Source organism: Nicotiana tabacum, chromosome 10 (genome assembly GCF_000715075.1).
Source record: "Nicotiana tabacum cultivar K326 chromosome 10, ASM71507v2, whole genome shotgun sequence".
Lineage (NCBI taxonomy): Eukaryota > Viridiplantae > Streptophyta > Magnoliopsida > Solanales > Solanaceae > Nicotiana > Nicotiana tabacum.
The window spans coordinates 46,494,455-46,566,543 of NC_134089.1; positions in this window are offsets into that span (position 1 = coordinate 46,494,455).

Genomic DNA, 72,089 nt, shown 5'->3' on the forward strand with positions numbered 1-72,089 from the left:
TGGTAGATTTGGGTTCAGGATGGCCTGGGGGTCCTATGGTGTTCAAGGGAAGGTCACCGGCGTCCATGCCGCCGGCTTTCATGGCGGAAGTATGCTGAGGCGGCTAGGGTTTAGGGCTGTTCGTTTGGGGAGACGAAGCAGCTGGGGTATTGGATAGGGGGGTAGGGTAGTGTTATGTACTTATATAGTTAGTGGGCAAGTGGATCCTGGCCGTTGGATGAGACGAGATGAAGGGCCAGGATCCTTCGGCTAACAGGGAACGATGTCGTTCCAAGGGTGAAGGGTTAGGGTCGGTCCGGGTGAGACGGGTCGGGTTTATTGGTGGGTTATGGGGATTGATCTTGGACCGTTGGATCGGCTTGGTTTAAACGGTTGTGATGGGTTGGCATCGAAACGACGTAGCTTTGGTGTTAAACTACGTCGTTTCATGGCGGGGGTGGGCTGTTTGGACTGGTGGCTTGGGCTGAGTTCGTTGGGCCAATTTTAACAAATTGGCCCAAGTCCGGAAGGGCCTTTTCTTTCTCTTTTTTTTTTTTCTTTTTTTTTTATTTTTATTTCTTTTCTTATTTATTTTAAAACAAAACTAAGCCAAAAAAATCAAATTAAAATTAAATACACACTCAAATATAATTATTTGCGCACATACTAAAGTATTTCAAAACCGGTAAAGTCAAACCAAACAAAATCACGGACGAAAAATGCCTGTTCACGATTTTCTATTTAACGACCGAATTACGGTTTGAATTACGCAGGACACATATATATTTTTTTTGAATTTTATTTTAATAAAGTAAATAAATAAGAATGGGCCAAAATCACAAATAAACCCACAAGGTGCCGCACAGAAATTCGAAATTGTACAGCGGGGCCAATTATATATTTTTTATTTCTTTTTGGAGCGATTGTCGTGTGAAGCAAAAATCACGTGCTCACAGCTGCCCCTCTTTGTTCGGAAACACGAAGGGTTTTCGTGCAAAGATCAAGTGAGCGTGTATGAGCGATTTTTGCCTATAGACCACTCCGTATGAAGCATTTTTGAAAGATCTGACCGAATCTTGCTTCAGAGATTTCCTACATATCCTGGGCTAAACAGGAATCAGGTCAATGTAGTTCGAGAAGTTTTGGTAGCTGGGACTACCATGGGACTGCAATGCTTGCCGCTACTGCTGCCGCTGTTGTCACTGCTACGTCACTGACCGCGTTATTACAACCAAGCGAAAATTGGAAACTGAACTTAACTACTTTTATGCATGTCAACTGCTAGTTACAAGATTCCTATCTATGATTCTTTTACGACTTGATCTTGGGTCTTAGCTGATTCTGCTTGTAGACTCTGATCTGAATCTTGATGCTTGCGAGTTGTGGCGACTTGTTTTTTAATCTCCGAGATACCGAATAAAATGTGTCCGGCAGAGGTCAGGACGTTAGTCAAATGTTGGAGTCGATTTGCTTTCCCTTTACTCTGATATCTCGGGATATCTCTTTTTTGTCTTTTTCTTCTTTGATTCCGAACTGGGATTCATCTCGTGGGTCATTTCGATTCATGTGGCTCGAGGTCAGACCTGCGGGAGAAAACAAACGAACGAAATTTTCTGCCCCAGTTTCACTAGGAAAATTTCGTTAATTATTCACTAGGTAGTTCATAAAATTGATGAAAGAGGATATGCATGCTCAGTTCAGGGTTGGAGCCCTAATATCGACTAGCTGGGGAAAAGTTCAGTGTAGGGTTTAAAACCCTAACGCCGAACAAAGGAAGCATTCAGTTTAGGGTTTAAAACCCTAATGCTGCCTGAAAGAAAAAAGTTCAGTTTAGGGTTTAAAACCCTAATGCTGACTAAAAGGAAAATTCAGTTTAGGGTTTTAAAACCCTAATGCTGATTGGCTGGAAAAGCTCAGTTTAGAGTTTAGAACTCTAATGCTGGCTGAAAGAAAAAAGTTCAGTTTAGGGTTTAAAACCCTAATGCTGACTAAAGGAAAATTCAGTTCAGGGTTTAAAACCCTAATGCTGATTGCACGGAAAAAGCTCAGTTTAGAGTTTAAAACTCTAATGCTGGCTAAAAGGAAAAAGTTCAGTTTAGGGTTTAAAACCCTAATGCTGACTAAAGGAAAATTCAGTTCAGGGTTTAAAACCCTAATGCTGATTGGCTAGAAAAGCTCAGTTTAGAGTTTAGAACTCTAATGCTGGCTGAAAGGAAAAAGTTCAGTTTAGGGTTTAAAACCCTAATGCTGACTAAAGGAAAATTCAGTTCAGGGTTTAAAACCCTAATGCTGATTGGCTAGAAAAGCTCAGTTTAGAGTTTAGAACTCTAATGCTGGCTGAAAGGAAAAGTTCAGTTTAGGGTTTAAAACCCTAATGCTGACTAAAGGAAAATTCAGTTCAGGGTTTAAAACCCTAATGCTGATTGCACGGAAAAAGCTCAGTTTAGAGTTTAAAACTCTAATGCTGGCTAAAAGGAAAAAGTTCAGTTTAGGGTTTAAAACCCTAATGTAAAGGAAAATTCAGTTTAGGGTTTAAAACCCTAATGCTGATTGCACGGAAAAAGCTCAGTTTAGAGTTTAAAACTCTAATGCTGGCTAAAAGGAAAAAGTTCAGTTTAGGGTTTAAAACCCTAATGTAAAGGAAAATTCAGTTTAGGGTTTAAAACCCTAATGCTGATTGGCTAGAAAAGCTCAGTTTAGAGTTTAAGAACTCTAATGCTGGCTGAAAGGAAAAAGTTCAGTTTAGGGTTTAAAACCCTAATGCTGACTAAAGGAAAATTCAGTTTAGGGTTTAAAACCCTAATGCTGATTGGCTGGGGATAAAGCTCGAGAATACTACACGATCTATTTTTGAGTTTTCTTGTTTTAGATAAAAGGGAGTTTCGTGGAAGCTTAACTTTCGAGTGAATTCCTCATTGCCAAAGTATTTCTTGTACCTGTGTACCTTCTTCTTTGGGCGACACCTGCTTCTTGCACGGTTGTCTTGGATTATACCTGTTTCAACTTTTCAGACAAAGAACAATTGTTAGTTCGGAAATGACGGTCGGTTCGGTGACCTTGATCGTTCCCAGTTGCTATGTTGCGTCCTTATTTCTGTCGCGAAGTCCCGCCGTTGATTCAATTCTAATGGCGAAACTCTTTTGACTGCTTAGGCTTTGTATTTCCAGATTCTGTGATGATTTGCCTCGTAAGGCCCCCTTTTTTTTTGTGTCCCATCTTGCTTGGAGATTCTCAACGGGGATTTTATTGGGGATACTCTGTGGGGATTTGTACAAGAGGAAGCTCTGTGGGGGGAATATTTACAAAGCGGATTCTTTGTGTGGATTTTCGTACAATGGGCATGCTGGGGATTTATTTCCAAGTGGGATTTCCAGGATTTGTTGGGGCAAGCCTGTTGGGGATGTCTACAAAAGAACTCGCTGGGATGTGCTGGGGAGATTCCATTTTTTCTTTTTCTCTCTTTTTTTTTTTTTTTTTTTTTTGATTTGGGGAGATTTTGTGGGAGATTGTACAAGACTCTGTTGGGATTTGTACAGGGGGAGACTCTGTGGGGATTTGTCCGAAGGTGGACTTGCTGGGGAAGATTTCAGGATTTCTCTCTTTTCCTTTACTCCGGAACACCATCAAACGTCATGATTCATCATGCTTGGGTAATCATATCAACGAGATGAGGTGCTTTCCTTCATGAGACGGGATTCCGTGCGAACAAACCATGCCACCTGCCCTTTCCGGTGCGTCCTGAACTCCGGGTTAAAATGCAAAAAGGGATTCGAAAAGAAACAAAGCAGGGGAAAATAAATCAGAAAAGGAATACCCTTTTCGGGACGAGAAAGACTTATCTGAGGAAGATAACGCTGGCTTTAAATGACATGACATGCCTTTTGGACTGGACGTCTGACCTTCTAAGAGCTTGCGTTTTCCTGAACCAGAACAGATCTGTGATTCCAAAACTGGTGGAACTTTGCCGAGACCTTCTTGGGGTGGCGTCATTCCTTTTCGGCCAACAGCGCCCTTTGCGGGTTTTCACTGGCTGACCTCTCTCATTTCTCTTCCTGTCATCGCTTGATAGCACTCTTTGCGAGTTTTTACTAAACAAGCTCTCTCATTTTGGTTTCTCTACTCCCGTCGCCTCGTGGTGCCCGAAGGTTTTCACCGCCGAGACTCTCTCATTTTATTTCTCTCAACTCGGGGTATGCCGGTTTCTATTTGTGATGCTTATCGGTTTCCCACTATCTTTGGTAATTGATTTGAAGGCTTGTACCTGGTAAAGAGAGGTAGCTGATACTAAACTTCTCAAGTGTCCGACATGCCCCGGTTTTCAATTTCAGGGTGAATGGGATTTTGTTGTTGGTGTGACTGAACCTCAGGGAGAGGCTGCCTACGTATCCTTTCGGAATCAAGTCAAACGTAGTTCAGGCCTCAATCAATTTTTTTTTTTTTTTTTTTTTTTTTTAACGGCTCAAAAGGTGGTAGCGAGAATTGGGTAGTGTTTGGGGAGTAGTGGGGAATAAACACCTTCGCCCTTTTCAACGTGTCAGGACCACTTGGAGTGTGATCTAGACGTAGTACCTCTTGACTGCATCTGCATTCACCGCTGTGTCAGGGTCATTTCCTTCGATATCACCTAAATACAATGCTCCTCTTGGCAATATTTTCCTTACGATGTATGGGCCTTTCCAATTTGGGGCAAACTTTCCTTTTGCTTCTTCATGATGCGGCAGAATACGCCTCAGTACCAATTGTCCTACTTCGAAATTCCGAGGTCGGACTTTCTTGTTGTAAGCACGGGCCATCCTTCGTTGGTATAACTGTCCGTGACAAACTGCAGCCATCCGCTTTTCATCAATCAACGTCAATTGCTCCAGTCGAGTCTTAACCCACTCGCTGTCCTCGATTTCTGCTTCGACAATGATTCGAAGTGAAGGAATCTCTACCTCTGCCGGTATTACGGCCTCGGTTCCATAAACCAAAAGATAAGGAGTCGCTCCCACCGATGTGCGCACCGTAGTGCGATACCCCAATAACGCAAAAGGTAACTGCTCATGCCACTGTCGGGAACTTTGTATTGTTTTCCTCAAAATCTTCTTGATGTTTTTATTTGCAGCTTCTACAGCACCATTGGCTTTTGGCCGATAAGGAGTGGAATTCCTGTGTGTTATCTTGAATTGCTCGCACACGTCTCCCATCAAGTGACTGTTCAAGTTTGCTGCATTATCTGTAATGATAGTCGCAGGAATACCGAAGCGACAGATAAGATTTGAGTGTACAAAATCCACTACAGCTTTCTTGGTGACCGACTTGAGAGTGACAGCCTCTACCCACTTTGTGAAGTAATCGATGGCAACCAGTATAAACCTGTGTCCATTCGAAGCCTTTGGTTCAATTGGTCCAATGACGTCCATGCCCCAAGCGACAAATGGCCAAGGTGCGGACATGGGATGCAGTTCCGTGGGAGGTGCATGAATCAAATTACCGTGCACCTGACACTGATGACACTTCCGGACAAAGCTAAAGCAATCCTTTTCCATGGTCATCCAGTAATAACCTGCTCTAAGGATCTTCTTCGCTAAGACATACCCGTTCATGTGAGGTCCACACACACCTGCGTGTACTTCGTGCATGATCTTTCTCGCTTCCTCGATGTCGACACATCTTAAGAGATTGAGGTCCGGAGTCCTCTTATATAACAATTCACTGCTCAAAAAGAAACCACTTGCATGTCGCCTAATGGTCCTCTTTTGATCTCTAGTTGCATGCTCGGGGTATTCTTGTGTCTTCAAGAATCTCTTGATGTCATGGTACCAAGGCTGCGTATTTGATCCCGCCTCGATTACACTGCAGTAACCGTGTCTTTCCTTGATTTGGATTTCCAAAGGATCGACGTGGGCGTCGCCCGGGTAGGGTAGCATAGAAGCCAGAGTAGCAAGTGCATCTGCCAGTTCATTGTGACACCTCGGAATATACCTGAATTCTATTGAGTTAAAGCGCTTGCTGAGGTCCTCCACATGTTGTCGGTATGGGATAAGTTTGACATCCCGAGTTTCCCATTCGCCTTGAACTTGCCGGATGATCAGGTCAGAATCTCCCATAATCAGTAAGTCTTTGACATCCTGATCGATTGCCATATGTATGCCCATAATGCAGGCTTCATATTCAGCTGTATTATTTGTGCAGAAGAAACGAAGTCTAGCTGTGGCGGGATAATGCTGACCGGCAGGTGAGATCAAAATTGCCCCAATCCCTATACCCTTGGCATTCACGGCTCCGTCAAAGAACATCTTCCAAACATGAGCTTCCTCTGAGATCACTTCTACGGTGTTTACCTCTTCATCTGGAAAATAGGTATCCAATGGCTGGTATTCCTCATCGACCGGGTTTTCGGCCAAATGATCTGCTAACGCCTGGGCTTTCATTGTCGTGCGAGTGACATAAACTATGTCGAATTCCGTAAGCAAGATTTGCCATTTAGCCAGTCTCCCAGTAGGCATTGGTTTCTGAAATATATATTTCAAGGGATCCAACCTGCTTATGAGGAATGTAGTGTGGGCTTGGAGATAATGCCTCAGCTTTTGAGCAACCCATGTGAGAGCGCAACATGTCTTCTCCAACAGAGTGTATTTGGCCTCGTAGCTGGTGAATTTCTTGCTCAGGTAGTAGATCGCTTGTTCCCTTTTCCCGGTCACATCGTGTTGCCCCAGGACGCAGCCAAAGGAGTTCTCCAAGACTGTCAGATACAAGAAAAGTGGCTTCCCTGGTTCGGGAGGGACCAAGACTGGGGGATTCGAAAGGTACTCTTTGACTTTATCAAAGGCTTCTTGACACTCCGTTGTCCACTTAATCGCCGCATCTTTTCTTAACAACTTGAATATGGGCTCGCACGTGCTTGTCAGCTGGGCAATAAACCGACTGATGTAGTTCAGTCTGCCCAAAAGACTCATCACGTCTTTCTTCGTTCTTGGGGGAGGTAGATCTTTGATAGATTTTATCTTAGTCGGATCTAGCTCGATACCTCTCCTGCTTACGATGAAACCCAAAAGTTTACCCGACGGAACTCCGAAAGCGCATTTGGCTGGATTTAGCTTCAAGTCATACTTCCTTAGCCTCTCGAAGAATTTCCTCAAGTCTTGGATGTGATTATCCTGTGTCCTGGACTTGACTATTACATCGTCCACGTACACCTCTATTTCCTGATGCATCATGTCATGGAAAATGGCGGTCATGGCCCTCATATAAGTAGCCCCAGCATTCTTTAAACCAAACGGCATGACCTGATAACAGTAGGTGCCCCAAGGCGTGGTGAAGGCAGTTTTCTCGGCATCCTCTTCATCCATCAATACCTGATGATACCCAGCGTAACAATCTACGAAAGACTGTATCTCGTGCTTGGCGCAATTGTCAACGAGGATGTGGATGTTGGGCAGCGGGAAATTATCTTTAGGACTTGCTCTGTTCAGATCTCGGTAATCTACACATACTCGAGTTTTCCCGTCCTTTTTCGGTACTGGAACCACATTCGCCAACCATGTTGTATATTGGACTACCCGGATCACTCCTGTTTTCAGTTGCTTGGTGATCTCCTCTTTAATTTTGTCACTGACCTCGGTTTTGAACTTTCGTTGCTTTTGTTGAACCGGAGGACAATCAGGATGAATCGGCAATTTGTGAACCACTAGATCGACACCTAGTCCCGGCATGTCATCATATGACCAAGCAAACACGTCTTTAAATTCAAGAAGAAGTTGAATTATCGCCTCTCGCGTTTTCTTGTCCGTGTGAATGCTTATCTTGGTCTCCCGGATTTCTTCCGGGGTTCCTAAATTTACCGGTTCAGTGTCATTCAGATTTGGCTTAGGTTTATTCTCGAAATATTCCAACTCTCGGTTTATCTCCCTAAAAGCCTCTTCCGCATCATATTCTGGTTCTGGATCCATTAATTCGCAGTTAAATAGCTCATTGTGATCCGGGCGTGAAGTCCGCAAGCATGTCATATTTAAAGCCGCATTATTAGGACTGAAAAGGAAGATAAGAGGAAAAGTAATAAAATCAGAACGAAAGAAAGAAAGGAAAGCAATGAAGATTTTTTTTTTCATTTTCTTTGGAAAATTGGAAGACAACAACGTTTACAACTAGGAATTCGGAACAAAAAATGAAAAGAAGAAAACGTTCAAGTTATGTCCCGGAGATAACTTGTGATACAAGAAAGGTGGCAGGACAGGTCTACCCGGACTTCCGTCTAGTTGGGAATGGCGTGATCTCCCAGTTTTGGAGCTTGGCGTTTGGCCCCATGTATATCATCTCAGCAGTGCTCGTGCCTTCGCCTGGTTGAACCATATGGACCTCGTAGAGCATTTCCCTCATTGCCCCACATATTTCCTCGATTTCCTCAACTGTGAAGACCTCATCTTCTTCTTCTTCAGTGTACCCTGGCCTGACAAAAGTCGCATGTAAATCCGGCAGTGGTTGAGGCAACTTCCAGCCCTCATTTCTCCTTTTCTTTGCCCATTTTTCGTCTGCTGGAGTAGGTTTGAAACCTAGTCCAAAAGGTTTCTTGATGACTGGTAAAGTAATGGGTTCCGTCGTTCCCTGAAGATTTCGTCCAAGCCCCTTCCCCGGCCTAAATCCGTGTCGGATCATCTCTTTGGCCACCATAACCAAAGCGTTAGACAAGAAAGGCTGGGGGCAAGGTACTCCCTCTTCGTGCTGCTCTGCCAATACCACCTCGAAAGCTTGATAGACCGTATGCTCACTCCCTTCTCTTGGTTCAAGATACGGGATAGATGGGTCCCGATAAATGGCATGTTCATCTTCTCCATGGACCACGATCTCTTGGTCTTCATACTCGAACTTCACCATCTGGTGAAGAGTAGAAGGCACGGCTCCTGTCGCATGGATCCAAGGCCTTCCAAGGAGGAAATTGTAAGATGTGTCCATGTCGATCACTTGGAAAGTGACTCGAGATTCGACTGGTCCTATGACCAGCAACAGGTCTATTTCTCCCATGGTGTCTCTCTTGATACCATCGAAAGCTCTCACGCAAACGTTGTTGGGTCGGATTCTTCCGGTCTCAATTTCCATTCTTTGCAGCGTGGAGAGCGGGCAGATGTCAACACCTGATCCCCCATCCAGCATCACCCGCTTGACATAGTAGTCCTCACATTTGACTGTTAAATGCAATGCCTTGTTGTGTGCTGCTCCTTCCGGGGGTAGATCGTTCTTGCTGAAGGAGATTTGGTTGACGGCGAAGAATCTTTCTGTCATCCGCTCTAGTTGCTCCACCGAGGTTTTGACCGGTACGTATGCTTCATTCAGGGTTTTCAGCAGGATCTTTTGATGCTCGGTTGACCTCATTAATAGTGACAGCATGGACACTTGCTCAGGGTGCTTGCGCAGCTGGTCTATCACTTCGTAATCCGGCATCTTCATCTGCTTGAAGAACACTTCCGCTTCTTCAACACTCACAGGCTCCTTTGGAGGGAAACGCCTTTGTGTGGCGTTGTTTAGTTCTTGGGTATTTGAGTACCCTCCAACGAAAGTATTTTCTGGAAGTTCTTCCATGACCTCCTTACCTTTATACGTTACCAAAGTCTTTTGATAATTCCACGGCACTGTGGACGGGTTGGTCATTGGCTTTTGTGGCACGCGTCCGATAACCACTGGCTCATTCAGCCGAGGTGGTTGAATCGTCCCCCGGACCACATAGGCCCCTTTTGGCACGTACATAGGTTTTGCCTTTTTGATCCCGAAGTTCTGCGTCTTCTTGGCTTGACCCCGCGGTACGTAAAGAACTCCACCCTTTGCTGGTACTACTTTCTTCTCCACCTTCTTTTCAGGCTTGCTTTCTGCAGCCTTGGCCTCTTCCCCCTTTCTGATTTCTGGTCTATTTCAGGCCTCCTCCCTGTGTCGACAATGGCAATTATGGCTTTCAAGGCAGGGTCGAACTCTTTGTCTTCACAAATCATGCCGATCAGCGGCCCATTATTGTGAGCGGGCAATGGATTGTTAGTTACATTTGGGATCTCTTCGTCCCTTAGCACTATCTTCCCCTGCTCTATCAAATTTTCGACCACTCTTTTCAATGACCAGCAGTCGTTTGTATCATGTCCTTCGGCCCCTGAATGATAGGCGCATCTGACTCCGGCTTTGTAAGAAGGAGATGTCGGGTTTTGCCTCGTTTGGGGAATTGGTTGCAAAAAACCCAACTGGACTAGCTTAGGGAACAATGTGGAGTATTGTTCACCAATGGGCGTGAAAGTCCGCCGTCGAGGCGGCTCTTGGGGGCGGTAGTTATTTTGCGGGGGTTGTGGGTTATAGTGGTTGCGGTAAGGAGGCTGATTTCTGGGAGGTGGAGCTGGGCCTCGGTTGGCTTGTTGTGGTGAATGGTTATAAGGTTGGGCATTCATGACCATATAAGGTTGATGAGCATATGCCACATTTGAGTGGGGGTAGTAGTGTTGTGGGGCCCTTTCCGGAAAATGGGGCCTGGGATGACGATACTCCCTTGCTTCAGAGGCTGCCATAGCCGTTTCTTCCTTCTTCTTCCCCCTTGTCGTTCCTCCCGACCCGCTTTGGACGGCCTGGGAGGTTGCCCTTATGGCTGCTTGACTCAGAATCCGACCCGTTTTCAACCCATTCTCTACCATCTCTCCTATCTTGATTGCTTCCGCGAATGGCTTACCCATGGCCGACATCATGTTTTGGAAATAGTCAGACTCTTGAGCCTGGAGAAAGGTAGTGACCATTTCCACTTCATCCATGGGAGGCTTCACTCTCGACGCCTGTTCACGCCACTTAATAGCATACTCTCTAAAACTTTCCGAAGGCTTCTTCTTCAAATTCGACAGAGAGTTTCGGTCTGGCGCAATGTCGATGTTATACTGGAATTGCTTTACAAAATCTCTGGCGAGATCATCCCATATATGCCATCGGGACATTTCCTGATCCATATACCATTCCGAAGCTATCCCTACTAAGCTTTCCCCAAAATATGCCATGAGCAGTTCTTCTTTTCCGCCGGCTCCCCGCAATTGGTTGCAGTATTTCTTAAGATGTGCAATGGGGTCACCGTGCCCATCATATTTCTCGAATTTGGGGGTCTTGAAACCCGTTGGCAGGTGCACGTGAGGGAACATGCACAGGTCGGCGTAAGAGACGCTCTTTTGTCCACTCAACCCTTGCATATTCTTCAAACTTTGTTCAAGGCTTCTCATTCTCTTAGCAATCTCATTTTGTTCTGCAATCCTGGGGTTCTGATCCTATCCCGGTGCGAGTTCGCACTGAGGCGGTAGAGGATTATTGTTGGTAGCGAACCTGGTTGGTTCCATTGAGAACGATGGTGCTTGGAATGTAAAAGAGGATGAGTCGAAGCTTGGCTTGTATGTGGCAGGCTGTGCCGTAGCCGGGCAAGGCGATGCAGTAAAGATATTCATGCTTGCATCGGTGGCCGACATTCGGGGATGAGGCTCAGAAGGTGATCCGGCGGAGAAAACGGAGTTGGCTGGGTACCCGAATGGGGTAGCAGGGTAATTTATGGGGTCATTAGAAGTCCCACCTGACCTGGAGAATAATTCAGGGAATCCGGGGACGACACTTGGCGGCTCTTTCCCATTGTTCCAATCATCCAGCATTTCCAACATGCGGAGCCGCAGGATTCTATTTTCTTCTGCAGTTGCGGATTCAGGCGTGAGGACGGCTGAGATTGAGCTCTCCTCAGAGACGGGGACTGTTTGCAATGGAATTTCCGAAGACATTTCCACACTTCCTTTTGACCTGGTGAAGTAGGTGTGAGTACTGTTTCTGGTCCTAAAAATAGGTAGTTGAACACCTCTCCTTGACCTCGTGAAGTATGAGTGCGAGGCCAGACTTTCACCAAACCAACCGTCTTTTCAAAAACCCTGGAGACATGCTCAATGACAAGCGCACGGTTAATTTGCAGCAAATAACAGATAGTTAATCTCACGTTGGGCATGATGCACCTATACAGTTAAGTGGATTACTATATGTCTGCTACGAGAGCACGCGTCATTCCGGTATTTTCCTCTTATTTTTTCTTTTGTTTTTTTTTCTTTTATTTTATTTTCATTTATTTTTCTTTTATATTTTTTTGTAGCAAAATAAAATGCGATCGGATCCGATGAGGATTGCCTACGTATCACGATACTCACGTGAATCAGATCATTACGTAGTTCGAAAACACAAATGAGCATGAAAGAAGCAAATTCTTTATTATTGAAGCAGTCTATTACAAACTACATTTTGCAAAAGAAAAAGCAAACTTTGAAAATAAACCTAGACTCAAAAAATAGACTAAAAATCACCCTGATGAAAAAAAACAGGCAGAAGATGCTAAGATACAGATTTGACCTATGAATGCATTATGGTTTTAAAAATTGGTTTCCGCGGGGCGTCGTTCGGCCTCGCCGCGGTCCTAGGCGTGAGATCCCTCTCAAGTTGCTCTAGCTCGTGCATAGTCTGCTTGACATAAACCATTACTGCCGAGAGGAAGGTAACACTAGACATGTTCTCACATCGTAGACATCGTCTGGTGATGGCGTGGGCAACGGCTTTGATCCTATCTCTGGTTTGCTTCTTCTCTACAAGCAGGTGCTTTATCTGATCGCTGCATATCTTGAAGACTTGAACATCTTGCATGTGTTGATGCTTCAATCGCCGTACTTCCAATTTCATATGGGCTATTGTGTCATACCAGTATCTGCTTTCCATTTGGAAATCCTTGGCTTGACTAGCTGCTTTGATTTCAAGTGCTGCCATCTCTCTCTTTATTTTAGCAATAGTCTTCTCGTGGTCGCCTTCCAATTGATTCAGGTGTCTGCGATGCTTATCTGCTCTTGTATCCCACTGTGCCTTGAGCTCTGCTATGATGTTTTCAGATTTCTCCAAACCATCTCGCCATTCCCTGATTTCACCTTTTAGCCCTTTTATCAGCTGCTCGTCCGATCGACGCCTTGGTTGTCTATCTGCATCCCACCTTATCTGTTTGATCTGGGCTCTGAGCATTTCATTTTCTTGAATCAATCTGTTCCGTTCTCCCAGATCGGTAGCAACTTGCACGTTGTGTTCATATTTCAATTTTTCCACTTGTTGCTTTAACCCGCTGATTTCGGTGCAATAGCCTCTTTCTTTTGCTAACCAATCCCACTGCTTTTGTGATGATTCGGTAAAATTCCGGATGTGGGGTCTCTTAGCTGGCCTTTCGTGCTCGAGTTCCCTTCTGTACCATGCAAGGTAACCTGGTGCCGTTTCTCCTTTGGCTTGATCCCGCACGCAAGTATCTGATTTCAAATATTGACCCTCATTCCAGATTTGGCGAATCTTTGCTTCTGGGAACTGTCCGTTAGGACTTATCTCGATTGCTTGAGTGCTTAGATCTTCCTCACGAGGTACTGTCTGGCATTTTCCGAACTGTCTTAAAACTCGGCCGGGTGCGTAAGGTTGAATGCTCTTAAGCCCCATTAGCAAGAAATGAGTTTTAGTCGCTGACATATATAAGACCTCATCAACGGGCAACCATCCCAACTTCCATTGTATTTGGCTGGCAGTAAGAGCTTGAAAGAACGAGGTCCAAGCCAGGACTCCTTCGGGCAAACTGATCTCTTTGGCTCTTGTGTAAGATTCTTCTATGCGGGTCTTATCCGGGGAACCACGGCTCAAAATCTCGGAATGATGGCAAAGGTGCTCGGTCATCCATATCTGCAGGAGCAAGTTACAACCTTCGAAGAAATTTCCCCCAGCTTTACAAGCTGTGAGAGCTCGAAAGATGTCGGATACCACCATAGGCGCGAGAGTACTGTCACTTTGCGTGAGTAAAGTGCTGACGACCCCCGATATCTTCAAATCAATGTTTCCATCTTTCCTGGGAAATACCAGAAGTCCCAGAAACGTTATCATGAACGCCACCCGTCTGTGCTCGTCCCACTTCTGACGAACTCCTTTGCTGCACAGTTTGTTGATTGGATTATTGAATCCCCCCTCGTGACCGTATCTATCATATATGAAGCATGGAGTACAGAATCCGGCTGCTAGATCCGGGTTGTGGACTGTTCTAGGTATTTTCAATGAATCCAGGAACCGATGTACTGTGACGACTCTTGGGGCGACCAAGTATTTTTCCCTCAGCGGAAGTTCAGTATTCCCGATGTATCCGGCCATTTCTTCTAAAGTTGGGGTGAGCTCAAAATCAGAGAAATGGAAAACATTGTGCGCCGGGTCCCAATAGGTAACCAAAGCTCTTATGATATCTCCCCGAGGCTGGATTTCCAACAAACCCACAAGACCTTTCAGATTTTTCTTAACCTCATTTTGCCCTTCAACACCTAGATCATTCCACCATAGCCGTAACTTGATAGGGATTTTGGTCATTATTGAAAAATGTTCATTTTGCATCGTGCTCATCCTGCACATTTATTAAGGTGATTTTAACAAAAATGACTGACTCAAAATATTTTACAGAGGGGACCAAGCTTTGAACACGGCCTTTAAGCACTTCGGGGAAGAAGATTTTAAGGCTGTGTGGGTCTAAAAATGCTAATGAAAACCCAAAAGTGGCTATTTATGCAAAGTCAACCTTCCGGCGTCCCTTTCGAGAACATTCGGCTATTCATGTCAAAAACAGCATCACCTGACTTATTTATGACTCTTTAAAAAATTTGAAACATATTTTTTTTGATTTTGGCTATTTTAGCAAAATGGGGGTTGAACCCGACGAGGGTTGCCTACGTATCTCACATCCGGTGAGAATCAAACCGGCGTAGTTCGGGGATACTGCGAATAGAGAAAATTAAATAAACCTAACAATCAGAAATAAGTATTTTTTTTTATTATTCTTGAAGAAAGATAAAGACTAAAGAAAAAATAATTTTTTTTTGCAATATTTGGACTATCAGTCTGAATTTATAAAAAGGGTATTACAAGAGAAAATTTTTTTGAATTATGAGTTTTCCATTTTTTTTACTTTTAAAAATAAATACCATTTCTTTTTTTTTTATTTTGAAAGCGAAAGAATTTTTTTTTTATTTTATATATACCCCCCTTTTTTAATAATTTAAACTAAGAAGACAAATTTTGTTTTTATTCTTTCTTTTTCTTTTTTTTTAGAACAATTCCGGTGAGGTTTTGATAATACTTGAACATTGGTTTTATTTTTCCAAAATAAGTAATTATCCTTCCACGTTGCTATTTTCCTCTTTTTTTAGAAACCGGTCAGCATGCGGAACCGAAGCAAATAAATGCACAAAACAAATAGGATGCAGCAGGGTGGTCTTTTCAATTCAGGTTGCCTGTCCTAGACGGACCCAACCCCTGTGTTGAGCCCCCTAAGTCAAGTGCATCATGATGCAAATAAACGTTCCTACTAGGGATCCGGCATGAAGTTTCGTTATACTAGGTTTAAACCTTGGTATTTGTTCTAGACTGTGTACCCGAGCGGACCAACTCGAGTCGAGGAGGGGCTACGTACCGGGGACCCGCGAGATCGTCCGGCTTTGTAACTTGTCCGTCCTCTTTCTTATTTTAGGTATTGGCATTAACAGAATAGGGAGTCTCGACCAGCGAGCTTCTCCCCGGAGGTAAGAAGAGAAGGGTTTCGGCACAGTTTATATACAGTTCAGATAATATCAAAGCGGTAAAAGACAGCATTATGCAAAAACATGTAATAAAGATCAGATAATAAAGCCAAATATAACAATTATTCTAAGCTCGAATTCTTGAACCCTGAACCAGTGGTTCTGGGTCCACTTTTCCCCAGCAGAGTCGCCAGAGCTGTCACACCTCCTTTTTGCGCGCCCTGCCCCGAAGGGTTAGATGCGCGGGTGGAGTTTTTCCAATTTAAGTGACAATATTCGAAATGGGATTATTTATTTAATTCAGAGTCGCCACCTGGGAAAGGTTTGGTTTTTGGTGTCCCAAGTCACCGGTTTATCTTGAATCCCAAATCGAGGAAATTTTCGACTTTTCCAAATGAAGTCTGCGAACCAGAAATTCTAAGTAAGGAATTCTGTTGACCCGAGGGAAGGTGTTAGGCACCCTCGGATCCCGTGGTTCTAGCACGGTCGCTTAAATTGTTATAATGGCTAAATATCCGATTTAAATACATGTTGTGACCTATGTGCTTTTATTAAGTTTCAATTGCTTTTACTATTATCAATTATTTTACAGAATTGCAACGTCGTGAAAATGCGTCTCGAACCACGTCACAATCAATGCACCCGTGATTGTCGACACATTTGGACTTCATTGAGATTTGGATTTGGGTCACATCAATGTGCACCCGAATCTAAGAATGTGATTTAATTAAACCGCGCCAACAGAGTCTAACGCGCTATTATCTTTGTAGAAGGCCATGAAATTTATTAAATGGCCCATCCTGAATTCTAGATAATTATCAGGGTTATTTATTGAGGGCCCCGCAATTTTGCACCTTTATTTGGCGAGGCTTGTCTCTATTTTAGAAAAGGGTATCCTAAAGTGGCTACATTTTTATATATTTGCGTCAAAAAAAAACTAAAAGAGAAGAAAAATGCTAAATTAACTATATGCTTTTGTCTAATCCGGACTCTTATCGATTTCTGATTGATTATTTACAAAGCGGAAGGATGCCATAACTTATGAAACATACTTTAATTGGACAAAGAAATTACATTCGAGATTGACCCAATATTATACTTGTGTCCAAACGTTTCTTGAATTGAATTTTACTAGACTTATTGGGGCTGAAATGAAGGAATTAACTACTGGGCGTTGTTACTAATGGGATTTGAACATGATATTATGTACTGCCTAACGAGACCCAGCAAAGACTAAAATGAAACAAGTCAGCATAGTGTAAGTTTGGAGTATCCATACTTTGTATTAACAAATAGCTACGAACTAAAACCTGAAGGACCAAACTCAGAAGTGTATTAGTTAACAATACATTTTCGTACTATTGAACTGGGAACTAACAACTACACAGGCCCCTTAATATGCCATGAATATTACAACAAATGATTCTGAACTTCTTCAACCTTTTCATTTCATGCTTTCAAGCTGTTTCAATTACATCAATATGGGCCTGAAATGTGTACCTGGAAATGCTGAATGTGCACAGGAGAAAAAGAAGAAGATGTTGAGATCAGCAGCAAAATAAACAGGACTAGCAATAGCAACAGGACAGAGCAGCAGCAGAACAAAACGAGCAGCAGAAAAAGGGCTCAAGTGCAGAAATGCAGCTATGGCCAATAGAAAGAAATAGCCAAACGAGAGCACAACCCAGTGAAGTAGAATCAAGAACTCCAAGCAGACCAAACCAATAGTGAACCAATGGAAAACACTTGACTAAATAGACACAGCTGGAACTTCAAACAATCAGAATGGATTTCAGCGAGTTAAACGACTGAAAATCCAAATAACAAATAGGAGGAAACAATTCCCGATTGTAGATTGTATAATTTCTGTATCTCTTTGTATGTCTTCCAAGCTTTCTCTTTCAACACTCCTCACAGTGTGTGTATTTTCTTTCTTAGTTCTGATTCTCTCTATCTTTTTTATGCTCCTCCTCACAGTGTATCTATTTTCCTCTTCAGCTCTCTTTCCCCAGAAAATCCTCACTGTGTGTTTATTTTTTCTTTTACAGCCCTCAAGGTCCAGTGTGTATATCCTCCTCTCTATATCCCTGTCTGTTCCTTTTTTAGATGGTCCTCCTGTCCCCCCTTTTATAAGTCTCAAAACTATCTTTTTTAACAGCCCTTTTTTTTCAGAATACCCCAGTCCCTCCCATGTGCCTTCCATTTTCAGTTCCACTTTAGCTAATTAAGTATTAAACCCCATCCTTCCCCTGGCAGGCTTAAACTTTCCCATTTTATTAACTAAAAGCAAGCATGGGCAGCAGAATCTATCTGACAGCATATGCTGTCAACACATTTTAAATTTGAAAGCCCCTTTTAAGAAGGAAACAGGCTGTGCACAATGCACATGCTGTGCACAAGTGCACATGCCATCGACTCAGATTTCAATTAACAGACCAAGCCTTTTCTGAAATCATATTAACAGCTATAAGTAACTGGACTTGGTTCTTAATTGTTTTCAACAAATGTTCAACAGAAGCAAATCGATTTACTACGCTCAGACAGTTGAAATTAATTGACGACACATGTCGACTCGACTATATTAGTATTAACATACACAATCGTAGCCAAAAATCAGACATTCAGAAGTATGGGACACATGACTCAACTTATACTGATTAAAACAGAATTGTACTTTGAGGATTTAGTCAGTACAAATTCGGAATACCACCAATACACATGCCTTAACAGAATAGGAGGGGAGGGATTCAGACAAACACAGAGGTTCAAACAAAGTGGACAAACAAAAGTAGATAAAATTAGAACAAATATGAACAGTCTTTTAAAACAAATCATACGGACTAAAGCAAATAAAGGAAAGAAAGCAGACTCACCTTAAACTTGAAAAGTTAAAAAAGTTTGAACCCGGATTTGGACAGACCTTTCTTAAGGCTGAACGAACTTTAATCGAAGTGTTTCTCAGATGAGAAACACTTCGATTAAGGTCCATTAAACCTTAATCTCTTTGGCTCGGACTGGCATGGGCCAGCGATGAAGAACTACAAAGTTCTCAGAACTCAGATCTGGGATTCATGCTTCCCTGGTCAGATTCGGACCAAACCAAGTATGGTTCGGTCACGAGGGGGGTCTGGGGAGTATCTGGTACAAAACTGGGATTGGTTGGGTCAGATCGAGTTTTGACTCGAATCTTCGAATGAAGATTCGAGGACCTGGGGGGTGATTCGAAACATGGGGTTGGTAGATTTGGGTTCAGGATGGCCTGGGGGTCCTATGGTGTTCAAGGGAAGGTCACCGGCGTCCATGCCGCCGGCTTTCATGGCGGAAGTATGCTGAGGCGGCTAGGGTTTAGGGCTGTTCGTTTGGGGAGACGAAGCAGCTGGGGTATTGGATAGGGGGGTAGGGTAGTGTTATGTACTTATATAGTTAGTGGGCAAGTGGATCCTGGCCGTTGGATGAGACGAGATGAAGGGCCAGGATCCTTCGGCTAACAGGGAACGATGTCGTTCCAAGGGTGAAGGGTTAGGGTCGGTCCGGGTGAGACGGGTCGGGTTTATTGGTGGGTTATGGGGATTGATCTTGGACCGTTGGATCGGCTTGGTTTGAACGGTTGTGATGGGTTGGCATCGAAACGACGTAGCTTTGGTGTTAAACTACGTCGTTTCATGGCGGGGGTGGGCTGTTTGGACTGGTGACTTGGGCTGAGTTCGTTGGGCCAATTTTAACAAATTGGCCCAAGTCCGGAAGGGCCTTTTCTTTCTCTTTTTTTTTTATTTTTTTTTTATTTTTATTTCTTTTCTTATTTATTTTAAAACAAAACTAAGCCAAAAAAATCAAATTAAAATTAAATACACACTCAAATATAATTATTTGCGCACATACTAAAGTATTTCAAAACCGGTAAAGTCAAACCAAACAAAATCACGGACGAAAAATGCCTGTTCACGATTTTCTATTTAACGACCGAATTACGGTTTGAATTACGCAGGACACATATATATTTTTTTTGAATTTTATTTTAATAAAGTAAATAAATAAGAATGGGCCAAAATCACAAATAAACCCACAAGGTGCCGCACAGAAATTCGAAATTGTACAGCGGGGCCAATTATATATTTTTTATTTCTTTTTGGAGCGATTGTCGTGTGAAGCAAAAATCACGTGCTCACAGTGATCATTCACGGCGACGGTAGCAACCCTATATACAGTTGCTAGACCATTTCGGCGATCGAGGGAGGAATGAAGCTATGTGGAGAGACTTACCATCACATTAAACGGGTAAATGCTGTAGATAAAGACAAATGGTGGGATAACAAAATCGAGAGTATACTGAATTAGAGTGGGTACGAACCTGGCAAGGGGCTCGGCAAGAACCTCCAAGGAATCGCTAAGCCCATAAAACTCAAGAAACATGGCACTACCTTTGGTTTGGGATATGATTACACCTGGGAAGAATTCAACAACTGGTCTCCACCATGGAATGGTCCTTATTATCCGCTAGAGCAGCCAATACCGCATCTGGAGCAGACTTTCCAATAGGCTGACATTGTTTATGGGTCAGACAAAGAAGAAGCACTTGCAGTGGTGAAGAACTTGTTCCTAGAAGACAATGATATGGACTATTGTGTTGTTCTCAAGAAGGAAGGGGAGGAAGGACATTCCATACAGGCTGTGAGAAAAGGGGCATGCCTCAACAATTGGACCATCAGGACAACCAGATCCCGACGAGCCTCGGGGTAGCAAGGATAAAACAAGCATCATTTACTGTTTTATTTACAAAATGATTTTCTTTTTGCATTTTCAATTCCCGCAATAAGATCTTCAATGTTTGAAACAGTTATGCAATTTATCAAAGCATTTGACTTTTTTATGAATCAACACTCATTATCGTTTTCTCTCATTACTTTACTTATGCATCATTACTATTAATTATCTTGATGAATCAATGACTGTGACATGCAATGAGACAATGCAACAAACATACATTGATTCAGAGGAAGATGACAAACCTGATGAGATTGTTAGAGAAGTTGAGAATTTCAAAAACATACCTAAGTCCAACTTGGACGAGACCGAAATTGTTAACCAGGGAGATGCAAAGAACGTCAAGGAAACACGAATCAACGTTCATATATCGCTATCAGAAAAGGAAGAATATGCCAAATTTCTAAAGGAATATGAGGACATATTCGCCTGGTCGTATGATGACCTGACTGGTCTGAGTACGTCTATTGTGGCTCACAAACTGTCGACCGACCCGACATGTCTGCCGGTAAAGCAAAAGCTCAGAAAGTTCAAGCCTGATATGAGTTTGAAAATCAATGAGGAAGTCACTAAGCAAGTCGAAGCTAAGGTTCTCAGAGTAGTAGAATACCCGACATGGTTAGCCAACATCGTGCTAGTGCCAAAGAAGGATGGGAAGGTCAGAGTCTGTGTCGACTACCGGTATCTCAACCGGGCCAGTCCGAAAGATGACTTCCCTTTGCCAAATATACACATCCTGATTGACAATTGTGCCGAGCATGAGCTGTAGTCATTCGTGTATTGTTTCGTTGGTTATCATCAGATCTGGATGAATAAAGAAGATGCTGAGAAAACGGTTTTCATTATGCCGCGGGGAATGTACTGTTACAAGATGATGTCGCTCGGCCTGAAAAATGCAGGGGCCACCTACATGAAGGCCATGACTACCATTTTCCATGACATGATACACAAGGAGATTGAGGTATATGTAGATGATGTCATCATCAAGTCCAAAAAGGCCACTAATCACATGGAGGATTTGAGGAAATTCTTCAATAGATTACGAAGGTACAACCTGAAACTGAATCCCCCGAAGTGCGTATTTGGGGTTCCCGCTGGTAAATTGTTTGGGTTTATTGTGAGCCACCGAGGGATAGAACTGGATCCGTCAAAGCTATTCAAGAACTACCATTGCCAAAGCTATTCAAGAACTACCACTACCAAAGAATAAGAAGGATGTGGTGAGTTTCTTGGGGAGACTCAACTACATCAGCCGGTTCATAACACAGTCTACAGTTATCTGTGAGCCAATCTTTAAGATGTTAAAGAAGGACGCCGCTACCAAATGGACTAATGACTGCCAAATGGCCTTTGATAGAATCAAGGAGTACTTGTCACCACCACCAGTCTTGGTCCTGCCCGAGCCAGGTAGACCCTTATTACTCTACCATGTACTATTGGATGGAGCTTTCAGTTGCGATTTGGGGCAGCATGATGAAACGGGGAGGAAGGAGCAGGCCATCTATTATCTTAGTAAGAAGTTCACCCCGTACGAGGCTCAGTATTCTCTAATGGAACGCACCTATTGTGCTTTGACCTGGGTAGCTTAGTAGTTGAGACATTACTTCTGTGCCTATACTACATATCTCATATCAAGGATGGATCCTTTTAAGTACATCTTTCAGAAGCCCATGCCCACTGGCAAGCTAGCCAAGTGGCAAATCCTGTTGAGTGAGTTCGACATTGTCTACGTAACTCAGAAAGCGGTCAGGGGACAAGCACTGGAAGACCACCTTGTTGAGAATCCCGTGGATGGAGAATATGAACCCCTGAAAACGTACATTCCTGATGAAGAGGTATCATTCTTAGGAGAAGACATTGTAGAACCCTATGACGGTTAGAGAATGTTTTGAGATGGAGCAGCGAATTTCAAAGGAGTTGGCAGTGGAGCAGTCCCAGTATCAGAAACCGGTCAGTATTATCCGGTGTCTGCCAAACTCAAGTTCCTGTGCACCAACAACATGGCCGAATATGAAGCCTGCATCTTAGGACTCAAAATGGTCATTGACATGAATGTTCAAGAGCTACAAGTAATTAGAGAACCAAACTTGCATATACATCTTGTACGAGAAGAATGGGCAGCCAAGAACTCCAAGATACTCCCGTATCTGTATCATGTACAGGAATTGAGAAAGAGGTTCACGAAGACAGAGTTCCAACATGTTCCCAAAGTTTAGAATAAGTTTGTCGATGCATTGGCTACCCTGTCAGCTATGATACAACATCCGGACAAGAATTTCATTGATCCCATTCCAGTAAAGATCAATGATCAGACAACTTACTGTGCCCATGTTGAAGAAGGAGTAGACGGAAAGCCTTGGTTTCATGATATCAAGGAATATTTGGTAAAAGGAGAGTACCCCGATCTTCCAAATCCTACTCAGTTACGCACACTTCGGAGGTTGTCCCACAATTTCTTTCACAACGGAGGAATTTTGTATAGGAGGACTCCCAATTGGGATTACTAAGGTGTGTCGACGCAAAGGAAGCATCCAAGTTACTAGAGGAAATTCATTCTGGGACTTGCGGTCCACATATGAACGGTTTTGTCTTAGCAAAGAAGATACTCCAAGCAGGTTACTTTTGGATGACCATGAAAACAGACTGCATCCAGTATGTCCAAAAATGCCACGACTGTCAGATACATGCAGACATGATAAAGGTAACCCTAAACGAGTTTAACACAACAAGATCACCATGGTCATTCGCCGCCTGGGGAATGGATATTACTGGATCAATCGAGCCCGCCGCTTCTAACGAACACCGGTTTATCCTGGTAACCATCGACTATTTTACCAAATGGGTTGAAGTAGCATCTTACAGAGCAGTAACTAAGAAAGTCGTGACAGACTTTGTCCGCGACTGCATTATTTGCCGATTCGGGATTCTAGAGTCAATCATTACTGATAATGGCTCCAACCTCAATAGCAAGTTGATGAAAGCTATGTGTGAAACTTTCAAGATCAGACACAAGAATTTCACATTCTATAGGCCTCAAATGAATGGAGCTGTAGAAGCCGCCAACAAGAATATCAAGAAGATATTGAGGAAAATGATAGAGAAGCATAAACAGTGGCACGAAAAGTTATCATTTGCTCTATTGGGGTATCACACCATAGTCCGCACATCAATCGGGACGACCCCCTATATACTGGTTTATGGTACGGAGGCTGTCATCCCCACTGAGGTAGAAATTCCTCCCCTAAGGATCATACAAGAAGCTGAGCTCGATGACGCGTAGTGGGTAAAAAGTCGTTATGAGCAACTAGCCCTTATATACGGAAAGAGAATGAATGCAGTTTGCCATGGTCAACTCTATCAGAACAGAATGTCTAAAGCCTTCAACAAGAGAGTCAAGCCAAGACAGTTCACACCGCGGCAGCTGGTGCTAAAGAAAATTTTTCCGTAACAAGATGAAGCCAAAGGGAAGTTCGCTCCCAACTGGTAGGGTCCATACATGGTTCACTGGGTTCTGACAGGAGGAGCCCTCAAATTTGCAGAAATGGACGGAGAAGTCTGGTCGAAGCCGATCAATTCAGATGCAGTCAACTGTTACTATGTGTAATCTCTATGCTTTCATATATGATGTATATTGAACTACACCTTACCTGATTCTCGTTTAAGAGGGGATACGTAGGCATCCCTATGGGTTTGGTCATAATTCAATAAAAATTTCATTTCCCCCACAATTGGAAACTATGGCAGAATTTTGAGGAGGACCCTCAAAATTCTGAAGTAATTTCGGCCGAGCAATAGTCAGAAACGTCAACCCATCAAACTAGGGCAGAATTTTGAGGAGGACCCTCAAAATTTCGTAGCAAGATAGGTTCCAATGTCCTGAGCTACGTCGCAGTCATCGGTCCATCTAAAAGGCTATTTTAATTATATACTTATGTTATGTTTTATGAAATCATGCATGTTTATTACTGAAACTGATTTGTTTAGCAATGCTACCCCAATTATACATACAGTATCACTGTCACACCTCCTTTTTAACTACACCCCCGAGAGGGGTGTATAAAGGGAGTTTTTCCAATTAAAGGACAATCGAAACGTGATTTATTGTCAAAAGAATCAGAGTCGCCACTTGGGAGATATATGGTGTCCCAAGTCACCGGTTGAATCCCGAATCGAGGAAAAGCTTGACTCTGTTTAACAGTCCGTGAACCAGAAATCCATGTAAGGAATTCTGTTAACCCGGGAGAAGGTGTTAGGCACTCCCGAGCTCCGTGGTTCTAGCACGGTCGCTTTGATTATACTTTACTTGACTAAATTGTCTAATTACTGATTTCGGAATCTATGTGCTTTTACCTTTTACAGCGCATTAATAAAGAAAAATTATCTCGAAATGAGTCACGCGTACGTGTACCCATCTGTTTGGCGCGTCAAAAATCATGTCACGTGAACGTGTTCACAATTAATAATGCATTATTATTATTAAGAAAGTTTAGCCAAAGTTGCGCGAACGCATACTCCGATTTTGTTTTTATAATCATAATCATATCACGAGAACGTGTCCACGACCATGATAATTTGTTAAACATGCGTAAAGCAAACTACGATAACTTCTCATTTTTACATCTAAATCATACGAAATTAGTAGAGGGCCGTGAGTTTTAATTTTTGTTTGGCACAGCGTACCTCAATTTATTCTACTTGAAAGGTCTCAAAGTCAATTAGAAATTCCCTACATAGCTTACAAGAGAATGCTAATTTTAAAACAAGTGGGGTTCAATTCATCTCTTAAGCGAACTAACGTTTTAAAGGGCAAAAGCTGCTTCCTTTGGGCCCAGGGCGAGCCCAACAGCACGATGGGAGCTATCCCAGCTTAAATTCTTGTGGCCACTTGCACTGGCCCGATTGATGGAGCTGGCAACTTCAACTCAAGTGGACTTATGATCCAAAATCCACAAAGGCCCAAATCATAGAACCAGACGCATCAATGTACCCCTTAGAATTATTGAGCCACACGCTATAGTCCAATTTAGGGATCCAAATTATTCCCGTCACAATCATAACCATATTGCTTCAAAATATTCCAGAAATGCTAGACTAGAATTGATTATCCTTAAGCATGATCAAAATGCATTTTGATGTCAAAACCAAACTTGTAATGAGGGTATTATCCTATGAGACTTATTCATTATCACCTTGTTACCCAGAAATTAATACTCTCCCTTGACTTTTAAACAAACAGTATTGTATGGTATGGATTTCAGGACTAACGAAACAATCCTTAACATGAATTCCAATTGAGATATGGTACCTCGTCCTATACTTCTTATTTCAGCAAGCTGGACAGTAATGAATACCAAAGCACAAACTAGCTTCGAGTTTAACTGAAACAAATATGAACATGCATTTAATTAAACCCTCTAACACCACAATTTCGAAAATCCAGATTCAAAGCATGCTATACCAAATTCAGTACCAAAACTTCTTCATATTAGATCCTAGTTCCAAACTACAGAGAAACAAACAAACTAAGATATTCAGGCAGTGAATCCTTGTAAAATGTTTAACAGTCCATTTACATAGCCAGAATCCAAATGTTCTTTCTAAATGACCAAAAACAAACCCAAGTCATTGAGCATGGATGAACGACTTAACATATTCGAAAGAGAAGATGACAATCTACTTCATAACAGGGAAATTAAAGGTGTAAAATGCAAAAGCTAATAGAATTTAACATTTAAACATGATTTCTATTCAAATTCCAGCTTAGATCTCCAACTTTATGTACAGATTCAGTCTGGTTCTAACTTGTAGCACCTCATTTGTTAGCAAATGGTATGAAGAAGTTCCTGAGTAAAACAAAATAAGCAGAAAGCAGGGAATCAGCAACAGCAAAACAGTATCCAACAGCAGAAATCAACTGAAACCAAGCTTGAATGCCATGTTTAAAACCCAAAAGACAACCCCAGGAACTTTAAAATAACTCCATACGCTAACCACGGGAATACTTAAACCATTTCCAACTCAATATAAACCAGAGATTTTGGTTCAAAACAGGGAAAGCTTCAAAGTGCCCCGACGAATTTCAATGGAGCAGTAGTTTTTCTCTTTTAGCCGTTTCTTTTCTATATGTTTTTTAGCCCTCCCCCCAAAATATGCCTTGAGTATCAAGTTAGGATGCCTTTATAGGCAAACTATTAGGGTAGCATAAAAGGAATTCAGATTTGCATTTTTAACCTTTTGATATTTTCGTTTCTGCTCAAATACCCTTAGCTTAAAACTCATATTTTCATATTAGCCCCTACTCTAGCTTCCTAGAAGTTTCCTTAGGTTGTTACAAAAGATTCCCTTACCTATACTACCCATATTACCCTTAACAACCCTGTTTATTACCCTTGGGACCTCAAATGGGTCATGGGTCAAATGACTCAATGATCAAACCATACCTGTGCTCGAAAAATCCATTCGAACTCTTTAGAATGGTTTATAAATGAATTCAGAACCCAAATGAAATGAACCCAGGTTGAGCAGACTATGGCAAACAGCAGGAAAATGACTAAAACAACTTTCTGAAAACTTAAAACCTAAGCTAAGGGACTAAATTGTCATATAATCCTAATTAAACTAACAGGGCTAAACAAACAAAATGAAATCAGAAATTAATTGTGATGTCAACAAAAGAACTAGACCGACCAAACAAAAATCACAGAACCAACTTGGAACGGAAAACTGAGACGGAACAAAACAGACAGTACTCGATCTCAGCTAGAAAACTCGTTCAATTTTATTTTAATTAACCGGAGGGAAAGAGAAGAAGATAAGAGGAAAGAAAGATGAAGGAATCACAAGCGTAAACGAAAGGAAAGAAAGAAACTCACCAACTCGGGCTCGACCCTTCGACTGACTTTCCGATTTAAACCTCGAATATCGTCAACTACTTGTTCTTCGTCGAATAAGGCTATTCCTTGGTAGAACTGGCCCGGAACACTCATAAAACCTGGGAAAACACTGTTGCATGCGCAACTTTGGCTTTGGCTTCTGGGGCTCGAACCTTAGACTTAAGATTCGAGATGTTGTAGAAAAATTCGAGGGGAACGGAGTGTGGATTTGGTACAAGGGGGTCATGGAGGTTCTATGGTGTCAATTTGGTGGTGAACAGAAGTGGCGCCGCCACCGGAGGAAATGAGGGCGGTGCTAGGGTTTGTGACTTCAACCTCAGATTCGAGGGATTCTGAGTGTGTTCGAATGAAGTTGCTTGTGGATTGGGATTGTGGAAGAGATGAGGAGTTTAAGGTGTGAATATGGTGGTCATCGGAGGTGGCGCTGCCGGTCTAAGGTGGTGGGAATTAGGGGCGGCTCAGTTAGGGTTAGTTGGGGATTAGCTTCTGAAAGAGACGAGATGGGGGGGGTAATGGCATTCAAACAGATATATACCAATAATACTCTAGTTCACAGCCGTCTGATTAACCAAAAAACAATGGCCCAGATCAAAGGGCTTAAAAACGAGGACGTTTGGATCAGGAACGGGGTCATTTGGTTAAGTGGTAGGGAGGCCGGGTTTGGACAAATTTTGGGCTGAGCATGCCCGGATTTTTAAAGGGGAAAGGTTTGGGCTAGTTTTGGCGGATTGGGGCATTTGGGTCTAGGAAATTAATTTGAAAACTGGCCCAACCCTTTTCATTATACAAAGCCAATTTTAATTCAAAAACTCTTTTTTCCCTTTTTTTTTTAAACTTAATGAAAATCAAAATTAATTCCTAAAACTAAAAAACTAATTAAGCCTAAAATGATAATTAACTCAATTAATTAAAAACAAATTAACAAAAGAAAACTATTCAAGATCAAAGCTAAAATTAAAAGTGCAAATTTAAACTATTCTTTGTGATTTTTCCATTTTTATAAAATACTAAATTACTAATTAATTGAAAAATGCAAAAATTAAAACCTAAATGCAAATGCAACATATTTTGTATTTTTCATTAATTAAACAACAAATAAAAATGCGCAGACAAATGCAAACAATTAACAGAAAATGCCACAAAATTCACAAAAATGGAAAATAATGAAAAAAATTATTTTGTTTAGAATTTGTTGGAGTAATACATATAGGGAAAAATCATGTGCTCAAAGCTTTCCCTCTTTGCCCAGAAACACGAAGAGTTTTCGTGCAAAGATAAGTGAGCGGATACGAGCGATTTTTGCCCGGTTGAATACTCCGCGGGAAGCATTTTGAAAAAGTTGGCCGCACCTTGCTTCTGAGGTTGCCTACATATCCTTGGCTAAAAAGGAATCAGGTCAGCGTAGTTCAGGAATGTTTGGTAGCTGGGACTACCATGAAGCTAGGCTTACACTGTTGCTGCTGCTGCCGCTACTGCTTACTGAATCCCTTATTACACCATGTCAAAAATAAAAGAAGCTAGACTAGACTATGATCTATGTTTTGCAAAATCCTATCTAGATCTTCCAACTTTCTCTTGTGTTTCTTGTTGCCTTGTTGTCCTCTATTCTCTCGGTGATATCCATTTGTTGTCCCCTTGAATTGTAAGCTGAGATGTCTTCCCCTTCTTCAGGTGGGTGCCTGACCGCTAAACTTGATACGTATTCCCATGCTATCCAGGCAGGCTCCTGACTTCAACAAAAATAGACAAAAACATAGAAAATTTTCTGCCCCAGTTTGGGTATGTGGGCCCATGTGTAAGTGTAAAACGAATCACGTTACCGAATATCAACAAGAACTTGAAAGCTAAAACTTGAATTGTACTCCCTTGTTCTCTAGGTGGGTCCTGATTGCTGACTTGAAATGTGTTCCCTGCTCTCCAGGCAGGCTCCTGATTGCTGACTGGAAATGTGTTCCCTACTCTCCAGGCGGGCTCCTGACTGCTGAACTTGAATGTATTCCCTTCTCTCCAGGCGGGCTCCTGACTACTAAACTTGAATGTATTCCCTGTTCTCCAGACGGGCTCCTAACTGCTGCATTTGAAAGTATTCCCTACTCACCAGGCGGGCTCCTGACTTCAACTTGAAATGTATTCCCCTATTCTCCAGGCGGGCTCCTGACTTCAAAATAAACAAATCAAAGAATTTGAAAACTAAAATTTAAATTGTACTCCCTTGTTCTCCAGGCGGGCTCCTGACTACTGCGCTTGAAAGTATTCTCTGCTCTCCACGCGGGCTCCTGACTTCAACTTGAAATGTATTCTCTTGTTCTCCAGGCGGGCTCCTGACTTCAAAATGTGAATGTCTTCTCCCTGTTCTCCAAGCGGGTACCTAATTTCAACAAAATAGACAAAAACAAAGAAACATTTTCTACCCTAGTTTGGTAACTGGGCACATATGTGAGTGTTAAACTGAATCATATTACCAAATGTTACTAAGAATTTGAAAGTTAGGTCCCATTATGCAGGGGGGTCCTGACAACTCTTAACTAAATGACAATTTTAAATCTAAGTTATATCTTCTACAGGTGTGACTTCTGCTAAATCTTGCTATCTAAGAGAATCTTTAAACTACTCCCCATTATCCAGGAGGGTCCTGAAAATCAAAGGTCAAATTTTATCTTAAGGGTGACAACTTTCATGTCTGAATTATACTACCCTACAACAGAGTTTACGCTAAATGTTGTTATCTAATCAAAATCTTAAAGCTAAGTCCCATTATTCAAGGGGGTCCTGGAAACTCCTAATTGAATCCTATCTCAAACATGCAAACTTCTAAGCCAACTTATATTCTTTTGGGACACATTTATTCTAGATTATGCTATTTCTGAACTTTAAACTAGGTCCCATTTTCCAAGAGGGTCCTGAAAATCAAAAATCAAACCTGTTTGGTGACTTCCTTTCTCCACAAAGAGTTCTTCTAAAACAAATGAACTTTTCTGCCCCTGTTTCAATCAAAGAAAATTTGTCAGTTCAAAATGGTGGTTAGCCGATGGCATTCTTGCTGAATATCTTTTCGCTGCATTGTTTTGTTCTAACTGGCTTCCCCGAACTGGCCTTGAACCGCTTTGACTTTATGACTGACTTTCACACCCCATGACCTTCGACGAACCAAGTGTTCTATACCCATGCTATTGTTTTACCTCTGACCTTTTTATTTGAACCTTTGCATCTTCCATGACATTACCAATCCATTGCACCGATGAAACTTCTGGTGATTTCTTGTACCCCTCTCTTACATCATGTTATCCTTAGTATGCTTTGACCACTCCGTGCTTTGCAATTTTGGAAGTTGGCAGTGAGCTTTGAAATCCTTTTCACTTGATTTGAACAAGACTGACATTGAAACATCTTTAGATAAATACCCAAAAGTAAATGAAATGCAATGACTTTGCGGGTTAAGGATAAGAAGAATCCAAAACCAAATGACCGCTATAAAAGGAAAAAGAAAAAGAAACTTATCTGAGTGGAACAACCGGTACCAATGATCATGACATGCATTTCGGATTAATCGGCCCAATCTGTCCAACCAATCAACTTTCAGTTGTCGTACTTCGTTGCCCCAGAATTTCCATGACCTGATTACTTTACCCAAACCTTGACTTTGTTCATCCTGTGGCACCTTGAAAGGTTTTCACTAGCAGACCTCTTTCATTCGTTCATCTTTCAACTCACTTTCGCCTTACGGTGCCCATAAGGGTTTTCACCAATAAGACTCTCTCATTTTAATTTCTCTCAAATCCCATCGCCTTACGGTGCTCGTGAGGGTTTTCACCAATAAGACTCTCTCATTTTATTTCCCTCCTTGCTTGAACCAGATTGTTGCCCTCGACATAAATTACCTTTACCTGCTTGACTTGGCATTTCTCAAAGACTGATCAGAAGGTCTTTCTTTGGACCGTAATGTGGGTTTTTGGACAGGGCTAGGAAGAAAGGGTATAAAAGGCTCAAAACAATTCAAATGGGTTAGAATTACAACTTTCGGAATCAGGTTTCCCACAACAACCACGACTTCTGCCCCAGTTTCTTGCTTGGGGACTTTTGGATTTTTGTTTCGATGAGACCGAACTGTGAGGCTGCCTACGTATCCTTAAAAGGAATCAGGTCGAACGTAGTTCATGTCGTAGAAATTACTTTGTTGTTGTGATTTGATTTTCTTTCTTTCTTTTCTTTCTCTTTTTTCTTCTGTTGTTCTTCTCTTTTTTTTCTTCTATTTCTCCTTTTTTTGTTTTGCTTTTCTCTTTTCTTTTTTTTCTTTCTCTTTCTTCTCTCTTTTCATTTTTATTTTCCATTTTCCTTTCTTGTTCATTCTTTCTTTTTCTTTTCACTTACTTATCCTTCACACTTGCATTTCTGAATTGTGTCATTGATCCCGAAAGAGGGGTATGAAAGAAAATAAATAAGGCTCAAAAGGGGGTAACAAAGGATAAAGTGTTTAGATAGCAGAACAAAATTCCTTCATCATTTCAATCTACAAAATATGCCAAATACAAACAAGTACAATCAAAGGAAGAAATCATACATAGTATCTTTTGACTGCATCGGAATTGATAGCCATTTCTACACATTTTCCTTCTACATCTGTCAAATACAATGCGCCATTGGACAATACTCTGGATACAACAAATGGCCCCTGCCAGTTTGGGGCAAATTTACCTTTTGCTTTAGTCTGATGAGGCAAAATACGTCTCAACACTAATTGACCCACTTCAAACTTCCGTGGACGTACCTTCTTGTTATATGCCCTCGACATTCTCTGTTGGTATAATTGGCCGTGACACACTGCTGCCAATCTCTTTTCATCAATCAGACTTAATTGTTCCAAGCGGGTTTTGACCCATTCAACGTCATCAATTTCTGCCTCAGCGATAATCCGAAGGGATGGGATTTCAATTTCTGCCGGTATCACCGCCTCCGTGCCATACACCAACAAATAAGGAGTGGCACCTACTGAAGTACGAACAAAAGTACGATAACCCAAAAATGTGAAAGGTAACTTCTTATGCCACTGTCTAGAACCTTCCACCATTTTTCGATGTATCTTCTTTATATTCCTGTTGGCTGCCTCGACTGGTCCATTCGCCTTAGGGCGGTATGGGGTGGAATTGCGATGTATAATCGTAAACTGTTGACATGTCTCTGTCATCAGATGACTATTGAGATTAGTGCCATTGTCCGTGATGATTACCTTCGGAATCCCAAACCGACAGATGATATTTCAATGCACAAAATCAACCACTGCTTTCTTAGTCACAGATTTGAAAGTTTTTGCTTCAACCCACTTGGTAAAATAATCAATGGCTACCAGAATAAACCTGTGTCTGTTTGATGTTGCTGGCTCGATTGGCCCAATGACATCCATGCCCCAAGCAACAAAGGGTCATGGTGCCGAAATTGTATGCAATTCAGATGGTGGGGAATGAATCAAATCTCCATGCACCTGGCATTGATGACACTTGCGCACAAAACTGATGCAATCTCGCTCCATAGTGAGCCAGTAATAACCTGCCCGGAGAATCTTCTTTGCTAGAACGTACCCACTCATATACGGTCCACAAATTCTAGAGTGTACTTCAGTCATGATAACTGTGGCCTGTCTGGCATCTATGCATATTAGCAATCCAAGATCTGGAGTTCTTTTGTATAACACCCCTCCACTGAAGAAAAATCCGCTTGCCAATGGTCGAATTGTTCTTTTCTGATCACTTGTGGTCTGTACTGGATATACCTCCATCCGAAGGTATTCTTTGATATCATGGAACCATGGCTCCCCATCAAGTTCTTCTTCCACCATATTACAGTAAGAATGCTGATCGCGGACCTGAATCTACAAAGGGTCCACATAAGCCTTATCTGGATGATGTAACATTGACGCTAGAGTAGCCAAATCATCGGCAACTTCATTATGGATCCTTGGGATATGCTTGAATTCTATCGACTGAAACCGTTGACAAAGATCATGCAAACATTGTCTGTACGGTATGAGTTTCAAATCCCGTGTTTCACATTCTCCCTGAATTTGGTGCACTAGGAGGTCCGAGTCACCCAAGACCAAGACTTCCTGGACACCCATATCCACAACTAACCTCAAACCCAAAATACATGCCTCGTACTTAGCCATGTTGTTGGTACAGGAAAAATGAAGTTTAGCCGTAACAGGGTAGTGTTGCACTGTTTCAGAAATAAGTACTGCTCCTATCCCCACGCCCTTCATGTTTGCGGCTCCATCAAAGAAAAGTTTCCATCCAGGCTTCTCGACTTGTTCCAACTCATCAATGTGCATCACCTCTTCATCGGGGAAATAAGTTTTCAAAGGTTCATACTCTTCATCAACCGGGTTCTCGGCCAAATGGTCCGCCAAGTCCTGTGCTTTCATTGCAGTTCGAGTCACGTAGACAATGTCAAACTCTGTGAGTAATGAACCCTAGTTTTAAGGAAAAGCAAGAATAATCGATTAAACTAGAGATTTTCAGAGAAAACATGTAATAGAGTTCGAATTATCTCAGATCTATACAGATCTTGAAATGATTCTGCGCCACCCAGGTTAGGGCGCAACATGTCCTCTCAAGCTGAGTGTACTTGACCTCGTACAGTGTGAATTTCTTGCTGAGATAATATATGGCCTGCTCCTTCCTGCCAGTGATGTCATGTTGACCCAATACGCAACTGAATAAATTGTCCAAAACCTTCAAATATAGAATCATCGGTCGCCCTAGTTCTGGCGGGACCAACACAGGTGGATTTGACAAATACCCCTTTCTCTCATCAAATGCCTCCTGACATTCATCTGTCCACTTGACCGCAGCGTCTTTCTTTAACAGTTTGAAGATTGGCTCGTAAGTTTTCGTGAGCTGAGCGATGAACCTGCTGATATAATTCAATCTCCCCAACAAACTCATCACCTCGGTCTTGTTCCTAGGAGGTGGAAATTCCTGGATGGCCTTGACTTTTGATGGATCAAGTTCAATGCCCCGACGGCTGACTACGAACCCCAACAACTTTCCAGACGGCACCCCAAAAGCACACTTTGCAGGATTAAGCTTGAGCTTATACCTGCGAAGCCTTCGGAAGAACTTCTTCAGATCCCTAACATGGTCAGACTGCTTTCTAGACTTTATGATCACATTATACAGGTACACCTTGATTTCCTGGTGTATCATATCATGGAATATTGGTGTCATTGCCCTCATGTAGGTTGCCCCAGCATTCTTCAAACCAAATGGCATGACCCGATAGCAGTACATTCCCCACGGCATGATGAATGCCATATTTTCTGCATCTTCCTCGTCCATTAAGATCTGTTGATAACCCGCGTAACAATCCACAAAAGAACCAATCTCATGTTTGGCGCAATTATCATTCAAGCTATGGATGTTCAGCAATGGAAATTGTCTTTTGGACTCGCCTTGTTGAGATCCCGATAGTCAACACACACCCTGGTCTTGCCATCCTTCTTCGGTACATGCACAACGTTGGCTAACCAGGTGGGATACCGGGTGACCCGAATGACTTTGGCATCAAACTGCTTGGTGACCTCTTCCTTGATCTTCACACTCATATCCATTTTAAACTTTCTCAGCTTCTATTTGATAGGAGGGAATGTCGGGTCAGTGGGCAACTTGTGAACCACTAAATCAATGTTTAGCCCTAGCATATCGTTATAGGACCATGCAAAAACATCTTGGTATTCGAACAGTGCTTTAATTATATCCTCCTTGATTTGAGGTTCCAGATGGACACTTATTTTAGTTTCACGGACATTTTCTTGGTCCCCTAGATTAACTGCTTCTGTATCGTTCAAATAAGGTTTGGGCTTTTACTCAAAATGACTTAGTTCCTTACTAATTTCTTCGTAGGCCTCATCATCATCAAATTCCAACTCGTCATCACACTCAATTTCTTGTATTATTATTTCAGAGTTAGATTGGCTTTTAAAACTGGGCCGAAGATTCCTCATCCATGTCATGTCATTGATATCAGCATAAAAAGAACTGTACAAAAGAAAAAAACAAAAAAATGAAATTAGAAGAAATGAAGGAAAAGGAACAATTGCGTTTCATTGAATATAAAGATAACAGGGTTTTAACACATCCAACTGGACGGAACATAATATCTGAATTACAGACCCTGGAATAATCCAGACAACTAAAAGAAAATCAAAACCCACTACCAAGACTCCTTTCGGGTAGGAAGAGGAGTAGCTTCCCAGTTGTTGACTTTTGCACGTGGTCCCACAAATTGCACATCTGCCCTGCTGGACCCTTTCCTGGCTTGAACCATGTTGACCTCGGCGAATAATCTTTCAAACCCCTTCTCCAAGTCTTCATCGGCACCAATCAGTGGTCCAGGGACCTTTGACAACACTTGCTTTCTGATACCTGGCCTGACGAATGACCTAAACAGACGCGGGATTGGCTTTGGCAATGCCCATGCTTTCTGTTTCATTTTTCTAGCTCTTCTCACGTCTGCAATGGTAGGCTTGAACCAAGACCAAAAGTATCCAGATTCTTTGGAAGAGAAACTGGCTGCACAATACCTTGTAGAGATGCACCTAAACCCTTGCCCGGTATGAAACTATTTATCAACATTTCAACAGCTGCCATAACTGATGACGCCGCCATCTTTGGAGTTGGAACGCACTTTCCTTACGGAATTTTCTCTACCGATACTGTGTCGAAAACCTGATAAACCGATGGTCCCTTGTCATCGTCAACCTCTATGAACGGAACAATGGCATCGTTGGGCACACACAAATTATCTTCGCCGTGTACAACAATTTCCTGTCGATCCCATTCAAACTTGACCATTTGATGCAGAGTAGATGGGACTACTTTGGCCGCATGGATCCAGGGTCGTCCCAATAGTAGATTGTACGAAATAGCCACATCGAGCACCTGGAATTCCATAGTAAATTCAACTGGCCCTATTGTGCCTCAAGCGCTATGTCCCCGACTGAATCCTTCCCTCCACCGTCGAATCCTCGAATGCAAATATTGTTCTTGTGAATTCTTTCATCCTCCACTTTTAGCTTGGTCAATGTGGAAAGAGGACAGATGTTTGCGCTAGACCCATTGTCAACCAATACTCGAGTAACCACAGAATCTTCACATTTCACCGTCAGATAAAGGGCTCTATTGTGCTCGGTACCCTCCACGGGAAACTTATCATCAGAAAAAAGTGACTCTGTTTACCTCAAACATCTTGTTAACTATCTTTTCCAAGTTGTTTACTGAGATTTTGTCAGGAACGTGAGCCTCATTCAAGATTTTCATCAAAGCACGACGGTGTTCGTCTGAATGGATCAATAATGACAAGAGCGAGATTTGAGCTGGTGTCTTCCTTAACTGTTCCACAATGGAATATTCTTGTGCTTTTATCTTTCTCAGAAATTCTTCTGCTTCTTCCTCAGTCACTGCTTTCTTCACCAACACTGGATTATCTTTTGAGGCCTTAGCTTTTCTCATTTCTTTGGGGGCAAAGCATCTCCCCGATCGAGTCAAACCATGAGTCTCACACACTTCTTCTTTAACCTCTTTCCCTTTGTAAGTCACGGTCACTCGTTCATAATTCCATGGGACTTCCTTGTTGTTGACTATCGATAATTGAGTTACCGGTTTGATAATGACAGGATCTGTGGGGGCACCCTTCACAATTACCACATGCTTGTTCGTCATTACTGGCACAACCTCTTTTGCTCTTTCATGTTTTCCTGCGACATCACTGGAGGACCCCTTCTTGACCTCCACAGATGGTTCATTATTTGCCCTGTTCAGCTTGATCACAAACTTCTCACTGTTGACTTTTTAAATGGTCTGGCTTCACTAGCCCGAATCATCATGACGGTTTGCGAAAGCTTCTTAGGCTCCCCTCCCTTATGCACTATCTCAATCACATTTGTTTCATGATTGGCTGGCAAGGGATTCTGATTGATATTGGGCGCCTCCGGAGCTTGGACTTCAATCCGATTGGTGTCAATGAGTTCTTGAATGGCTGTTCTCAATTTCCAACATTTCTTTGTGTCATGTCCCGGGGCCCCTGAACGATACTCACAACTCACCGAGCGGTCAAGATTTCTGGGAGGGGGATTCGGCAATTTAGCCTCGATCGTATTCAACATACCCAACTATCTCGGTCTGTGGAACAGACTAGCATATGATTCTCCCAGTGGACTGAAAGTCTTTTGCTTTTGCAACCTCTCATTCTTAAAGGCTTGGTTTGGTCGAAAACCCATTCCCAGAGGATTTCTGTAGGCTTTTGAGGGTGGATGGTTATTTTGTGGAGCTTGGTATGGGTTTTTTGGAGCTGGAGTACGCCATTGCAAGTGAGCGGGCGGTTGGGTATAGGTTCGTGCGTGATGGACAGAAAAATGGGGATCTAGCGGTGGGTTGTAGTGTTGTGGTGGGTTACATGGAGCGTAGGGGTAAGTTTGGAGATAGGTTTGCGGCTGGTTGTAGTAACGGGGAAGGTTCCTGGATCTAACCCAAGCTCCTGACTCAATTGTCGCAACATCTTCCTTCTTCTTCTTCCCGAGCACATCCCCAGTACCGTTTTGAACGGCCTGAGTGGTTGCCTTGATTGCTGAATAACTCATGATCTTGATGGACTTAAGTCCCTCTTCAACCATGCCTCCCATTTTCACGACTTCATTAAAGTACTTACCTACTGCTGACACCAAGTGATCGAAATAAGTGGGTTCCAAAACCTGCAAGAAATAATAAACCATCTCGCTTTCTTTCATCAGAGGGTCAACCCTCGCTGCTTTCTCTCTCAAACGGAATCCATATTCCCTGAAGCTCTCACCGGGCTTCTTTTCCAGCTTTTTCAACGACAGACGATTTGGGATAATTTCGAGGTTGTACTGAAAATGGCAGGCGAAGGCTTGGGCCAATTCGTCCCATATGTACCACCTGTTGTGATCTTGTCTAGTGTACCATTCCAAGGCCAATCCACTTAAACTTTGGCTGAAATATGCCATCAGCAATTCATCTCTTCCACCTACTCCTCTCATTTTTGATACAAAATCCTCTTAAATGCGCTACTGGGTCACCATGCCCATCGTACAGATCAAACTTGGGCATTTTGCACCCTGCTGGCAACTGAGCATCTGGGAATATACATAAATCCTTATAGGCCACACTCACTTGAACTCCCAGCCCCCTCATATCTCGGAACGATTGCTCTAAGCTTTTGACCTTTCTGATCATCTCTTCATGCTCAGGATTTTTGGGCGGCTTCTCGGTCTCTGCCGGGATATCAAGATGAGGGGTGTAAGGATATGGTTCTAGAACTTTGAAGGTGGGTTCAGGGGGATAGTACTGGTTGTCGTGAGTTTGGAACAGTGGTTCACTGGAAGATCGGTGTAATGTAGCAGGTGGAGGTGCCACAAAAATAGGTGTAATTGGTGGAGGAGGGTATGGCACTTGTTTGGGTGGTGGAGCTTGAAAAGTGTGGGAAGTGGTGCCATGGTATTGTTGGTAGAGGGTAAAGGCTGGAGATGAGGTCACAGTGGGAGGCTCCGGAGGTTGGGCTGATGGTGGGATATAAGCAGGGTTGGCGGGATAAACCGGTGGTGGATGCCCCTTCGCCCAAGCTTGGTACATTTCAGCCATCTGCTATTTCAGCTTATACATTTCTTCCCTCATTGCATTAACGTCTATTTCTTCCACCTCTTTTGATGGGTCGACAATACTTGTTTCCGGTTCCTGGTCGACCATATTCAGCCTGTCTTTCGATCGGGTGTTGTAGGAGTGAGTTGCCAAAATGCCAGTCAACTAACCACCTGCCTGAGCTCAATACATCAACAACAACTTTGTTAGCGATTAGTCTTTAACAGATTGGTAACCGCACATTGGGCATGAATGCACCTAAACAGTTAACCGACTCTATTATGTAATTGATTGGTTGCATGCATCATCCCGACCTTTTCTTTCTTTCGATTGCAAACTTCCCCTTTTATTTCTTTTCTTTTACTTCCTTTCGCTCTCTCTTTGTTTTTATCCTCTCTTCATTTTTATTTTCTCTCTCTTCTTTCTTGTTTTTTCGCTCTTTCTTTCTCTCTTTTATTTGGTTACGGTCGAATCCTATGGAGATTGCCTACTTATCATGAACCTGCATAAATTAGACCAAGCATAGTTCTTGGGGATAAGTGTGAAGTAAAACATTTTGCGATTTTCAGTTTTCATATATTTTCAATTTTCATATATATATATATAAAAACGCTATTACAAAGACTGAAACTAACAGACTCGAAAGAAACTAACAGACTCGAGATACAGACTCAAAAACAAACAACCCACATACTCTGATAACAGAAATACAGACTCCAAAACAACTGGCATACTTTAACGGAAAGAAAACACAGACTCAAGAAATCATGAATACATCAATGCCTCAATTGTCCCTGGGACCCGCGGGGCATCATTCGGCCTTGCTGTGGGCCGACTTGATAAATCCCCCTGAAGGTGGTAGAGATCTTCCATTACCCGACGAACAAAAATCATCACCGTAGCGAATAACATAGATCTCGTCATATCCTCACAGCTACTGCACTTCATTGCGATATAGTTCTGTTTTCCAAAGTTCGTTCGGCTACCTGGTTCTGCTCTTGGAGTTGTTGCAAGTCCCTTTCTAAATGTTCCATTAAGGCGTAACAATGTTCTCTTTCAGCCTTAAAATTTTTTGCTTGTTTAGCCATTTCACCCTCGAGGTTGCCAATTGCCTTTTCCCAACCTGTGACCCCTCTTTCATATCTTTCTTTCATCTGTTGAATGAAAGATGCACGCCCTTCGGCACTTTTAGCCAACCTTGCCCGTGCTTTTGCTAGTTCAGACTCAGCTTTCTGAAGGTCATCTTCGTAGTCACGTACCTTTTGAGTGAGGTTATAAATGAGCCTCTCATATTTCCTACTTTGGCCTGGGTTCTCGGCTTCAATTTTCATCTGTCGAACCTGAGCTTTGAGGGCCTCATTTTCTCGCACCAATCTTCTCCTTTCACCTTCGGCCTCTTGTGCCTGCAAATCATTGTTGAAGGTGACATTTCTCAATTCTTCTCGCAGACCATGGATAATGGCCTTGTATTCCTTTCCCGTCTCTCCCCAAGCTAACCTCTCTTGAATTTTATCATCAAAGGCTTGAACATGAGGCCTTTTGGCAGGCCTATTGGGCTCTGGCTCGTTGTTTACATAAGAAATTTTCTCAAACCAAGCAGCATAATTTGGATCTACTTCCCCCTTGGCGATGTCTGGTACCTGGGTGCCATTTTTTAGACACCGGCAGCTATTCTAATCCTGCTGAACTACAGCCTCAGGCAATCCATCTTCTGGATGCCACTCTATGACCTGGGTGCTTAGATCTTCATCTTCAGGCACAATCTGATACCTTCCCAAGTGCCTTAAGACCCTCTGCGGGTGCATATGGCTGAATACTCCTTACGCCCATTATCCTCAGGTATCCTTTGGTAGCAGTTATATAGATGGCTTCTGTCCTCGGGAGCCATCCTATAGTCCACTCGACCTGACCTGCGTCAAGAACTTTCAAATGAGAAACCCATGCTTAAAATCCTTCTTGTGTGTTGTAATCTTTTATCCTCTCCTCATAACTAATGATGAAGTTGTTTGGGCTCGAACAGTAACTCATGAATCTGGGATGATGGCGAAGATGCTCGATCAACCACATTTGCAGAATGATACTGCAACTTTCAAAAAATTGAGCCCCTGCTTTGCACAAAGTCAATGCTCGATAGATATCTGCCAGCACCAATGGGGCAAATGTATGATTTTCCTTGGTAGTAAGGATTTGTGCAATTCAAGCCATACAGATATCCACCGTCCCTTTCTAATTTGGAAAAACCGTGATCCCCAAGAATGCCACAATAAATGCGAACCGACAATGAACTTGCCAAAGGCTCTTGTTTTGTTTATTTCTTATACCCTTTTCATGCGTTTCAAAACCAGCAGAATGCCCGAACCTGAAGTATAAGAAATGGAAAGCACATCACCCATTGCTCACACATTCCTTATTTGTCTGTTTACTAATATTCAAGAGGTAAAAGAACTTGTGCACCGAAGGATCCCTTGGAAATATAAGTTGTTGCTTCCTCAAGTCCCGTCCAAATTCAATGTACCCGGCTATCTCCTCCAAAGTAGGAGTGATCTCAAAATCCGAGAAACATAAGACATTGTGGACAGGATCCCAGAAAGTTACCAAAGCTTTGACCAGATCTTCCCGCGGTTTGATTTCAAAGATGTCTATACGAGCACCCAAGTGCTTTTTCACCCATTTCTGACCATCATCGTCTAGATCATTCCACCACATACGCAAGTGTAGCCGAGCCTGTTCCCTGACCACTTCTAGTGGTTCCTGGATGGCATTCATTTGTTCCTGTGGAAGATGAAGGTTAGGGTTGACTCAAGTTGACGCTTTTGTAAACAGTTTTTTGAAGAAGAAAAGGAAAAAAAAAAAGAACCATAATCTCTTCCCCTGTATGCCAAATTTAGCCAAATGGTTGTTTTGCAAATGCGGCCCCTTTCCAATTTCAATGTGAATTTTGAGGCCGGGGGAATTATTTTATGACCCCTCACAAACTTGTCCATCCTTTTACGAAAATAACCTTTCGACAACTGAAAAATACTCTGAGGCTACCTCGGCAAGAACGGTTTAAGACATAGCCGAAGCTGGATCGGCTTATTTTGACCAAAATCAATATTGCATTCACTCGACCACTGACTCTCTTTTCTTGTTTTTCTTCTTTTTTTTTTCAAAAATAAGGCCAAACCTTATGTATGTTGCCTACGTATCCCACATCCGGTGAGAATCAGACCTACGTAGTTCGGTCAGTTTTGACACATTTGAAAGAACACAGTGTTTGAGTCTTTTAAAATAACTCTTTTTTGAAAAAATTTGGGCAGAGTTTCAAGACGCTTTTCAAATGCCGGGATGTTTAGAACCGGGTTTTATTTCCTTCCCTATATCACTCTTGGTTCCCCCTTTTTTTGCTTTATTTTCCCTGGCCGGTCAGCATGCAAGCCAAAATAAATGTTCACAAAGCACGTAGAATGCATCAGGATGGTCTGTTCTTTCGGGCATACCTGTCCTAGACGGACACAACCCCTATGTTGAGTCCCCTAAGTCAAATGCACATGATGCAAACAAACGTTCCTACTAGGGATCCGACATGAGGCTGTGTTTTTCTAGGTTTAAATCCTGCGGTTTTGGTCTAGACTTGGGGTACCCGAGCGGACAACTGGGGCCGAGGAGGGGGCGACGTACCGGGAGCACTGAAGTCTACCCGGCCTTGTCGCTTTCCCAGCCTCGTTCTATTTGGTATAATTTCTACAGAAAAAGTGGACTACCTGAACGTATGCACCATTTCTAGAAGACTCAGATGAGTGGCGTAAGAAGACAGTTATATACAATCCAGATAATATTAAAGCAGTAAACATATAACATTTAGCACAAAAAGTTCACAGAATATAGTAATATCAACAACAAATAAAACCAAGCAAAATCATATTAACAAGCTCGAATTCTTGAACCCTGAACCAGAGATTCTGGGTTCGATCCCCAACAGAGTCGCCAGATTCGCCCCGAGAGGGGTGTATAAAGGGAGTTTTTCAAATTAAAGGACAATCGAAACGGGATTTATTGTCAAAGATTCAGAGTCGCCACTTGGGAGATTTATGGTGTCCCAATTCACCGGTTGAATCCCGAATCGAGGAAAATCTTGACTCTGTTTAACAGTTGACAAACCAGAAATCTGGGTAAGGAATTCTATTAACCCAGGAGAAGGTGTTAGGCAGTCCCGATCTCCGTGGTTCTAGCACGGTCGCTTTGATTATACTTGGCTTGACTAAATTGTCTAATTACTGATTTCGGAATCTATGTGCTTTTACCTTTTACAGTGCTTTAATAAAGAAAAATTATATCGAAATGAGTCACGCGTACCTGTACCCATCTGTTTGGCGCGTCAAAAATCATGTCACACGAACGTGTTCACAATTAATAATGCATTATTATTATTAAGAAAGTTTTGCCAAAGTTGTGCAAACGCATACTCTGAGTTTGTCTTTACAATCATAATCATGTCACGCGAACGTGTCCACGACCATGATAATATGTTAAACATGCCAAAAGCAAACTACGATAACTTGTCATTTTCACATCTAAATCATATGATATTAGTAGAGGGCCGTGCGTTTTAATTTTTGTGTGGCACAGTGTACCTCAATTTATTCTACTTGAAAGGTCTCTAAGTCAATTAGAAATTCCCTACATAGCTTACAAGAGAATGCTAATTTTAAAACAAGTGGGGTTCAATTCAGCTCTTAAGCGAACTAATGTTTTAAAGGGAAAAAACTGCTTCGTTTGGGCCCAGGGCGAGCCCAACAACACGATGGGAGCTATCCCAGCTAAAATTCTTGTGGCCACTTGCACTGGCCCGATTGATGGAGCTGGCAACTTCAACTCAAGTGGACTTATGATCCAAAATCCACAAAGGCCCAAATCATAGAACCAGACGCATCAATGTACCCCTTAGAGTTATTTAGCCACACGCTATAGTCCAATTTAGGGATCCAAATTATTCCCGTCACAATCATAACCATATTGCTTCAAAATATTCCAGAAATGCTAGACTAGAATTGGTTATCCTTAAGCATGATCAAAATGCATTTTGATGCCAAAACCAAACTTGTAATGAGGGTATTATCCTATGAGACTTGTTCATTATCACCTTTCTACCCAGAAATTAATACTCTCCCTTGACTTTTAAACAAACGGTATTGTATGGTTTGGATTTCAAGCCTAACGAAATAATCCCTAACATGAATTCCAATTGAGAAATGGTACCTCGTCCTATACTTGTTATTTCAGCAAGTTGGATAGTAATGAATACCAAAGCACAAACTAGCTTCGAGTTTGACTGAAACAAATATGAACATGCATTTAATTAAACCCTCTAACCTCACAATTTTGAAAATCCAGATTCAAAACATGCTATACCAGATTCAGTACCAAAACTTCTTTATACTAGATCCTAGTTCCAAACTACAGAGAAACAAACAAACTAAGATATTCAGGCAGTGAATCCTTGTAAAATGTTTAACATTCCATTTACATAGCCAGAATCCAAATGTTCTTTCTAAATGCCCAAAAACAAACCCAAGTCATTGAGCATTGATGAAAGACTTAACATATTCGAAAGAGAAGATGATAATATACTTCATAACATGGAAATTAAAGGTGTAAAATGCAAAAGCTAATAGAATTTAACATTTAAACATGATTTCTATGCAAATTCCAGTTAGATCTCCAACTTTATGTACAGATTCAGTCTAGTTATAACTTGTAGCACCTCATTTGTTAGCAAATGGTATGAAGAAATACCTGGGAAAAACAAAAATGCAGAAAGCAGGGAATCAGCAACAACAAAACAGTATCCAACAGCAGAAATCAGCTCAAACCAAGCTTGAATGCCAAGTTTAAAACCCAAAAGACAACCCCAGGAACTTTAAAATAACTCCATACGCTAACCACAGGAATGCTTAAACCATTTTCAACTCAATATATACCAGAGATTTTGATTCAGAACTGGGAAAGCTTCAAAGTCCCCCGATGAATTTCAATGGAGTAGTAGTTTTTCTCTTTTAGCCGTTTCTTTTCTATATTTTTTTAGCCCTCCCCCCAAAATCTGCCTTGAGTGTCAAGTTAGGATGCCTTTATAGTCAAACTATTAGGGTAGCATAAAATGAATTCAGATTTGCATTTTTAACCTTTTGATATTTTCGTTTCTGCTCAAATACCTTTAGCTTAAAACTCAAATTTTCATTAGCCCCTACCCTAGCTTCCTAGACGTTTCCTTAGGTTATTACAAAAGATTCCCTTACTTATACTACCCATATTACCCTTAACAACCCTATTTATTACCTCTGGGACCTCAAATGAGTCATGGGTCAAATGACCCAATGATCAAACCAGACCTGGGCTCGAAAAATCCATTCGAACTCTTTAGAATAGTTTATGAAATGAATTCAGAACCCAAATGAAATGAATCCAGGTTGAGCAAACTATGGCAAACGGCAGGAAAATGACTAAACCAACTTTCAGAAAACTTAAAACCTAAGCTAATGGACTAAATTGTCATATAATCCTAATTAAACTAATAGGGCTAAACAAACAAAATGAAATCAGAAATTAATCGTGCTGTCAACAAAAGAATTAGACCGACCAAACAAAAATCACAGAACCAACTTGGAACGGAAAACTGAGACGGAACAAAACAGACAGTACCCGATCTCAGCTAGAAAACTCGTTCAATTTTATTTTAATTAACTGAAGGGAAAGAGAAGAAGAGAAGAGGAAAGAAAGATGAAGGAATCACAAGCGTAAGAGAAAGGAAAGAAAGAAACTCACCAACTCGGGCTCGACCCTTCGACTGACTTTCCGATTTAAACCTCGAATATCATCAACTACTTGTTATTTGTCGAATGAGGCTATTCCGTGGTAGAACTGGCCCGGAACACTCATAAAAACTGGGAAAACACCGTTGCATGCGTAGGTTTGGCTTTGGCTTCTGGAGCTTGAACTTTAGACTTAAGATTCGAGATGTTCTAGCGAAATTCGAAGGGAACAGAGTGTGGATTTGGTACAAGGGGGTCATGGCGGTTCTATGGTGTCAATTTGGTGGTGAACAGAGGCGGCGCCGCCACCGGAGGAAATGAGGCGGCGCTAAGGTTTGTGACTTCAACCTCAGATTCGAGGGATTCTGAGTGTGTTCGAACGAAGTTGGTTGTGGATTGGGATTGTGGAAGGAATGAGGAGTTTAAGTTGTGAATATGGTGGTCATCATAGATGGCGCCGCCGGTCTGAGGTGGTGGGAATTAGGGGCGGCTCAGTTAGGGTTAGTTGGGGATTAGCCTCTGAAAGAGACAAGATAGGGGGGGATAATGGCGTTCAGACAGATATATACCAATAATACCCTAGTTCCCAGCCGTCTGATAAACCAAAAAACAACAGCCCAGATCAAAGGGCTTCAAAACGGGGACGTTTGGATCAGGAACGGGGTCGTTTGGTTAAGTGGTAGGGAGGCCGGGTTTGGACAAATTTTGGGCTGAGCATGCCCGGATTTTTAAAGGGGAAAGGTTTGGGCTAGTTTTGGCGGATTGGGGGATTTGGGCCTGGGAAATTAATTTGTAAACTAGCCCAACCCTTTTCATTATACAAAGCCAATTTTAATTCAAAAACTCTTTTTTCCCTTTGTCCCTTTTCCCTTTTTTTTTAAACTTAATGAAAATCAAAATTAATTCCTAGAACTAAAAAAACTAATTAACCCTAAAATGATAATTAAATAAATTAAATAAAAACAAATTAACAAAAGAAAACTATTCAAGATCAAAGCTAAAATTAAAAGTGCAAATTTAAACTATTCTTTTGTGATTTTTCCATTTTTTTAAAATACTAAATTACTAATTAATTCAAAAATGCAAAAATTAAATCCTAAATGCAAATGCAACATATTTTTTATTTTCATTAATTAAACAAAAAATAAAAATGCGCAGACAAATGCAAACAATTAACAGAAAATGCCAAAAAATTCACAAAAATGGCAAATAATGAAAGAAATTATTTTTGTCTTGAATTTATTGGAGTAATACATATAGGGCAAAAATCACGTGCTCACATTCACCATATCAAAGTCGAACGAGTAAAGAAAAAGCCAGCGGGGATACGAAGTAACCTCCCCCTTTACAAAACTCACGATTTTTCTTTAGATGCAAGCACTAGGATCACAAAGTCATTAAACATACTGTACACCCATGGAACAAACATTGTTCTAGAATACGATTCTCAGAACTGTTGCACTTGCAAACATTTGCTATCAGCATACACCAGTGGTATCCTGTATGTCACAATGATCCCAGTAATCACAACACCGCAATTTGCTATCAGCTAAGGAAGCTCTACCACCAATTGTTATTTTATTTATTGCATAAAGCTAGCATTCTGCCTTTCGAGGTTAAGGTCTACCTCCATCTACATCTATATTGCATGAGGCTACTATTCTGCCTTTCAATTTAAGTAAGGCTACCATTCTGCCTTCGGAGACTAAACGCTGTCTCCATCTACATTATTACATAGGGCTACCATTCTGCCTTTCGAGGTTAAACTCTACCTCCATCTGCATCTACATTTCATGTGGTTACTATTCTTCCTTCCAATTTGAATAAGGCTATAATTCTGCCTTCCAAGACTAAACGTTGTCTCCATCTGCATTTCTTGCATAAGGCTACCATTTCGCCTTCCGAGGTTAAGCTCTACCTCCATCTGCATTTGCATTGCATAAGGCTACTATTCTGTCTTCCAACTTGCATAAGGCTACCATTCTGCCTTCCGAGACTAAAAATTCTCCCTCTGCACTCCTACATAAGGCTACCATTCTGCCTTCCGAGGTTAAGCTCTACCTACAACCACATCTTTGCATAAGGCTATCATTCTGCCTTCCGAGGCTATGTTTTGCCTACAATTTTCCTTGAAACTAAGCATTGTACCAAGCTCTATTTATTTTGCTTTTCTTACGTGCTAAGCTCTGCCCATCAATTTGCAAGACTAAGCTTTGTCTTGTCCGCATCATACTACTACATCCTTCATGGGCTGAAATATTGCCAATTCATCCAAAAGAGTCATCGTTCGGAGTCATCCGTTCTTGAAAAGTCTCCATCGGCATACTCCGCAGGTGAATCCTTAACTACATATGAACTGATATGTAGGCATCTCAGAAGCCAGGGTGCGACCTAACTTCTTCGAACTGTTTTGTTCGATCAAAATTGACCATCATATCTTTACCTGACAACTCTTTCATCCTTCCCGGGTAAAGAGGGGCAACTGTTGATACCCAATTTTTTCTTATATCTTTTCATTATGAAAAATAACTTCAAAATAGCATACATATGCATATATAAGCATATCCAAGTGTTTTATTATTTTTCCATAATTTTTAAAAGATTTTAATTGATTTATTTCCTTTTTTATCCATAAAATCCCAATAATTATTTCCAAGATTATTATTTTTGGTAATTCATCTAATGGATTTTCATCTTTATGCCAAAACATAGTTGAGGTAAATTTTACATATTTTTACAAATTTATTTAGTATTTTTTAATGCTAATTACATATAATTGCAATATTAGCCATTTTAAGATTTAATTGTGTTTTATATTCATAAAATTAGGCCCTATATTTTTGAATTGTTATTTACATGCTGTGAATCATTTTAGTTCTTTCAATTTATTTCTAAAAATGTATTTACTATTTTTTATAATTTAAAAGGGGGAAAAATGGCTATTTAAATAACAGGCCATTTGTATTTAATTTTTAGCCTAAATTTAACCTCAAATCAAATCGACCCCAACCTAATTTCAACCAACCCAAACCCATATTCCCCACCTACCCGTTTAATCGAGGCGGTTGATCATTAAGCTCAATGGCCATCATTCACCCTTCCTAAAATAAACCTAAACGACCCCTTACCCTAACTCATTTTTTACCAAACGCCGCCCTTGAATCCCTCTTCTCTTAATTCTCTCTATAGACTCATATGAACCCTAGCTTCTGCCACCTGATTCCTCCATAATCCACCCCAATCCCACCTAATACATGGTCTCCTATGGCCGTTTGAGATGTATACCGGCCTCCTGCATCTCCTGGTGGCCCATTTGTGTGATTTCATGGCCAGATCTCAAAGAGATCTAGTCCAGTCCTTGCTCAACTTCCATTCATGGCCTTTCTCTGGCCATCCATGGCCGTTCAATTCAGATCCTTGACTTTTCCGGCTAGATCGGTAACTTTTCAAGGTCTTTCTCACTTTTTTCTGGGTTCTCTGAAACCCTAACCTTTAGGATCTTTCAACTTTCTTCAGATCTATCTTAGGTCTGTGCATATTATGAACTTCTTAAGTGTTTTCTCAAATCTTCTCCGATTTTCTTTCAAAGTGACTCTTCATTTTTCAACGATTAGGATTTCTCTTAACTTCTCTTTAAAGATCTCTCTGATTTTTGGTGTTGTTTTATGATTTTACTATGTTCAAACAACTTGTTTATGCTTTCCTTCTACTTGATTCAGCATCTTGAAAACCCTAGGTCTTTTGGTCTTATCCGAGTTCTGAAACTGTCCTTGTTTGTTTGAATGTGTATTTGTTCGATTAAGTTCATTATTTTTTATTTTCTTTGTCCTTGTTTAACTTATTTGATTTTGAGCTCTTACCATTTTTAAAAACTCAGCTATTATTAAAACTCTAATTTCTTAAAAAGGTTTTCCTCACTTATTACTACTGTGAGACCTTTACTTGTTTCTGATTTTTCTTACCTGTTACTGTGTGCTTCTTCACTATTGATTCTACGCAACTACTTTACCTACTTGGCTACTGTGCTTCGAATATTTTCTTACTACTGAATCCTAGCTTAACCATACTGCTACTGTATGTTTGTGTTGCTTCTTTTTGTCAACATGTTTGAGCCTGCATGCATATTCATTCCTTGATATTTATATGTTGAGATGCAGAATCACGACCCTTTCTTGATTGATTCTGACTCCCTCAATCATACGACTGATTGAAAAGGGTTACCTTATAAACCCTATTTTTTTTACTCATTTGTTTAAAATTAATTGATTCTTTTCCTTTATTGTGATGTCTGATCTTGCTGAATCCTTTCCCAAAACTAAGCATATTTTGTACTTAGACTTGATTATTTACTTCATGCTTATATTTCCCCCTTATATGGCAATAATCAATATGTTTCAAACTTATTTTCTTTCCTTAATTAACCACTGTTAGTATCTGTTAAATAGTGATTCCTCAATTAAAGGGAATCACTTACGTTGATGGATTTTGATTTGTGATTATTTCCATGTTTGTGTTAAGACTTTATTTATTACCTTATTTTTCACTCTCTTTCAAAACTATAAATATCCACCCTCTCTTCTTTCAAAGACACGAACAATTTAAGTTCACAACACACACTTACACTCAAAACTCTCTCTTTTCTCTACTACCTCTTGTGCTACTGCTTTGTCTAGCCGGCTGAAAGCCAAGGCTAGATTGTGGACTCTTGCTTACTTTTCCTTTCTGTACTTTGCTCCTCTACTGGTAGGTCCTAGTTAATTTTTAAAAGCCCCCAACAACAACATGCTTCTTTGATTGTTCCAATTCCTTTCATTATTGTCTACTCCTGCTTATGTTTCTACAGTCAAGCTATAGCACTAACATGATTTAATATGTTCCCTTCCCTTTTAAATTAATGTTTCCCCATGTATGTACTTTGTCAGTCAATTGTTATGTATTTGCAGACTTATGAATCCCAAACCCCCATATCTCCTCTATGTGTTTGTGTTCTCTGGCAGGTTTGTGGGCATGCCAGCATCAGCTATTGTTGTGCATGACCAAACCTGACCCTACTGGGGTAATATGCTTTGTACAATGTACTCCCAAAACCCCTTGACCCCTTTGTGTGACTACTGATTCTGTGTTTTTCAGTTTTGTTCATTACCCCAAATTGATTTCAAACACTTTTGCTACTGATTACTTTCAAAATGGACTTGCTAGTCTAGCTTAAACAAACTCTTTTTCAACTATGCTCTGCACTTTCACTATACTCTTAGAATCTAGGTTTTGCCCCTCTTGTGTGAGACTTTCCTTGGGACCCATGAGCTCCCTCTAAACTTGGACACATAAGGGCTGGCCATTCCACACTGCACTCATTATGTCTGGTCATGCAAATCTAGATGTGAGCACTGCTTGGGATCCCATGAGGTCCTTTGGGAACTCTGACACACCCAGATATGAGAAAGGCTTTGAACAACATTGGCATTTGAGGTGGTTTATTCCATAACTCAAGGAGGAAGTCAGAATCAGGCTTACTATGGTTGTAACTTCTTGTTTTTGCACTTTTCTGATGTAATTCAATCATTTGGTCTGTAATAATTTGTAACAAATATTGGGGTTGGCTAGTGAAAAGGAATGGGGTGATTATGCATGCTTTAGCTATTAGAAAGTAGATAACATGTCTATAGGGTGTATTTCGATATGTTATGTTAGAGAACATGCTTATAGGAGCTGCTTTGGTTTTAATAAAATTCTGCATGCTTACTTTCACAATTAGGAACCATGTCTATAGGATCTAAAGGGCTTTTAATAGAAATCATACCTATAGGATCTACTTTCGTTTTAATAAATTCTGCATGCTTACTTTGTTCAATTAGATACCATGCCTATAGGATCATAAGTCAGCTTTAATGCTCGGATACCATGTCTGTTGGAATTAAAATTAGCGATGATAGAGATCATGCCTATAGGATCTAAAAACTAGTTTAGTTAAAAATCAGTTTGGCTCGTACTTATCTGTTCTGAACCAGATGAAATAACCTGCTCTTTTAATTAATACGGCATAGAAAGTATGTCCATAGAATCCAAATCGCTCATTTAAAATTGTTTACTATTTTACTGCACTCCTAATCAGTAATAGATATCATGCTCCTAGGACCTCATTATTATCCCTAGGCAAGCCTTAGGTAATAATAACGATAAAACTAAATTTTGCCCTTATTTACCAACTGCTACAATCAGCATGTAGGCTTGATTCAGACTTCTTATCTGAGGTATGTAATAAATTTGGTCTGCTTTAACAATTTAAACACCCTGCATTAGTGTTTTAGAATTCAGTCCCTAATTATGTTTAAGTCATGCTATTTATATGCATTGTCTGTGGAGGTATATATAAGCCCTTTAATTGTTTATATATCCCCTTCAGAATGCAGTCTTACGTGTTTTATATGTCGCCTTAGACTTTTACCTTTAAAACCTAAGAGTAAGCCTAAAATCCTCCCTCTTATAGGAATAGTAGTCCTAAATTCCTCCGGGACTGATAGGAAAGGGACGGGTAATAGCATGCAATAGAGGTCGAGACCAATTCACACTTTAATACCTTAACGGGGTGGGAAGGGTAGATATTGATATGATGACCGGTGCGCTAATACCACGTGTATTCCCTCTTCTGAGGAGTGTCATACCACGTATTGCATTGAGGTGATCCATATTATAAACAAACCTAGGACCCCCCTCCCTTTTACATTCTTAAGTATGTTTTAACTCTTTTTTTCAAATTTTGCCTTTTAATAGTTGTTTTCAAACTCAAATGTGTTTAAACTTAAATCCCCTACTATTTTGAGCCTATACTTGTTTATTTGCTAATTGTACAAAATTCACAAAACTGTCTGGCCGGGAACCACACTAGTGGATCCTAAGGGGTGCCTAATACCTTCCCCATAGGATAATTTCAAGCCCTTACCCTATCTCTGGTTATCAAACGTAGTTGTAGATGAACCCTATAGGTGCCCTAATGCACCTTAAAATAGTTAGGTGGCGACTTTGAAAATGCAAACCCAGTTCCCAAAGGGAATGAGTTGTCCCACACCCAAAATGCCATAAACCCAATTATCCGATGTGAAGGGGAAAAAAGGGGGCGCAACACACCCAAAGATGATGAAACGCTATACCTATACCTGGCCATATCCGAAATAGCAATTTCCTATTTATTATGTAAGCCGAACCTTGGGGGATTCTGAAATGCGGTACCCCCATCTGGAAAAATTGGCTCTCATACTAATAAGCGCCTCGCGCAAACTAAAGCCTTACTTTCAGTGTCACCGTATCTGCATCCTATAAACTTATCCCCTCCGGAGTTTACTACAGAAACCTGAGTTATCGGGTCGATTGGCCAAGTGGGCCATCGAACTCGGAGGGTATGACATCGAGTATCAACCTCGAATGGCCATCAAGTCCCAAATCCTGGCGGATTTCGTGGCCAACTTCTCGCCAACCCTCGTGCCCGAGGTAGAGAAGGAGCTTTTATTAAAATCAGGAACATCTTCTGGTGTATGGACCCTGTTCACAGATGGTTCCACAAACGTAAGAGGATGCGGACTCGGTATAGTCCTAAAGCCGCCCGTCGGTAGCATAATCTGGCAATCCATAAAAACCACAAGGCTGACTAACAATGAAGTCGAGTATGAGGCTATGATTGCAGGTTTGGAGTTGGCCAAAAGTTTGGGAGCCAAGACTGTCGAGGCGAAATGCGACTCACTCCTCATGGTAATCTAAGTAAACGGAAGCTACGAAGCCCGAGAAGACAAGATGCAAAGGTATTTGGACAAAAACCAAATCGCATTATGTCACTTCAAAGAATGGACCTTAGTCCATGTACCTCGAGAGCAAAATTGCAAGGCCGATGCCCTCACGAACCTAGGATCTTCCGCTGAAGACGAAGACCTGCTCCCTGGAACCATCGTACAACTGTTCAAATCTGTGGTCGAGGATGGTCATGCGGAAATTAACTCCACCAGCCTGACATGGGAATGGAGAAACAAATACATCGTTTATCTGAAAGGACGGAAAGCTACCCATAGATCCAAAAGAATCGAGGGCCCTGCGAACCAAAGCGGCCCGGTTCTAACTCGACGAAAATAGGGCTCTCTATAGGAGAACTTTTGATGGTCCCCTGGCGATATGCTTGGGACCGGGCGACACGGATTATGTGGTCCGGGAGATTCTCGAGGGAACCTGCGAAAATCACTATGGGGCAGATTCCTTAGTCCGAAAAGTGATCAGACCGGGCTACTATTGGGACAGCAAGGAAAAAGACACCAGGGAATTCGTCCAAAAATGCGACAAGTGCTAGAGGTTCGCTCCCATGATCCACCAACTCGGGGAGCAACTGCATTCCGTTTTATCACCATGGCCATTCATGAAGTAGGGGATGGACATTGTCGGCCCTTTGCCGACGGCGCCAGGTAAGGCCAGATTCATTTTATTTATGACTGACTATTTCTCAAAATGGGTTGAAACACAGTCGTTCGAGAAAATAAGAGAGAAGGAAGTCATCAATTTTATATGGGAACACATCATATGCTGCTTCGGGATCCCATCCGAAATAACATGCGACAACGGGAGGCAATTCAACGGGAGCAAGGTAACACAGTTCCTTGAAGACAAGAAAATCAAAAGAATACTGTCGACGACATACCACTAAGGTGTGAACGGCCAAGCCGAATCAATATATAAAACCATCATTCAAAACATGAAAAAGAAGTTGGAAAGTGCCAAGGGAAGATGGAGAGAAACGCTGCCCGTGGTGCTGTGGGCATATCGGACAACTCCAAAATCGAGCACCGGGGAGACACCTTTCTCCCTAGTGCATGGTGCCGAGGAACTGATACCGGTGGAGACCGGGGAACCAAGCGGCAGATTGCGACACACTAGCGAGGGATCAAACAACAAAGCCATGTCAACGGACCTCGAGCTACTCGACGAAAGACGAGAAGCCTCGCTGGTTCGGATGGCTACCCAGAAGCAAAAAAACGAAAGATACTACAACACAAGAATGAATCTCCGATAATTCGGAATCAGAGACTTGATCCTAAGGAAGGTTACTCTCAACACCAGAAACCCTAATGAAGGGAAGCTGGGCCAAAATTGGGAAGGGTCGTACCGTATCCTTGGGATAGTTGGCAAAGGATCCTATAAGCTTGGTACCATGGAGGGCGAGCAACTTTCGAGTAACTGGAATGGATCGATGCTTGAGTGGTATTACTGCTAGGGCGGCCGGATGAGGAACCCCACACATATCCTCGAGCAAACGTCGCGCTCTTTTCCATTGACTGGATTTCTTTATCCCCGAAACAGGTTTTTGCCAGCAAGGTTTTTAACGAGACGACGTCCATACATCTCCCAAGAAGGATTCGAAGAGCTTCCAAGATTTCTTTCGCAATCAGCCCCATCCCAGGAAAAAGACGAAAAACGCTTCGATAGGGAACAACGCATCGGGTCGAATGGCCCAAGAAGCCGCACCCGCGCGGGCTGAACTCGCAAAAACAAAACATTATATATTTACGCCAAGCGATAAAGAATATATTTCGACATCTTATTCTCCAAACAAGGAAATCTCAAGTATACCCCAGACAGGGGCCTCTCCACCAAATGTGTCCCGAGATACTCGGAGACTTAGCGTCAGTAATTCAGCACCCGCACAAACCTAGGGTTGGAACTCCGAGGTCACGAGAAGCGGTCTTCAAGTTTAAACAATCTCGATGACTAGGAGACTGTCATTAATCACCATGGACTGGAAAACCCGAAACTCTAAGACCCCTATCGGGCAGACTCGACGTAACCAGATCTATTCTACATTACAACAAAAACTATAAGACCTCAACAAGGATGACAAAAATAAGACCTCAACAGGCATGACAAACTGTAAGACCGCAACAGGCATGAAAATCCCAAAGTTCAGGCTATACGTAGCATTTGTAAGAGTCCCGAAAGGGCATACCCTCGGTGTAGATTCCTGAACTATCACTCGGGATCAAAATGGCTCCAGCCAAACACATATGACTATGGTCAAAATGGTTGATAGAGCCAAACCAACACAACTCGGGGACGCCCAATCGTCGCTAAACAAAAATCGCAGGCCACTACTTTGAATATACTTCGGAAAGAACTGGTTAAAAAAGGCATACCTCAACAGGAAAAAACGAGCTTCGACCATGTCAGCTCCAAATCACAAGGCTTCAACCTACTCAGCCTACGAGCTATGAACCTTTCGAGGTGCTCAAACATCGCCGATAATGACTTGAAACCGAGGTTATACTAGAACCTACGACGGGTTAGGCAAAATTATTTCAAAAAGACCCTAACGAGCGGAAACCAAAGCCTACAAAAAGCCCATGGGCAAAACAGCGTAAGAGCCATTGTCACCAGCCAAACAAGCCTTCGGGCCACACATTGAAAGGTTTTTACGACCAAACAACGTAAGAGCCATTGTCGCCAACTGAAAAACTAACAACTTGGGATTAAAATGAGCTCGAGTCTTAAGCCGATTCGAAGACCGGATAAAAAATAGTTAACTATGCAAGCCTCTGGGCCACATACTAAAAGGTCTCAACGACTAAAACAACGTAAAAGGCACTATCACCGGTCTGAAAATGCTTAAGGCTCAATTAAAGCTCGAATCGCAACGTGACTCGGAGACTGGACCCAAAATAGTTAAACTGCAACATGCCTAAGGGCACAACATAAATGTCGTTGTCGACCAGCTAAGTGAGCCTCCGGGCCACGCACCTATAAGGTCACTTCGACCCGAAATGCAAAAGGCCATTGTTGTCGGCCCATGTAGGTAGGAAAGAACTTTAGGGTCAATTAAAGCTCAAATCGCGATGTGACTCGAAGACTGGACCAAAATAGTTGAAACAACGAAATGCCCAAGGACAAAAGATAAGAACTATCATCACCCGACCGCGCGGGCATGGAAACCAATAAGGCTAGAGATAAACCCGATCCGGAAAACCAACACAAAACGGCGGGCCAAAAGAGTGAGATCCCTCATGGCGGTTCACATCAGAGGCTGCATCAACCAGCCACACGGCAATTCCCGAGCCAGCCAAAAAGGGCCACAGGGCTATATTGCAGGTCTAAAGATTTCGCCGATCGCTGCTGAATTAAAAACAGAAAGAAAATAAGGGAAACAGAGTCGCGGAATTCTCCTCATACATATTCCAGATCCTAATATCTCGCCGAACCGACGACCATAAAGGTTTCATCTAGGCGATTACAAATCCCCTTATGGCCCCTTCTCGACGGCTTCCCCCCTCTCTGGGGATCCACCCCTATTTTTAACCCTACTCGAGCCACCTCCCAATGCGCCCTCGATGGTCAGCCCTCGGGAACTCGGCCAAGTGTAATCCACGGTTCGAGGAAAAATTAGGCCAGCCCCCTCGAATGCCCTCTCAACGCAGGAATCTGCAACAACCGTTCCTCCCCCATATGAATATACAAGTGCCTCGGCCTCAACTTTGATTCAGATCAATGCAGCCACCAACTCAGAATGAAGGCTCTTATATTTATCGTTATCCTCCTTTATGCCCTGAGGCTGATGCTCAATCAAGGCAACTCTCTCCCTGAGGTTGTCCTTTTCATAAGACACCTCGCTCACATGCTGGCTAAGCTCGGAAAGTTTAGCATCCCTGGCCCGAAGCACCCCTCTCAGTAGGGCATTTTCCTTCTCAATCTGCACAGATCGGGGCACGAAGAGTTAAAAGTGATGAAATTTTACAAGGGCTCAAATGATAGCGAAAATAAGGGATGGATAACCTGCTCGGTGAAAAGGGCTTTCTCGCGCTCACGACAACTCACCTCCTCCTGATACTGGGCAAAGGCCTGGTTATAAAGTGCCTCGGCCTGAAACCGCATAAAAAAGTTAAGAGGATAAAGGACGGATCAGCCCGAAGCAGCAAACAAGGCTACGATGAAGTTACCTGCTTACAAAGCCTGCCCATCTAGCCAAAAATAGATGAGGCATTGACTTCAGAATTACCCTCAAGAATGATCATCGGCCTCCCAAGTGCGTCTCCACCTTTGATCGGTGCTCCCACCACGAAAGGCTCCTCGTGAGACTCCTCTTGCATTCCGGAAGATGGAAGGATCTCCCCCTTTGGAGAATCAACGATATCCAATGGGCCAACAGGGTTAACCTGAATTTCCGTCCTCTGTTCATCATGGGTCCTAGCTCAAATTTCCTCCAAACTGCCTGTCAAGGGTGTCCCGGATCAGGGAGAACTCCGGCCACCTATCAATTCAAGGTCAGTGCTTAATACCCCATCGACTGCCTCACCACCACGAACCTGAGCTACGCCAGCATCAGACTCTTGTCCAGAAGCATCTATCCCCACGGCCCGAGGATCAATCAACCCCAAACATTTTTCGAAGGGTGCCGAGAAGCTGCTTTCTCCCTCACCTTTAGCACAAGGATTTCCCGTCACCCCAGATACTGGAGCCGATGGGTCAACCTTGGAATCCTCCACTCTGATCCTCTTGGGCTTCAGTGGCTCAACCGATAGGCTCTCCTGCCTCTTCCTCTCCTCGTCATGCATCAGAGTTACCCCTCCAACGGACGACACCTCCCTCATCAGTAGGATCCCTCCCAGACCTGCATAGATGCAGAAGTTAAAATGCATAGTACGGAGAAAGCTACTAACAGCGAGCTACATCAAAAATGCACGGATGGATCAAGACTCAAAGCTTACCAGGGCCTCCGGCCTCCCACTGAGCTCGGGATGAATCTCGCCATGCTTGGTCGGTATACGGGCAAATTGAGTGCAAACAGCCAACCCAACCCTGAAGGTCCGACACCGCGCCAGGGTAGATCACTACGACTAAAAAGACAAGAAAGGTAGAGTCAGATGTATAAAGAATAATTGTCAAGAAAGGGCAAGGGCACCACGTCGACTTACGCCCAACGTTCCACTTCTCAAGGAATGACATCTTTTCCGCTGGAATCAGATCAGACGTCCTCACTTGGATGAATCGGCTTAACCACCCATCATCCTCGAACTACTCGGTGGGGCAAAAAAGGGACCTCGAGGCTCGGCAGTGAAGCTTGACTAAGCCTCCACGAAGCAGACGGGGGCTATACATCCAGATCAAATGGTTCAGGGTAAAGGGCATTCCCTATATCATGCTCGAATAATGCCTGATCATATAAACTACGTGCCAGAATGAAGGGTGGACTTGGCCTAGGGTTACCTGGTAACTCCGACAGAAGTCAAGAATCACGGGGTCGATCAGGGGCGAGGATGGCCCTACCGGCTTCAAAGAGAATGGGTAGGGGTATACACTTAGAAAGCCGGATTTATGAGCTGTAATATCCTTATCCCGAGCAAGAATCTCCACAATCACGGTATCTCCCCAGTAGCAATCTGCCTTCACTTTTTTCTTGTCTGTTATAGAGCTAATATATCGAGTTACAGGCATGCGGCGCCCTGACTTCGAGGAAGGCACGCAGAGGTCATCACAAAGGATCCCGGAATGCACTCCTCGGCACGAGGGGGAGTGGCCACTTTGCCTCGAGATAAAAGCGAAGAAGATGAGCCCGTAGCCTCCTAGGAAGCAAAAGTGGAAATATTCGTCATCCTTGGGGAAATCTGAGGAAAGAAGAAAAAAAGGGGTGCGTCCTTGTGAAAGAATGAGAACGAAGGAAATAGACCTCACTAAGGGTTTTTGAACACACGATGGAATCTATAAAGGAAGAGACGAGTATTTATAAAAGCACCATGGGTATATTGAAAGAAACCAACCGCCGTAGTCAATGCTAAAATCTGCAGGAATGGTGCGCGTAATGCGCCTTAATACCTTGTATCCGTTCGCAAGAGCACTAGAGGAAGCAGGGGTTCAGAACCGTTTCTTGTCGTCTTTACTCTAAGAAACGGGGAGACTATCTGTATACGGCGAATCCGAGGGCCTGATTCCCCCACCAAAGAACCATCTCGCGGTCATGCCCCTCGAAGCTCGAAGCCAAGGTCGAGACTCATCCTCGAGGTTCGATACATATCGGTCTGAAGGATATCGTATTCTGACAAGTACAACAAGCTACGACAGACAAGAGGGGAGTTCCCAAGGCACGCGGCTTAACCTTACATGGCTGGTCTATCCGGGGCCTATTTTCAAGACATCATGTCTAGCCGTCCTATCTCCATAACTTTATGGTTAATACGTTCTTTATCATAACGGGTTCCCCTCCTATATAAAGGGGATCCCCATTACTTTGTAGGCTCGGCTGATATTTCTCCATTTTCTCCACAAATGCAATAATCTCTCTATCTCTCTCTCTCTCTCTCTCGTTTCTTTCTAACTTGCTTGTTCTCACTGGCCCGAGGACACCTTATATCTATCGTTCTCTTACTTGCTCTTCATCATATAGCTCAGTATTGACCGTAAAGAGCCTTGTTTGAATATATACTTAGTTGTTATCCCATTCCCGATTATCCCCGATAGCTCGAACTCGACCCTGTTATCGACCCCGAGGTCCCCCATCGACCGGACCTACACCCGGGCAACAGGCCCTTCGGTTCGATTACTATCTCGTTTTAGCTTACATTTCATCATTGAACACCATATTATTAGCATCAATTGCTCTAACAACTAGCTCGGGAATAGATCACGTATTTTTAGAATCCTATTTACAAATTTAATTGTTGTTACCATTTTCACGGTAAACAAATTGGACCTCTGAATCACGTCAAACCAACTCCGTTTTGCACCAAATTTTGCAGACAAGTCTTAAATACTGAAATGAACCTATGCCATGTTGCGGAATAGAAATCCGAATCAGGTAGCAATGAAGTCAACCTATGGTCACACTTACGAATTTTTTAAACCTTTAAATTGCTAGTTTTCAACAAATTACGTTAATTCAAGTTAGGGATTTCTGAATTCGATTCTGGGGATACGCCCAAGTCCCAAATCATGATAACGGACCCACCGAGACCGTTAAAATATTGACCCGGGTCTGTTTATACAAAACGTTGACCGTAGTCAGCTCATATGAATTTTAAGGCTAAAGTTTACTTTTTCATAGATTTTTCACATAAAAACATTTTGAAAAAAAACACGGATTGCGCACGCAAAATTCAGTGTCTCGGAACCCAAAAATAAAGGGTAAAACTATAAATGACCTATCGGGTCATCACACGAGATTACACCCAAGATACCTCTTGAATCACCCAATTTGGCCTTAAAATGAGGGATATATGATGTTTTGAAGTTTAAAAGAAATCAAAAAAATTCAATGGCATTTTCGTAATTATTTATACTAGATATAAAAACCAACAATAAGAAAATCTTCATTTTAGCACCCAAAACTCATTCGGAACCTCCCAGACACAAAACATATATGTATTTCAATCATAAAACACGCTACGAACCTGATCGCGCATTCAAAATACCGAAACATGCCATCTTGATCCGATATTGATCATGGTCAAATTTCAAATCCTTAACTAGTTTCTCAACCAATGTTCCAAAATATACCCGAGACCCTCAGGACCCCATCTAATCTACCAACAAGTGTAAATACATCATACAAAGTTATCAAAAACCTCATAATACCCATGGGAACATCACAACTAAGAATCGAGGCTCAAACCGAATATAATTTCTCTTAAGTTGTTAAATTTTCATTCTTTCAATAGATTGTCTTAATTACACTTACACACTTCAAATTACTTTCAAACACTGCACACAAGTTCAATTCAACTATATACACCTATCGAAAGTCTCAGAATACCAATTGAAGTCCAATAACATTAAAGTCAACTCCTGGTCAAACTTATGACTCTTAAGTTCTTCAAATTGCCAACTTTCGACAAATAGTGTCGAATTCTTCTAGGAACCTCCGAAACCAAATCTGGACATACGTACAAGTCGAAAATTATCGTACGAACTATGAGAACAATCAAAACCCAATTTTGAGTCCGTTTATCCAAAAGTGAAACCTTTGTCAATTCTTCCAACTTAAAGCTTCTAAAACGAGAATCATATTTCCAAATCACTTCTGAACCTCTTCAAAGTCAAAACCAACCATACACGCAAGTCATAATACAAATATGAAGCTACTCAAAATCTCAAATCAACAAATAGAATGCTAAAGCTCAAAACGATCGGTTGGGTCGTTACGTTGTTCCACATTTAAGAAATTACAAATATAATCATGGAGTTCATGGTCCTACAATTGAAAGATCGAGGATAGAGTCATAGAGTTGTTAATTTAATAATTGAGAACTCAAGGAAAAAGTACTGGATTTGGTGGTTTTAGAAAACTCAAGGATTCTATCGGAGTTTATGGCTCTACAACTGGAACTCAATGATTTCATCCTTGGGAAAATGCATAAGTATCCGCCCCCCGAACTATACCCGGATTTTTAACTACACACTTAATCGTTGCGGGAATACTACTACCACCCTAAACTATTTTTAAATGGAATAAATACCACCCTAAAACTAGACATACAAACTCTTAGTATTTTAGTATTTTTAAATGTGTTGCAACATGTATTTTTAGTATTTTTAAATGTGCTGCAACATGTATTTTTAAATGTGCTGCAACATCTATTTTTAAATGTGCTGCAACATGTATTTTTAGTATTTTTTTATTCTTTCTTCTTTTTCTTATCCTTTTTTCTTATTTCTCATTATTTTCATTTTTTTGTTATTTCATTCTCTAATTTTTTATTTTGGTCACCGGCGGCATAAAATGGTGGTCGTCGGAATTTTAAGAACACCATTTTTCCGGCGAATTAATTTTTTCCGGCAACAGATTTTTATCCCGATCTGAGTATATTTTGCTTTGCTTATGAAGAGATCTTTTTTACAGATTAATTTGTTTGTGAAAAGGATAGAAAGAGCAAAAATATAAATAGAATAATGGAAAAAAATGGTAAGATAAAGTCGTCGGTGAATGAATATCCGCCAGAATTAGAGAAGAGACGAAAAAAGAAGTAAAAGAAAAAGGAAAAGGAAAAGGAAAAAGAAAAGGGAAAAAGGTAAGATAAAGTGGAAAAAACAACAAAAAAATCTGAAAATCATTTTTTCTTGTTTCTCACTCTCCTAAAGGAGAGTGAAATACACACACTCTTCCACATCAACTTTAAGAGTACAAATAATTCTACTTTAAAATAGTTTAGGGGGTAATAAAAACCCCGCAGAGGTAGAGTGTGTAGTTGAGAATCCAGGTATAGATAAGGGGGTACTTATACATTTTCCCTTTCACCCTTAGGTTTCAACTCCAACACAGTGTAGTAGAATTTCACTTGTAAAAAATGTTTCAAACTCCAATATAGTATAATGAAATTTCATAAGTCCTTGAATTCTTAGAGTAACGACCCTGCCGATTGTTTTAAGAATTTACGCTCCGATCCCCTATCCCTGTGTTTGTTTCTGCTATTGTGAGTTGACGGGAGGATTTATTTGGAGTTTTTGAGAGTTTTGGGACACTTAGTCCCTAAATGAGACTTTAAGCATTAGAATTTGGACCGTAGTCAAAGCAGTGTCAAAACGGCCTTGGATTGCAATTCTGTCGATTCTGTTAGCTCTGTTGGGTAATTTTGAACATAGGGGCATGTTCGAATTATGTTTTGGAGGTCCGTATCTTATTTAAGCTTGAAATGCTGAAAGTTGATTTTTTGAAGTTTCCGGTTCGATAGTGAGATTTTGTTATCGGGGTCGGAAAGGAATTTCGGAAGTTGGAGTATCTTCGTAGTGTTGAATGTGTCGTGTGTGCAAAATTTCAGGTCATTCGGATGAGGTTTGATAGACGTTTTGATCGAAATCGTAATTTGAGAATTTTTGGAGTTCTTAGGCTTGAATCCGATGATAAATTGGTGTTTTGATGTTGTCTTGAGTGTTCCGAAGGTTGGAACAAGTTTAAATGATATTTTAGGATTGATTGGCATGTTTGGTTGAGGTCCTGGGGGCCTCGGGTGAGTTTCGGGTGCTTAACTGAAGTTGAATTGGACTTAGGAGAAATTTTTATGTTGGCTGAACCTGTCATAACCGCACCAGCGTGAGTGGGACCGCACGTGCGGCACCGCAGAAGCGGACGGGCGACCACAGAAGTGGGATTTGGCCAGGCTCCAAAAATCGTAGGTGTGAGAAGGCGAACGCACCTGCGAGACCGCAGGTGCGGTAGGTGAGCCGCAGGTGCGGAAGTTGGGTTTTAACAAATGTCGCAGATGCGACTTGAGTTACGCTGAAGCGGACCACAGGTGCGGTCCTAGAGTCGCAGATGTTGTTCCACTATTCAGAAAAGGGGCAGAACTAGGGTTTAGTTTTAACACATGGAAAAATTGATTTGGGAGCTCGGAAGTGGCGATTTTGACAGAGATTTTCACCTGGGTGTTTTGGGTAATTAATTCTTACTCGGTATTGATTAATTTCCATGAATCTATGATTAAATTCATCCTTTAAATTAGAATTTGGGGTGGAAAATTGGAAATTTTCTTAGGCCTAATTTTACAGTTTTGATCAAGATTTTGAGGTCGGATTGGAGTAATTTCTGTATTTATGAACTCGTGAGAGTGTGAGGATAGTGAATTTCTAAATTCTACCCGATTTCGAGACGTGAGACTGGGAGGATTTTTGGGCAATTTTCCTAATTTCGCGAATTAGCTTCGAATTAATTAGTTGAATTAGTTACTTGAAGTTATATTTACATTATGTAATTACTTTGAACAGATCTGGGCCATTCGGAGTCAGATACTCATGGCAAGAACGAGGTACTGAGTTGATTGAGCGGGTTCAAGGTAAGTGGCTTGCCTAACCTTTTGTGGGGGAACTCCCCTTAGGATTTGGTATTGTTGATATTTGAAATGCCTTGTACGTGAGGTGACGAGTGCGTACTTGTGCTAATTATTGAAAATCCTATTTTCATTAAGTAACTATAATTGTGTTTCCTTTCCTATTTATATTACTTGCAATTTAAGCTAGTTGTTAGCTTAGGGAATCATGTCTGATTGACTTAATTGCTTTACTTCCTCAAACTGCCTTATTTGGATTATGTGCAGCATGCTAGGTTGGAAATACTGTTTTACCTTGGTATGGAATTTGAATTGAATTGAGTATTCTTCGTATTGTTGATTTGTCTTTACTTTGGGACTACGGGATGGTATCCCGGGGGATCTCCCTGCTTGTTTAATTTGGAAGTACAGATTTGTATTCCGGTAGATCCCCCTGCACAAATATATTGGAACTACGGGACTCCACCCGGTAGATTCCCCCAGTACTGGGTATTAACATTTGGGACTACGGATTGAGATTCCGGTAGATCCCCATGCACTATGAGTTGGACTACGGGGACAACACACGAGAGATCCACTGGATATTTATATTTGGGGACTATAGGACAGTATCCTGGGAGATCCCCGATTGTTATCTCTGTGTTGAGTTGTATTCCTTCTTAGATTATTTTGTCTCTGTTATAGTTGTTATTATCCTGTGTTACTTTATACTGTTAACATTTAATTATATTGTCGTATTCTATACTGCGTTACCTCGTTTTTCAGCTATAATCAATAGGCCCTTGACCTTCCTCATCACTACTCGACCGAGGTTAGGTTTGGCACTTACTAAGTACCACTGTGGTGTACTCATACCTTTTCTGCGCATGTTTTTCATGTGTAGATCCAGGTACTTCGACACAGCCCTACTACCCTTAAGGCAACACGATTCTCTAAAGATTTCGAGTTATATCAGCCACGTCCGCAGACTGAGGAGTCTCTTTCCACTCCCTTTCTTACAGTATTAGCCTTTCTGTATTTACTGGAGTTAGACACTTGTAGTTATTCGACAGCTTGTGATTTCATGAGATTCAGGGTTTTTGGAAGTTGTTCAGTTTTTGAGATCTTGTATTAGTATATGCCGAGTGGCATCTTAAACGTTTCTATATTTTCCTATCTTTGGTTTTTATTAGTTTTTTCCGCATTTTTGTTTCTTTTTCCGCAATCGTTAGGCTTACCTAGTCGTAGAGACTAGGTGTCGTCACAACAGTTCACTGAGGGTGAACTTGGGTCGTGAAAAGTTAGTATCAGAGCTCTAGGTTCATAGGAGTCATGAATCACAAGCCAGTTTATTAGTGTCTCGCAGACCCGTACGAAGACGTCTATACTTATCTACGAGAGGCTATATAACTGTTAGGAAAATTCTACTTCATTTGATTCCTTATCGTGTGAGATTTTTGATATCACAATTCTAAACTTTTGTCGATGGTGAGGACATGTGCTACCAGAGACGATCAGGCACCCGCGCCCCTTACTGGAACCGTTAGAAGTTGGGGCTAGGGCAGAGGCTGAGGACGCGCATGTGGTGCAGCCAAAGCACCCGCGAAAGCTACCACCGAGGTGCCACCAGTAGTTTGAGCCGGAGTCCAGGCACCTGATACGCCTACTGCTACTACTACTCTAGCTCTCCAGGAGACTCTTGCATAGTTCATGAGCATGTACACCACTCTGGCTCAGGCAGGGTTGTTTCCCCTTACTGTAGCTATATCTGAGGCTAGAGGAGGAGTAGAGACTCTCACCACCCGCACTCCTGAGCAGCGAGTACAGGTTGATCAGGTACCAGAGATTATTCTTGTACAGCCTGTAGTCCCTGATCAGCCCGAGGACAGGGCGGCGGCTTCCGAGGATGAGCAGCAGAGGCTTGAGAGGTTCAAGAAGTACAAGCCTCATGTATTCAATGGTCTAGCATCAGATAATGCTATGGGATTTCTAGATGAGTGCTACCGTATCCTCCGTACCATGGGTATATCTAGATTGAGCGGGGTTTCCTTCACTACCTTCTAGCTTCGAGGAGCCGCTTATGAGTGGTGGCATACTTATGAGTTAGACAGTCTGAATGAGGAAGATTCCCTGACTTAGACTCAGTTTTCAGATATGTTCTTGAGCAAGTATGTTCCTTAGAGCCTTAGGTACGCATGGCACATAGAGTTTGAGCATTTGCGCTAGGGTGCTGTGATTGTCTCGGAGTATGCTGTCCATTTTACTAGTTTGTCTAGACATGCACCAACCCTGGTTTCTACTGTTCGTGAGAGGGTTCGCTGGTTTATTGAGGGCTTTATTCCCAGCATCAGGTCTAGCATGGCTCGTGAGTTGGAGATGGATATTTCTTATTAGCAGGTGGTGAGCATTACTAGGAGGATTGGAAGGTATGCATGCTAGAGATAGAGAGGAGAGAGTGGCCAAGAGCTCTCTAGAGCCGGGATATTATTTCGGTGCCCGTGCTCCAGCTGTAGTTCGTCATGGTAGGGATTATATGAGTCGCTTCGTTCATTCAGCTCTTCCAGCAGTCAGTGGTACTCCAACTCCTCCTAGGCCTCAGGAGCCTTATTATGAACCTCTAGTATCTAGTGCGCCTCCTGCGTGGGGTGCTTTCAGTGGTCAATCCAGAAGACCTGGCCCGAGCCAGTCACAACTGCCATGTCCTCCCATAGCTTATTTTGAGTGTGGTGACACACGCCATATGGTGAGGGATTAGTGCCCTAGACTTGGGAGGGGTGCACCTCCACAGACTTCTCAGCCATAGCGTGCCCCGCAGAGTTCTCAGGCTATGGTTACAGCTCCAGTTGCTACCCCACCTACTCAGCCAGCTAGAGGTGGAGGTCGGGGAGGTAGAGGTCTCCCTGGAGGGGGAGGCCAGGCCAGATATTATGCCCTTCCTGCCCGTACTGAGGTTGTCACCTCCGATTCTGTCATTACAGGTATTGTCCTAGTTTGTCATAGAGATGCATCAGTTTTATTCAATCCAGACTCTACCTATTCTTATATGTCTTCTTATTTTGCCCTGCATTTGGGTGTATCTCGGGATTTTTTGAGTTCCCCTATTTATGTTTCCACTCTTGTGGGAGATTCTCTTGTTGTGGACCGCGTTTATCGGTCATGTGTGGTTGCTCTTAGTGGTTTTGAGACCAAAGTCTATTTATTATTTCTCAGCATTGTAGATTTTGATGTTATCTTGGGCATGGACTGGTTGTCGCCCCATTATGCTATTTTTGATTGTCACGCCAAAACTGTGATGGTGGCTATACCAGGTGTACCGCGAGTAGAGTGGAGGGGTACCTTAGATCATACTTCCAGTAGAGTTATTTCATTCCTTAAGGCTCAGCGTATGGTTGAGAAGGGGTGTGATGCTTATCTAGATTATGTGAGATACGTCAATATTGATACCCCTGCAGTTGATTCAGCCCCGGTAGTACCGGATTTTCCTGATGTGTTACTAGCTAATCTTCTAGGCATGCTGCCCGATAGAGATATTTATTTTGGCATTGATCTATTGCCGGGCACTCAGCCTATTTTCTACTCCTCTGTATTGTATGGCCCCTCCTGAGTTGAAGGAGTTGAGGGATCAATTACATGAATTGATTGACAAGGGTTTTATTCGGCCTAGTGTATCACCTTGGGGTGCTCCTGTCTTATTTATGAAGAAAAAGGATGGTTTTTTGCGTATGTGCATTGATTATCACTAGTTGAACAAAGTTACAGTGAAGAACCGTTATCTTTTGCCTCATATTGATGATCTGTTTGACCAACTACAGGGTGCATAAGTGTTTTCTAAGATTGACCTGCGTTCAGGTTACCATCAATTGAAGATTTGAGAGCCAGATACCCCGATGACTGCTTTTAGGACTCGGTATGGTCATTACCAGTTCCTTGTTATGTCATTTGGGCTGACCAATACCCCAGTAGCCTTCATGCATTTGATGTACAGTGTGTTTCGGCCATATCTTGACTCGTTCATCATTGTCTTTATTGATGATATTCTGGTATACTCCCGGAGTCGGGAATATCATGAGCAGCACATGAGGTCAATGCTTCAGACTTTGAGGGAAAAGAAGTTATATGCAAAGTTCTCGAAATGTGAGTTTTGGTTGGACTCCGTGGCATTCTTAGGCCGCGTGGTATCGAGTGAAGGTATTCAGGTGGATCCGAAGAAGGTGGAGGCAGTGCAGAGTTGTCCCAAACCGTCCTCAGCTACAGAGATCCGTAGGTTTTTGGCTTGGCGGGTTATTACTGTCGATTTGTTGAGCGATTTCCATCTATTGCAGCCCCTATGATCAGGCTGACCCAGAAGGGTGCTCCGTTCCAGTGGACGAAAGAGTGTGAGGCAAGCTTTAAGAAGCTCAAGACAACTTTGACTATGGCCCCAATTTTGTATTACCTACAGGTTCGGGTCTTATACTGTGTATTGTAATTCCTTGAGGATTGGCCTTGGAGAGGTATTTATGCAGGACGGTAGGGTGATTGCCTATGCGTCCATGTAGTTGAAGGTACATGAGAAGAAATATCTTGTCCATGATCTTGAGTTAGCTGCTATTGTTCACGTCGTGAAGATCTGGCATCATTATTTGTACGGTGTTCCTTGTGAGATCTATAATGATCACTAGAATTTGCAATATTTATTCAAGAAGAAGGATCTTAATTTGCATTAAAGGAGGTGGTTAGAGTTGTTGAAGGACTATGATATCACTATATTGTATCAACCGGGCAAGGCCAATATGGTGGTCGATGCTTTGAGTCGCCCGACAGAGAGTTTAGGGAGTTTGGCTTATTTACCAGCAGCGGAGAGGCCCATGGCAATGGATGTTCAGGACTTAGCCAGCCAGTTAGTGAGATTGGATCTTTCGGAGCCCTATCGGGTTATAGCTTGTGTTGTCTCTCGGTCTTCCTTATTTGATCGTATCAGGGAGTGTCAGTATGATGATTCTTATTTGCTCGTCCTCAAGGACAAGGTTCTGCACGGTGATGCCAGAGATATGACTATTGGTGATGACGGGGTATTGAGGATGCAGGGTCGGGTATGTGTATCCAATGTTGATGGGCTTCGGGAGTTGATTTTAGAGGAGGCCCATAGTTCGCGGTATTCTATTCATATGGGTGCCGCGAAGATGTACCAGGATTTGAGGAAGCACTATTGGTGGAGGCGGATGAGGAAAGATATAGTTATGTAGCTCGGTGTCCCAATTGTCAGCAGCTGAACTATGAGCACCAGAGACCGGGTGGGTTGCTTCAGCAGATAGAGATTCCGGAGTGGAAGTGGGAGCGGATCACCATGGACTTCATAGTTGGTCTCCCAGGTACTTTGATAAAGTTCGATGCCATATGGATGATTGTGGATCGGCTGACCAAGTCCGCGCAGTTCATTCCTATGTGTACTACCTATTCTTCGGAGCGTATGATGGAGTTTTATATTCGGGAGATTGTTCGTTTGCATGGTATTCCAGTTTCCATCATTTCAGATAGAGGTACTTAGTTCACATCACGATTTTAGAGGGTCGTACATCATGAGTTGGGTACTCGGGTGGAGTTGAGTACAACATTTTACCCCAAGACAGACAGATAGTCTGAGCGCACTATCCAGATTCTTGAGGATATATTCCGTGTATGTGTGATGGAATTTGGAGGTTCTTGGGATCTGTTCTTCCCACTGGCGGAGTTTGCCTACAACAACAGGTATCAGTCTAGCATTCAGATGGCACCATACGATGCTTTATATGGTAGGCGGTGTAGATCCACTGTGGGTTGGTTTGAGCCAGGTGAGGCTAGATTATTGGGCACAGACTTGGTTCAGGATGCTTTGGAAAAGGTTAAGGTGATTCAGGATAGACTCCGTACAGCCCTATCCATACAGAAGAGTTACGCGGACCGAATGATTCGTGATGTTTCATATATTGTTGGAGAGCGGGTTCTGCTTCAGGTTTCTCCTATGAAGGGCATTATGAGATTTGGGAAGAAAAGGAAGTTGAGTCTGAGTTTTTTTTGCCCTTTTGAGATATTGCGACGTGTTGGGGAGGTTGCTTATGAGCTTGCCTTACCTCCCAGCTTGGCAGGAGTTCATCTGGTGTTTCATGTTTCGATACTCCGGAAGTATCACGGTGATCTGTCGCACGTTTTTAATTTCAGTTCAGTCCAGTTGGACAAGGATCTATCTTATGTTGAGGAGCCAGTGGCGATATTGGACAGGCAGGTTCAAAAGTAGAGGTCAAAGAATATTGCATCAGTGAAGGTTCAGTGGCGAGGTCAGCCGGTCGAGGAGGTGACCTGGGAGACCGATCAGGATATGCACAGTCGTTACCCTCATTTTTTCACTACTTCAGCTATGTCACTATGCTCGTTCGAGGACGAATGAATGTTTAAGTGTAGGAGGATATAACAACCCGGCCGGTTTTATTAAGAATTTATGCCCCGATCCCCTATTAATTGCATTCCCTGTGTTTCTTTCTGTTATTGTGAGTTGCCAGGAGGATTTATTTGGAGTTTTCGAGAGTTTTGGGACACTTAGTCCCTAAATGAGAGTTTAAGCTTTAAAATTTGGACCGTAGTCGGAGCAGTGTGAAGACAGCCTCGAAATGGAATTCCGTCGGTTCTGTTAGCTCCGATGGGTTATTTCGGGCTTAGAAGCGTATTCGGATTGTATTTTGGAGGTCCATAGCTTATTTAGGCTTGACATGCTGAAAGTTGAATTTTTTAAGTTTCCGGTTCGATAGTGATATTTTGATATTGGGGTTGGAATGGAATTCCGGAAGTTGGAGTAGCTCCGTAGTGTAGAATGTGTTGTGTGTGCAAAATTTTAGGTCATTCGAACGAGGTTTGATAGACATTTTGAGCGAAAGCGTAATTTGAGAGTTTTTGGAGTTCTTAGGCTTGAATCCGATGTTAAATTGGTGTTTTGATGTTGTCTTGCTTGTTCCAAAAGTTGGAACAAGTTTGAATGAAGTTTTACGATTGGTTGGCATGTTTGGTTGAGGTCCCGGGGGCCTCGGTTGAGTTTCCGGTGCTTAGTGGAATTTGAATTGGACTTTGGAGAAAATTGATGTTGGTTGAACCTGTCATAACCGCACCTGCGTGAGTGGGACCGCATGTGCGGCCGGGTAACCGCAGAAGCGGCATTTTTGCCCAGGCTCAAGAAACCGCAGGTGCGAGAAGGCGAATGCACCTGCGAGACTGCATGTGCGATAGGTGAGCTGCAGGTGCAGAAGTTGGATTTAATGAAATGTCGCAAATGCAACTTGAGTTCCGCAGGTGCGGTCCTAGAGCTGCAGATGCGGTTCTACTGTTCAAAAAAGGTGCAGGACGAGGGTTTAGTCTCAAAACTTGGAAAAATTGATTTGGGAGCTCGGGAGTGGCGATTTTGAAAGAGATTTTCACCTGGGTGTTTTGGGTAAGTAATTCTTACTAGATTTTGATTAATTTCTACGAATCTATGCTTAAATTCATCCTTTAAATTCGAATTTGGGGTGGAAAATTGGAAAAAAATGGAAAGGTTCTTAGGCTTAATTTGTGAGTTTTGATCAAGATTTTGAGGTCAGATAGGAGTAATTTCTGTATATATGAACTCGTGAGAGTGTGAGGATTCTGAATTTGTAAATTCTACTCGATTCCGAGACATGGACCCCGGTGACTTTTTGGGCAATTTTCCTAATTT